The sequence below is a fragment of the Anomaloglossus baeobatrachus genome, chromosome 1 (genome assembly GCF_048569485.1).
Source record: "Anomaloglossus baeobatrachus isolate aAnoBae1 chromosome 1, aAnoBae1.hap1, whole genome shotgun sequence".
Lineage (NCBI taxonomy): Eukaryota > Metazoa > Chordata > Amphibia > Anura > Aromobatidae > Anomaloglossus > Anomaloglossus baeobatrachus.
In genome coordinates this window covers 645,113,344-645,185,432 of record NC_134353.1, presented here as the reverse complement: position 1 = coordinate 645,185,432, position 72,089 = coordinate 645,113,344, and the positions used below count along the sequence as shown (strand labels likewise).

At 46.8% G+C, this 72,089-nt stretch overlaps 1 protein-coding gene across 1 annotated transcript; it reads left to right on the top strand.

Annotated features, from left to right (window-relative positions):
• The first annotated feature begins 38,252 nt into the window (after positions 1-38,252).
• Positions 38,253-62,372, top strand: LOC142244919 (olfactory receptor 6C70-like). Its single transcript, XM_075317065.1, has 4 exons — positions 38,253-38,559; positions 56,008-56,061; positions 56,444-56,557; positions 61,300-62,372. Exons 1-4 carry the CDS (start codon positions 38,253-38,255, stop codon positions 62,370-62,372), a joined length of 1,548 nt encoding a protein of 515 aa, XP_075173180.1.
• Positions 62,373-72,089: the final 9,717 nt, after the last annotated feature.

Sequence of the window (72,089 nt, the reverse complement as noted above, 5' to 3'; positions counted from 1 at the left end):
AAGCTGCTCCTTGACATGCTCTTCTTCTCTGCTTGGGGTTAATCCCTTTCCCTTTCAAACCTTGCAGATTTCTTCACTTTCAGCTGTTATTAACACTTCCCTTGGTGTCATTAAATACTCTCATTCAGTAGGGTTGCATAAGCGCTCATCACATCTGTTTCCTACCTAGGGCCTTATTCTATGGTCAGTCAGGGTCAGGTATCCTGCTCGCCGCATATGGGAAGAACCTATCTAGGGTGGTCAAGGGGGCCAGGGACCAGCGGAAGGTTTGGCTACTGGTCGCCATCTCCCCCTTCCCTAGACACAGAATTTCCCTTCCCTTTCCATGATATTATCAGTAGGTGCAAAAAAACCCCCCCAAAAACCCTAAAATTCATATATATATTTTTATTATTGATCCTGTCACTGTTGTGGCTGAGCAACTTCAGGGTCTGTCTCTTGAGGTAGCAAATTGTAGAGATTCTGTGGGTAGATAGGTCTAGCCTGTGTCCAAGATTGCTCTCCCAGACATGTCTGCAGGGGGTAAAGACACGTTTTTAGTGTTAAAATAGGCCTATAAATTGTACTTTAGTCTTTGGTCTTACTACTCCTGGGATGAAGGGCAGCGGGTAGGCATTATGATCTCACTATTGCAGGGAAATCCGCAATCCTGTGCTTTTTCTTTGCCACATTGCACTGGTTGATTATGGTCTGTGGATGAATTTTTTTGAGGCCTTAGGTCTCATCTTTGAGATTTTGACCAAGTCTCCTTGGCTGACTCCAAGCTGCGTTGCCTTCAGCAGGGGGATCGGACAGCAGAGACTTATTGTTCAGAATTTTGCAGATGGTCCACCCACATCAGATGGAATGATCCAGCTATTAAAATTCAAATTAGTCAGGGACTATCAAACAGGTTGAAAGATGCATTGGTGATTTATGAGACCCCAGAGTCCTTGGAGGCCACCGTATGCTTAGCCATACATGTGGATAGAAGCCTCCAAGATAGAATAATTAGACCACTTTCCCTGGAAACCCGATCGTGGGGCAACACTCTATTGCTGGGGGGAAATCTGAAGGTAAAATACCACTCAGCGGTTTGGAGGACCCCATGCAGGGGGAACTACCAATTCACATGCTTCCACTGATATCCACAAAAAAGGGGGTTGTTTTTTGTGGTACAAAAGGTCATTTTATTGAAGTTTGCCGCTTGGTTTCTAAACTAAAAGGAACATCTGGGACTCCGCTGACCCTTGGTGGTGTGGGGGTGGAAAATCGGAGTGTATGTTTGTCTTCAACATGTAATTCTCGGTTTGTCCTAACAGCAGAGGTGGTGCTAGAGAGCAAGACAGAAAGTATTTCAGTGTTAGTGGACAGTTGAGTTGAGCTTGGTGGGCGCTCAGTTTGTAAGGACTCATCGGCTTACTTGCAGTATGTTAACTAGGCCAATTTCTATCTATGACATCGACTCAGCGCTGCTTGCTCAGGGATGCCTGACACAGATTGTACATGATATAAGATTGAGGGTAGGACCTCTGCATTTTGAAGTAATTTCCTGTTACGTCTTGGAGGGCCTTCCCACTCCTATTGTACTGGGTTTACCCCGGTTGGTGAAACACAATCCTGTAGTGGATTGGCAATCCAGAGAAATTGTGGAGTAGGGAAATTACTGTCTTGATAATTGTCTGAACACTTCTATCTCTGCAGTCTCTAAGAAGACCTTAGCTGCATTTTTGTATGGTTTTGAAGATGTGTTTTGAAGATGTATTTTCAAAGATGGGATGTCAGGATTTGTCTCCTCATCATGTATATAACTGTCAAATTAGTCTGCTTCCTGGAGCAAGACTTCCCAAGTCCAGACTGTATAATCTTTCTGTCCCAGAGAGACAAGCCATGAAAGATTACATTGCTGAGAGTCTGGAGAAGGGCCATATCAGACCCCCTGCTTTGCCCATAGCGGCAGGGTTCTTATTTGTGAAAAAGAAAGAAGGGGGTCTCTGCTCATTTGAATTTTTGGCAATTGAATCAGATTATTGTCCAAGACCCATATCCTTTTCCTCTGATTCTGGATCTATTCAAACAGATTGTGGGAGCTAAATGGTTCTCCAATTTGGATTTATGGGGGGCTTACAATCTGGTTACAATCAGAAATGGTTATTAATGGAAAACGGCCTTCAATACATCTGAGGGGCACTTGGAATGTCTGGTCAGGCCATTTGGCTTCACTAATGCCACCGCCGTTTTCCAGAATTTTGTGAATTATATTTTTCACCATTTGGTTGGCATGTTTGTGATAGTTTATTTAAATTATATCAGCTTTGGGTTTTCAGATGGATCCAGAGAAGGTCCATGCTATGCTTCACTGGGATCATCCAAAGAACCTAAAAGCATTATAGGGTTTTCTAGGGTTTACCAATTTTTACCGGAAATGTATTCAGAATTATTTAGTAATTGTAAAGCCTCTCCCTGATATGACAAAAGAGGGATTGGATTTCTTTAAATGATAGAACTCTGACTAGCAGGCTTTTTTCTCTTTAAAGAGATGTTTTACACTGAACCTATACTCATTTCAAGCCTTTTATCGAAGAGGTTGATGCATCTGAGGTGGGAGTTGTTCCATATACTTTCTTTTCCAAGAAAATGTCTTGGGCCAAGAGAAACTATCATGTTGGCAATAGAAAATTCTTGGTGATTAAGTTAGCTTTCGAGGAATGGCATCATTGATTGGAGGGGGCAATTAATTCCATTACCATAATCACAGACCATAAAAACCTGTAATATCTCATGTCTGCCAAATGTCCTACTCTTAGGCAGTCTAGATGGTCTTTGTTTTTAACAGGTTAAATTTTACTTTCAAACCATCCAAGGATTAAAAACATTAAAGCAGATGTATTATCCCAGAGCTTCCCTGGTGGTAGTAATCATTCGAACCATTTAGCAATTTTGCAGAAGCGGGTGGTCATCTCAGCCTTGTTCCCACAACTAGATAAGGTGGTGTTGGTGGCTCAGGGGGATGCCTCGACCTCTTGCTCTTAAGGGAGGTTATTCATGCCATCCAATTTGCGCTGTAATATAATTGGAGAACATTACAATACTGTACTTACAGGTCATCCAGGTAGTAAGTCACCTCGGACCTCCTTTATTGAAGTTTTTGGTGGCCAAAGTTGCATCAGGATGTAGTTGACTATGTGTCTGCTTGCAGTATTTGCACATGTTCCAATGTAATGAATGCTCATCCATTGGAAATCGCTGTCCCTAATAGTATTTATCTATGGATTTCATTACTAACCTACTTTTGCCTTCAGGAAAGACTGTGGTTTTAGTAGTTGTGGATAGGTTCAGTAAGATGATACATTTCATGGCATTACCGGCACTTCCGAATGCCAAGACTCTGGCCCATGTGTTCATCAATGAAATTGTGAAGCTTCACAGGGTTCCTTACAATGTAGTCTCAGATTGGGGATCACAGTTTGTTTCCAAATTTTTGAATGCATTTTGAGCTCGACTAGGGGTGCAGTTGTCTCTCTCTTCTGCCTTCCATCCTCAGTCGAATGGGCGGACCAAGCGCATAAATCAAAATTTAGAAATTTACCTTAGGTGATTTGTCTCAGAGAACCAGGAGGATTAGGTACCTTTCATACCTTTGTCCGAATTTGCTTTAAGCAATCGTCACCAGTGGTCCACTAGCAAGTAGTGATGAGCGAGTACTAAAAAGCTCGGGTGCTCGAAGCTCGGGCCGAGCCTCCCAAGATACTCGTGTACTCGGCCCGAGCACCGAGCCCAATGTTATCCTATGGGAGACCCGAGTATTTTTGTGAAATGACCCCCCGGCAGCATGTAGAAACCCTAAAAATGTCACAAAAGTCTCAGAAGAGTGCTCAAATGACATGGCATCAGCATGGGGAAGACCCCTTGAAGCATTTATCACTCAAAAGCCACAGCTGTGAACAATTTTGTCCAAGTTTTACGCCATTTTTACGGACTCACCAGAAAACCTTCCAAAATGACACCAAAATGAATTTTCATGGCGGAAATGTTAAGGGCACATACCCAATAGTGAGATAGAGCTGGTGTATGTTACTTTTTGAGATTATTACATGAAAGATTTTACATGAAAACCTTGTGTGGCACTCCGATGTCCAAAACGCACGTTTTGTGCTTTTTACTAGCGATGTCGGTCATTTTTTTTTTTTTATTCTATCTCCCTCAGTCCGTCGGTCTGTCTCTCTCTGTCTTGTCTGTCCCCCTCTCACAGTCTGTCGGTCAGTTCCCCCCCCTCTCTCTTACTTACCGTTCCCCGATCACTGCCGCGGCGCTGCACAGCTGTTCAAACTCCGGTGGCTTTTCCTCTTTTGAAAAAGCCGGCCGCTCATTAATCAATCTCCTATTCCCTGCTGTCCTGCTTTTCGGCGCCTATGATTGGTTGCAGTGAGACACGCTCCCACACTGAGTGACAGCTGTCTCACTGCACCCAATCACAGCAGCCGGTGTGTGTATACTGTGCAGTGAAATAAATAATTAAATAATTAAAAAAAACGGCGTGCGGTCCCCCCAAATCCTAGATTAATCATGTCAGGCGTCTATGAGATACCTTCCATGATTAATCTGTAAATTACAGTTAAAAAACACACACACCCGAAAAATCCTTTATTAGAAATAAAAAACACTAACAAAGTCCCTCATTACCAATTTATTAACCCCGACAAACCCTCCATGTCCGGCGTACTCCACAGTCCTCCAGCGTCGCGTCCAGCTCTGCTGCATGGAAGTGACAGGAGCTGCAGAATACACCGCCGCTCCGGTCACCTCCACGCAGCTAATGAGATGAGTATAGCGATCAGCTGAGCTGTCACTGAGGTTACCTGGATCCAGCGGTGGATGCAGCGGTGGCCGCGGGTAACCTCAGTGACAGCTCAGCTGATCGCGCTACTCACCGCCGCTCCAGTCAGCTCCATGCACCAACTGAGGTGAGTATAGCGATCAGCTGCTGTCACTGAGGTTAATCGCGGCCACCGCTGGATCCAGCGGTGGCCGAGAGTTACCTGACTGACAGCAGCTGATCGCGCTATTCCCTTCATTAGCTGCGTGGAGGTGACCGGAGCGGCGGTGTATTCTGCAGCTCCTGTCACTTCCATGCAGCAGAGCTGGAGTCCGTGGAGTACGCCGGACATGGAGGGTTTGTCGGGGTTAATAAATTGGTAATGAGGGACTTTGTTAGTGTTTTTTATTTCTAATAAAGGATTTTTCGGGTGTGTGTGTTTTTTAACTGTAATTTACAGATTAATCATGGAAGGAATCTCGGGGAGACGCCTGACATGATTAATCTAGGATTTAGTGGCAGCTATGGGCTGCCATTAACTCCTTATTACCCCGATTTGCCAACGCACTAGGGTAAATCGGGAAGAGCCGGGTACAGCCCCAGAACTGTCGCATATAATGTATGCGGCAATTCTGGGCAGCTGCTGACTGATATTGTTAGGGTGGGGGGCTCCCCATAACGTGGAGCTCCCCATCCTGAGAATACCAGCCTTCAGCTGTATGGCTTTATCTGGCTGGTATTAAAATTGGGGGGGACCGCACGCCGTTTTTTTTAATTATTTATTTATTTATTTTACTGCACAGTATAGACCCGCCCACCGGCTGCTGTGATTGGGTGCAGTGTGACACCTGTCACTCAGCGTGGGGGCGTGTCTCACTGCAACCAATCATAGGCGCCTGTGGGCGTGGAAAGCAGGGAATATGAGATGGCTGTGTACAGAGCACAGCGCGCCGGCCGGTATAAAGGCTCGGTCACGCTGTGCAGGCCGGCCAATCACTGCAATTCCACAACTAACAGGGCTGTGGCATTGCAGTGGTCTGCCAGCCAATCCCTGCATGAGGGCTGGCTCTCAAAAGAGCGCCAACATGCAGAAATGAAGACCACGAGTAAAGCACGAGTATTGCAAAATTACTCGGTACCCGCCGAGTAGCCCGAGTACAGTGATACTCGTGCGAGTACCGAGTAGTAACAAGCATACTCGCTCATCACTACTAGCAAGTCACCATTCTTTGGTGCATAGGGTTTTCATACACAATTTTGCACCTGTAGTGGTAGAGGGGGTTCAGCAGTCCCTGAGGAGGAGTGTTTTGCCTCATTGCTCTCTTCTATATGGCAAGGTGTTCAGAGTAATATGAAGCTGATGGGAGACAAATACAAATGTATGGCTGACAAAAATACACTTGCCAGGTCTGGACCTAAGTGTGAATGACTACGTGTGGTTGTCTACCAGAAATTTTAATTTGACGATTCCTTCCTGGAACCTGGGTCCTAGGTTTATTGGTCCTTATAAAGTAACCACCGTCATTAAAGCTGTATAAACAAATGTGCCAATGAGAAACATTTTTTAAGGTGATCAAATGCATATAAAGCACCCTCAGACAATCTTGAGAAGTCCGTATCGCTTTCTTATCATGTCAGTGACAGGTCTTGCTATGACAGGAAAGTTCTTAATATATTTTTTGTAATAATTCACAAAACCTAACAAATGTTGCTGAGCCTTAAGGTTTCTAGGATGGTTCCATTTTAATGTAGCCTGTAATTTAATGGGAACCATTTGAAAACCTGCCACCAAAATTATATACACCCAAAAAGGAAGTTCCTGTATAGTGAATACACACTTCTCAAGTTTAGCATACAACCTATTATCTCTAAGAATATGAAGTACCTGTCTGACATGTTCCATGTGAGACTCATAATTCCGTCAGTCTAAGTAAATGGTTACAGTCTTCCCCAAAAGATGAGAACAGGTTTTTTAAGCGCTAACAGTACTGGACAAGCTAAAGGCAGGTATTATTTATGGTCCTCAAATCAAAGGATTCATGAAAGATCCATACTTTACAGATTGATGAATGAAGCTCAGGCAAATGCATGGTTTTTCTTCACTATGGTTGCACAGAATTTTCTTGGTAACTACAAATCTGATCTTTACAATGAATATGTAGAAAGAATGCTATCTTCTTTCTGTCACCATTGCTGTACAATGAGTATCAAGGTGCATTATCCACAGCAACTTGGATCTTTTACCTTAAAACCTTGGTGACCTATGTCAAGAGCAAAGTGAACGATAACACCAAAATTTAAGAACTATAGAAGAAATATATCGAGAACCCTGGAAAGTCCACATGTTTACTGCTGGTCTAATTAAAGTGATTGTCCTGGTGCAACTCACTGCAAGAAATCTTTAAAGCTCAGCTTTTGCGAGGTTTTCCAATAAATGAACAATGTATCAATGACAACTTTTCTGCATGTTTAATTGCTGTACTGTGAGATAAATTCTTTATAATTAAAAGAAATCTACCTGCATGAATTTGCTTTAACAACCAAGAAGGAAAAAATAATATTATTTAGTGGATACCAGTCCTAGTGTTCTATCAATCATATGAATATGCATAGGGTATGCCATATCTTATTAACTTAAGCCTGCTTTACACGTGTCGATATGTCGTGCGATCGCATTTGCGATTGCACCCGCCCCTATCGTTTGTGCGGCACGGGCAATTTGTTGCCCGTGTTGCACAAAATCATAAACCCCCGTCACACGTACTTGTCTTCCAAACGACCTCGCTGTGGTTGGCGAACATCCTCTCCCTGAAGGGGGAAGGACGTTCGGTGTCACAGCGACTTCACACAGCGGCCGGCCAATAGAAGCGGAGGGGCAGAGATGAGCGGGACGTAAACATCCTGCCCACCTCCTTCCTTCCGCATTGCCAGCGGGACGCAGGTAAGCTGTGTTCATCGTTCCCGAGGGTGTCACACGGTGCGATGTGTGCTGCCTCGGGAATGATGAACAACCGGAGCACAGAAGGACGTTCGATTTTTAGAAAATGAGCGACGTGTCAATGAGCAACGATAAGGTGAGTATTTTTGCTTGTTCACAGTCGCACGTAGCTGTTACACGCTACAATATGTCAAACAATGCCGGATGTGCATCACTAACCACATGACCCCAACGGCATATCGTTAGATATATCATAGCGTGTAAAGCGGCCTTAAGGCTTATGGAAGAAAAATAAGGGTGGATTTAAAACTAGCAACCAAAACTGACCTAAAAACAGGTGAAATATCTTAGACAACAATTTTCTTGTTCCGCAGTGATAATTGTTACACCCAACCAAGTGAAAATGCCACTGCTTTTTATGCTTGCACCACCTGTCTATAAACAAGAACAATGCATACATCCGCCCCCCAAAAGGGATAATATTTAGACACTTTGTACAATTTAGGTAGCCTATAAAGTCTGATACTGCAATGTGTTCTTAAATACCCTTTCAGTTACCTCTGCTTGCCATCCATTTTCCTAGACAGATGGTGGAAGTCTTTTGGATATTAAAAAAATTGTGTTTGTATTACAGAGCTCAAAATGTATTCAATTGACTCTAAGGGGAATGTGAAGTGTTCTACACATAAACCAGGCAATTAGACGCTTATTAGCACTAATTTATTTGGCACAAATGAGATTTTTTGGAAATTCAGTGATTTTTAATTTCAAAAGATCTGTTAATCTCCACTTCAAAGATTCTAATTAAAAGAAAAGCAATTTAATAACAATGCTCCCATAGACATATTGTAAATGTAATTTAACTGTTTAGTGTGGTACTACCATCGTTTAAAGGGCATAAAATTTCAATATTTGAAATTTGAGAATTTTTCAAAATTTTTGGCAGGTTTCATGTATTGGCACAAATAAATATAACTCATTTCAACTTAAATTTACCAGTAACATTAAATATAATGAGTTATTTCAAAGATATCTCAGAATCATTGCGATATATAGAAACATTCAAAGTGACATGACAGATTTGAAAATGTGGTCAACTCCGAAAGGTTAAAACTGGCTACTGCAGGAAGTGGTTAAAAGAAAATTCAAGAAAACATTTTCTAATAGCTAAGCAACACTTAAATTTAGAGGACTAGCATCATCAATTAATTCATCTGTACACAATATTATCTGTATAAAAGTCATTAGAGGGTTTACCAGAAATTACATCAATGCTTTAGTGACACAGGAAACAGAACACAGATGCATTTTCACATCTGCTTAGTGAATTAAACATCCAAAAGCTGATGAGAAATTAATCCTCACAAATATGAATTAATAGCTATGTTTTTTCACTGTGCACCAAATTTTCATGTAACATAAGAAATCGCTAGGTAATAACTGTGATATAATAAAGTCCCAGTTCAGAGGGTCCCAACGTTTTGTAGGTTGTGACTGAATGACCCAAGGACCAAATCCTGGTAATACTGTGGCACCCTGTGCCTAGTCGCCACAAAATAATATCACACAATTACATGTGTATTGCCATCTGTTTAACATGTATTGTAAGCCTTAGTGAGAGTTTGATTTTCTCTGCTGCTCACAACTAAGCTCCTCCCCTTTTTCATTCCAGGGCTCATCACTCAAGAGTTGTTTTTTTTTCAAGTGAATAACCACAGTAAGGGAGCGTGGGCAAATGTATGTTATGTTGTGAGCAGCAGAGAAAACCAAATCTTCATTAAGACTTACAATACATGTTAAACAGATGGCAATACACATGTAGTTGTATGATATTTGTAGCAATTAGGCACAGGGCGCCACAATACTATGATACTGCGGGTGCCACATGTATAGTGGTCTACTCAGGTATAATTTAGACAAAGTAGGACCCTGGGCAAAACAGTGGAGTCCTAAATGCTCACATATTGCCCCTTCACACTCAAACATTTGTGTTACATTTACATGCACTTAGGTTAGATCATAAAACTTAGGCAGAATAATTTATTTTTATGTATCAAATAAATGAGGCACATGTGTTTGCTATAACTTTCCATATTCCAATATGTGGATCTATATGTTATTGTGAAATCTCCCTCTTTCCACTAACCTACTCTGCCACATCTTTTAGTAAGAGTTTACCAAATAGTAACGGTTCTAAGGATGCAACTGTTCAGCAACCACTTAGTGAATTATGTGACAGTGCTGGGTTAAAAAGTAAAATTTTATGATAATGCATTTTTCCACTGCTGACCCTTGGTGAATCCTGAGTTATCGCATAGGTCAGGCATTAATTTTAAAGGGCATATATTTTAAATTCATATAAATATTTTTTTTCAGAGTATACATTCTCCTTATCCGCATCTACACCTCTATTTCCCACCTCCTGAATGAATATTTGGATGGAGGGACTCATCTGCTAATGAAACATCTCGAAATCCTACTAAGAAACATTCTAAAAGTGCTGACATGATGTTCTGGCTGGGAGGCTTCAGTATCTGCCAAGGTGATTTCCAAACTCTTCCAAGAGCCCAAGAAGTTTTCTCTTGTCCCATGGGCCTCCTGAACATTGTGGCAGCATTGTAAAGTAAGGGTTAAAGATGAGCACTGTAAATTCACAGCATAATGATACGGGTGGGGACAAACGATGTGTCCGCGCTATCACCAGAGGGAGGACTGCTACCACTGCTATGATTATATTTATCTCCCATTACCAATATCAGTCAAGACAATTTTAAATTGTTAAACCTAGTAAATGCTAGGTTAAAGGAAGCCTCTCATGTCCTTTTTTTATTAATCTGCCCCCAATCTTTTGCTAGTGATGTGTCGCGGGCGGAGGAGGGGATGCCGCGCTTCTCCCTCTGCTCGGGTCCGGCTGCCGCAGCCTGCTGCTGCTCGGTGGCTCGAGCGATGGGCCGGATCCCGGGGACTCTAGCGGCGTTCCTCGCCCGTGAGTGAAAGGGGTTTTTGGGTGTGGGGATTGTTTATTGTCCGTGACGCCACCCACGGTTGTGGTGATTTGTTGACACCACCGCTGCTCTATAAGGGGATCCCGGGAGTATTGGTATGGAGCAGCTAGATGTTAGTCCTCCCCTCCGTGGGTAGGGGGTTGGTTGTCCCGGGGGCCCAGTGTTGTGGTGGGAGATGCAGGGCTTGGTGGGGTGCAGGGACGCGGGGCAGCTCTGCGCCTTGCGGCACTGTGGTACTCACTCAGCCTGAGATGATGACACAGTTCTCAGTAAAACACACGGCTGGAAAGACGGTTCCCACGGACGGCTGCACTTGCTTTTCCCCAGTAGTTGACGGTGACGGTCCCTTTTCCTGCACCTAAGATGATGATGGTTGCCATGGGTTCCCACCGGTAACCCGCTCCCCGGCCTGGATATGGGCCGGAGGAGCCCTACTTTGCCCGCAGGCGCTGGCCCTGAGAAACTGGTGCCCTGGCGGTGGCGGTGTCTCTCTGATACGGTTGTACTGTTGCCTTCAATCGGGACTTGGTTGTTGGGAGACAGTCGTCCCCTTCACTGACGGATTTGGCAAATTATGGCGACTCCTAGCCTTGCCGGGATCCGAAAGGCCCCTGCCCTGGTGCTGGCTGCTCTTCGTATACTGCTCCAAACCGCCGGGTCACCACCCGTCCGCGGTCCTTCCAGCAACCTCCGAGCAGTCACCCCTGCAGACAGTCACCGCCGTCTGCTGACCTTGCTGTCTCTCAGTCCGGGGCACTCACCCGGATTAACTTCAGGCTGGCTTAACTGTTCCTTTTCTGTCACCACTCTTACTGTCCTCCTTTGCCACTTCCTTCTACTTCACTCCTCTAGCTTGAACTTCACTTCCTTTCACTTTCAACTCTCAAGCTAATCTTAGCTGTTTACTCCTTTTCTTCCCTAGCTTCACTGCCTGGTTTTTCCGCCTCCAGGGCTGTGAACTCCTCGGTGGGTGGAGCCAACTCCCTGGCCCACCCCCTGGTGTGGACATCAGCCCCTGGAGGAAGGCAACAAGGATTTTTGGTTAGCCTTGGTGTTCCTAACTGGGGAGTAGGGTGTGGTGGTGTCATGACCTGTGACCCCTGGCTTGCCCAGGGCGTCACATTCATCCTTAGCAAAATGCAGACCGTCCGCGGGCTGCCCGTCCAACACCGGTTTTATTTTCTGAAAATATATAAAAGGTAAAACGGTAAACATAACAACTTATGACATCATCCCACATCGGGAGGTTCAGTACTTAAACGTTGCAAACGGTTTATGGTTACGGTCTCTGCTCTCTCCCACCCAAGTAACCTGGCCCTGATGCTGCCCCTAAAACCCAGGCAGCACCCCTTGACCCCTAGTCCTGCACCAAGTCACTCGAGCGGGATCTGTCCTTTCCCTCCAGAGGGTAGCCACCGGTTCCTATGGTGGCTGGGCCCCAGCTGGCTCTACTGCGGGCCCTCCCTCAAACCTGCCTCTCCGGAGGCGGCAACTGTGGAAACGGTAACGGTAAAACAACTTATTTACATTCCACTTAACGTTTGTGGTTGCCCTGCAAGTTCACGGGCTTGTCCATAAGGAGTCCCTTATGCAACTTTTAAACGGTCCCCACGGGGACAACGGTGCCGGCAACGGCCGGTTTTCTAAATCACGGTAAATCAGGTGAACTTCACGGCTTCATTTTACTTATCATCAGCTGAACTTTCAAACTTGTAAACAAACACAGTGGTGGTCCCAACGGGGATGGTGCAACGGTGCTCCGCTGCCATTACTCAGAGTCTTCAGCTAGAGCGGATCCATCACCCTCCACCAGCATATCAAACATGCACTGACATGCCTGATGTGACAGGGGCACCCGGTACCCATTTCCACCGGTACGCGGGGTATGGAAAACCACGGGGTCTCCTACATAGCGGGAACGCTCAATTGCCTCCTCAAGCTCAGCAGCGGACCCGGGGCTGGGGCCGGAGTCATCATCTCTTGTTCCTGCGTCAGGCGGGTTACCGCCAGCTGCCGCAGCCTCCTGGCCTCCAGCATCCAACACTTCAGACCCTTCTGCAGTAGCACGGAGCAGCAGACCAGGCGAGTCTACACTGAGGCGCCCCATAAGTAACGGCAAGGATGATGCATAGGCCGAAACTAGGCCGGGCCCCTCAGCCGCAGCGGCCGGTCCTGGTAGGACATAGGGACGTGGGTCACCAGTCGACTCTGCTACACCTATTCCCCTTTCGTACATCAGGGCAGTTGTAATCAGCATCTCCACCTCGTTAGTCCACTGCTCCATCATCCGGAAGATCTAATCCTGCTGACGCTGATGGAATTGAATCACCCGGGCCTTCATCAAGGCCACGGGGTCTGGCACAGTCACTGCCGGGACTTCTGGCACCATGCTGTTAAGGGGCCGCGGTCCTAGCGGTTCCCCCTGGTGTACTTCAGGGACGTCCTGGACGTCTGCAGCCGGCCGGTCCGCCGGGGCGGCTTGGCAGGGTATCGCTACCGGTTGGGCAGGTAGCGGGCCTAATGGCGGAGCGGCAGCAGCTATCACGGGTAGCGGGGAGAGAGGCAGGGTGAGCGGAAGCCGGCCGGGCCCCTCAGCTCCAATGGCCGATCCGTCAGGAATACAGGGGCGTGGGTCGCTTACCCGCTCCTCCGGATCCTCTTCCATCTCGCGTCTCCACATAGCAGCCACCACGTCCGCCATGTCGGTCTCCCACTCCTCCAGGAGGAGTTGCATGTGGGCCTGCAGACGATTACTCAGCGGGACGGTCCAGTCCCTCAACCACATCGCCGTGCCGGGCGCGGGGGTCTCGCTGTTATTAGCTTGAGCGGACATCTCGGCAGTCGTGCTTTCCAGGAACCAGCAACAAGATGGCCACAGGGTCCTGGCGTCCCTGCTTTTTTAGCCACCTCACATGCGTCCAGCCGCCATTTCGCCCCCCTTAGCTTCTTTCCGGCCCCTCCTCTATCGGGGCGGGCTTTTGGCCTTCGCACCTCTACTACTCGAGAAGACGCTCGAGCGGGAACTTTTCGCGCCAAAGATGGCGACTTCTGAAATTTTCCGGCCGGACACCTCTGGCGGTAACAAGGCGCACTTCTACCAGACGGCAGAGCGGTAAGATCCTGTTCGTGACGCCAAGTTGTCGCGGGCGGAGGAGGGGACGCCGCGCTTCTCCCTCTGCTCGGGTCCGGCTGCCGCGGCTTCCGCGGCCTGCTGCTGCTCGGTGGCTCGAGCGATGGGCCGGATCCCGGGGACTCTAGCGGCGTTCCTCGCCCGTGAGTGAAAGGGGTTTTTGGGTGTGGGGATTGTTTATTGTCCGTGACGCCACCCACGATTGTGGTGATTTGTTGACACCACCGCTGCTCTATAAGGGAATCCCGGGAGTGATGGTATGGAGCAGCTAGATGTTAGTCCTCTACTCCGTGGGTAGGGGGTTGGTTGTCCCGGGGCCCAGTGATGTGGTGGGAGATGCAGGGCTTGGTGGGGTGCAGGGATGCGGGGGCAGCTCTACGCCTTGCGGCACTGTGGTACTCACTCAGCCTGAGACGATGACACAGTTCTCGGTAAAACACACGGCTGGAAAGACGGTTCCCACGGACGGCTGCACTTGCTTTTCCCCAGTAGTTGACGGTGACGGTCCCTTTTCCTGCACCTAAGATGATGATGGTTGCGATGGGTTCCCACCGGTAACCCGCTCCCCGGCTTGGATATGGGTCGGAGGTGCCCTACTTTGCCCGCAGGCGCTGGCCCTGAGAAACTGGTGCCCTGGCAGTGGCAGTGTCTCTCTGATACGGTTGGACTGTTGACTTCAATCGGGACTTGGTTCTTGGGAGACAGTCGTCCCCTTCACTTATGGATTTGGCAAATTATGGCGACTCCTAGCCTTGCCGGGATCCGAAAGGCCCCTGCCCTGGTGCTAGCTGCTCTTCGTATACTGCTCCAAACCGCCGGGTCACCACCCGTCCGCGGTCCTTCCAGCAACCTCCGAGCAGTCACCCCTGCAGACAGTCACCGCCGTCTGCTGACCTTGCTGTCTCTCAGTCCGGGGCACTCACCCGGATTAACTTCAGGCTGGCTTAACTGTTCCTTTTCTGTCACCACTCTTACTGTCCTCCTTTGCCACTTCCTTCTACTTCACTCCTCTAGCTTGAACTTCACTTCCTTTCACTTTCAACTCTCAAGCTAATCTTAGCTGTTTACTCCTTTTCTTCCCTAGCTTCACTGCCTGGTTTTCCCACCTCCAGGGCTGTGAACTCCTCGGTGGGTGGAGCCAACCGCCTGGCCCACCCCCTGGTGTGGACATCAGCCCCTGGAGGAAGGCAACAAGGATTTTTGGTTAGCCTTGGTGTTCCTAACTGGGGAGTAGGGTGTGGTGGTGTCATGACCTGTGACCCCTGGCTTGCCCAGGGCGTCACATTCCCCCTTAGCAAAATGCAGACCGTCCGCGGGCTGCCCGTCCAACACCGGTTTTATTTTCTGAAAATATATAAAAGGTAAAACGGTAAACATAACAACTTATGACATCATCCCACATCGGGAGGTTCAGTACTTAAACGTTGCAAACGGTTTACGGTTACAGTCTCTGCTCTCTCCCACCCAAGTAACCTGGCCCTGATGCTGCCCCTAAAACCCAGGCAGCACCCCTTGACCCCCAGTCCTGCACCAAGTCACTCGAGCAGGATCTGTCCTTTCCCTCCAGAGGGTAGCCACCGGTTCCTATGGTGGCTGGGCCCCAGCCGGCTCTACTGCGGGCCCTCCCTCAAACCTGCCTCTCCGGAGGCGACAACTGCGGAAACGGTAACGGTAAAACAACTTATTTACATTCCACTTAACGTTTGTGGTTGCCCTGCAAGTTCACGGGCTTGTCCATAAGGAGTCCCTTATGCAACTTTTAAACGGTCCCCACGGGGACAACGGTGCCGGCAACGGCCGGTTTTCTAAATCACGGTAAATCAGGTGAACTTCACGGCTTCATTTTACTTATCATCAGCTGAACTTTCAAACTTGTAAACAAACACAGTGGTGGTCCCAACGGGGATGGTGCAACGGTGCTCCGCTGCCATTACTCAGAGTCTTCAGCTAGAGCGGATCCATCACCCTCCACCAGCATATCAAACATGCACTGACATGCCTGATGTGACAGGGGCACCCGGTACCCATTTCCACCAGTATGCGGGGTATGGAAAACCACGGGGTCTCCTACATAGCGGGAACGCTCAATTGCCTCCTCAAGCTCAGCAGCGGACCCGGGGCTGGGGCCGGAGTCATCATCTCTTGTTCCTGCGTCAGGCGGGTTACCGCCAGCTGCCGCAGCCTCCTGGCCTCCAGCATCCAACACTTCAGACCCTTCTGCAGTAGCACGGAGCAGCAGACCAGGCGAGTCTACACTGAGGCGCCCCATAAGTAACGGCAAGGATGATGCATAGGCCGAAACTAGGCCGGGCCCCTCAGCCGCAGCGGCCGGTCCTGGTAGGACATAGGGACGTGGGTCACCAGTCGACTCTGCTACACCTATTCCCCTTTCGTACATCAGGGCAGTTGTAATCAGCATCTCCACCTCGTTAGTCTACTGCTCCATCATCCGGAAGATCTAATCCTGCTGACGCTGATGGAATTGAATCACCCGGGCCTTCATCAAGGCCACGGTCCCGGGCTCGGGGTCTGGCACAGTCACTGCCGGGACTTCTGGCACCATGCTGTTAAGGGGCCGCGATCCTAGCGGTCCCCCCTGGTGTACTTCAGGGACGTCCTGGACGTCTGCAGCCGGCCGGTCCGCGGGGCGGCTTGGCAGGGTATCGCTACCGGTTGGGCAGGTAGCGGGCCTAATGGCGGAGCGGCAGCAGCTATCACGGGTAGCGGGGAGAGAGGCAGGGTGAGCGGAAGCCGGCCGGGCCCCTCAGCTCCAATGGCCGATCCGTCAGGAATACAGGGGCGTGGGTCGCTTACCCGCTCCTCCGGATCCTCTTCCACCTCGCGTCTCCACATAGCAGCCACCACGTCCGCCATGTCGGTCTCCCACTCCTCCAGGAGGAGTTGCATGTGGGCCTGCAGACGATTACTCAGCGGGACGGTCCAGTCCCTCAACCACATCGCCGTGCCGGGCGCGGGGGTCTCGCTGTTATTAGCTGGAGCGGACATCTCGGCAGTCGTGCTTTCCAGGAACCAGCAACAAGATGGCCACAGGGTCCTGACGTCCCTGCTTTTATAGCCACCTCACATGCGTCCAGCCGCCATTTCGCCCCCCTTAGCTTCTTTCCGGCCCCTCCTCTATCGGGGCGGGGTTTTGGCCTTCGCACCTCTACTACTCGAGAAGACGCTCGATCGGGAACTTTTCGCGCCAAAGATGGCGACTTCTGAAATTTTCTGGCCGGACACCTCCGGCGGTAACAAGGCGCACCTCTACCAGACGGCAGAGCGGTAAGATCCTGTTCGTGACGCCAAGTTGTCGCGGGCGGAGGAGGGGACGCCGCGCTTCTCCCTCTGCTCGGGTCCGGCTGCCGTGGCTTCCGCGGCCTGCTGCTGCTCGGTGGCTCGAGCGATGGGCCGGATCCCGGGGACTCTAGCGGCGTTCCTCGCCCGTGAGTGAAAGGGGTTTTTGGGTGTGGGGATTGTTTATTGTCCGTGACGCCACCCACGATTGTGGTGATTTGTTGACACCACCGCTGCTCTATAAGGGAATCCCGGGAGTGATGGTATGGAGCAGCTAGATGTTAGTCCTCTCCTCCGTGGGTAGGGGGTTGGTTGTCCCGGGGCCCAGTGATGTGGTGGGAGATGCAGGGCTTGGTGGGGTGCAGGGATGCGGGGGCAGCTCTACGCCTTGCGGCACTGTGGTACTCACTCAGCCTGAGACGATGACACAGTTCTCGGTAAAACACACGGCTGGAAAGACGGTTCCCACGGACGGCTGCACTTGCTTTTCCCCAGTAGTTGACGGTGACGGTCCCTTTTCCTGCACCTAAGATGATGATGGTTGCGATGGGTTCCCACCGGTAACCCGCTCCCCGGCTTGGATATGGGTCGGAGGAGCCCTACTTTGCCCGCAGGCGCTGGCCCTGAGAAACTGGTGCCCTGGCAGTGGCAGTGTCTCTCTGATACGGTTGGACTGTTGACTTCATTCGGGACATGGTTCTTGGGAGACAGTCGTCCCCTTCACTGACGGATTTGGCAAATTATGGCGACTCCTAGCCTTGCCGGGATCTGAAAGGCCCCTGCCCTGGTGCTGGCTGCTCTTCGTATACTGCTCCAAACCGCCGGGTCACCACCCGTCCGCGGTCCTTCCAGCAACCTCCGAGCAGTCACCCCTGCAGACAGTCACCGCCGTCTGCTGACCTTGCTGTCTCTCAGTCCGGGGCACTCACCCGGATTAACTTCAGGCTGGCTTAACTGTTCCTTTTCTGTCACCACTCTTACTGTCCTCCTTTGCCACTTCCTTCTACTTCACTCCTCTAGCTTGAACTTCACTTCCTTTCACTTTCAACTCTCAAGCTAATCTTAGCTGTTTACTCCTTTTCTTCCCTAGCTTCACTGCCTGGTTTTCCCACCTCCAGGGCTGTGAACTCCTCGGTGGGTGGAGCCAACCGCCTGACCCACCCCCTGGTGTGGACATCAGCCCCTGGAGGAAGGCAACAAGGATTTTTGGTTAGCCTTGGTGTTCCTAACTGGGGTGTAGGGTGTGGTGGTGTCATGACCTGTGACCCCTGGCTTGCCCAGGGCGTCACAGATGCAATGTGCATCACTAACATGATTATGTCACACAAAAGTTCCCAGTATTTGTCTTAATACAACCCCTCACTTTTTATGCAGTTATAGGGGTGGCGCTTGCATTTTTTTCAGTCACGGTCAGGCAGCCTTCGTCTTGATCTTAATGTTCTGGGCTTTATCATGTCTTCTTGGGCTCGCGCACGCTAAGTATTTCTGTGTTCCTGACACTCTGCTGCTGCAGCTGCTGCCAGGAGGAGAGGAACATGCAGAGCGCATGCAAATGTGGAATTCAATAGATTGCCGTGACGTTGTGCCAATCATGGCAATCAATCACAATGCGGGGGGCCTGATGGACCGTGACAAAAAGGAATGCATCACCCCTATGATTGAAATAAAAGGTTTGTAATTCTTTTACATGAGCATAAAAAATGTTGAGTTTTAAAAAAATAAATACTGGGAACTTTTGTTTGACAAAACCATGTTAGTGATGCACATTTCATTACTAACAAGACACTGGGGGCAGTTTAATATCAAAAAAGGACATGACAGGTTCTCTTTAAATCATTACTGTATGGTCTATTTAATGAAAACAAAGGAGAGATGAAATGTGTAGCGCCCTGGAAAACTAGTTGTACATGTAGGCCCCCGCATAACACCCATCCCACAAAGGGTTAAATCAGCCGATCGGAAACCCTAGTCACCCTCCTCAGGGAAGGACGGACACACCACTGGGCGGGACCAGGTGGTTGGGACACGCCCACCTAGGGGTCTAGAAAGCCCGGGGAGGGAAAACAGTCAGTTAATGTTCAAGTTTAAGTTTGGAGTGGAGGTGAAGCTGACAGGTGCCAGGGTCGAAGCCCTGACACGTGCCAGGGTCAGAGCCCTGACACCTTGGCTAGGTGGCAGACGGTAGCCAGAGTCTGCAGGAGACGGGAAGATGGCTGCCGGAGATCCGAGGTGGACCGGGGCAGGGTTGGAGCCCGCCAGTACCAACACCGGAGAACCAACCCGGAAACCGTGTGCACAGACGGGGTACTCGGACCCTGAAGCCAGAACCGGAATCAACGGCCTAGCTAATTAACCAATTGAGGGCAGGATTTTAGGTCCTGTCTCAATCTAAGTCCCAAAAAGTAGACAACTACCCACAGAGAGGGATAGGGCCACCACCAGGGCCCGTAGATCCCAAGGGTCAGCGTAAGACGGGCACGGCTCCCAACCAAAGGACAGGGAGCGTACTCCCGTGTTTCACACCGGGAAGTCCTACCTACAACACACTGAGTGCAGAGGAGAGAGACTTTGACTACCAACCCGGGTGTGGGATCAGATACACCCATCTGCGGCAGCCGGCCACCACCACCTTGGTTTACCACAGGACTTGTGTGCTTTATTTGACCATGAGTAACATCCCCGGCCTGGCCGGGTGCGCCGGCCCCTGCACTCACCATCCTCAACATAGAGACTCTAGGCCTCGGGACATCCATCTCTGCCCACAGAGGGGTTAACATCCAGCTGCCAGCCCAACGTCCCCGGGAGCCCTGCAACGGCAGCGGTGGTGCTACATCTCACCACACACCATGGGTGGCATCACAGACATTTTACAACCAATCCCGAATAAATACGTCCCCTTTTCATTCGGAGTGTCCGCGCGACCCCCGGGTCCGGAGAACCCCTCGAGCCTAACCGTAGATCCGGATCCGATCAGCACCGGCTGCTGACACGGGGGTGGCACACCCTGAAACTTGGCGTCACGAACAGGAATCTTACCCATTCACTTATCTGGTGAAAGTGCGCCTTGTTCTGCACTGTCAGCGGTGCTCCGCTGTGAAATTTTTGAAAACCGCCATCTTTGCCGCCAGTTTTGGGTGCGAAAACAACAACAACCTAGCGTCTTCATTAGAGTTGAGCGCGGTTCGTGGTTCGTGGTTCTCCAGTTCGCGGTTCGAGTGATTTTTGGGGGTGTTCTAGATTGAACTAGAACTCGAGCTTTTTGCTAAAGCTCGATAGTTCTAGATACGTTCGAGAACAGTTCTAGCAGCAAAAAGCAGGGCTTTTTACAGCTACAGTGTGCAGGAGCCATCGCTGGCAGCCTGCCAGAAGCTGGTAACCAAGATAAACATCGGGTATCCAAGCAAAGCGCTTTGGTTAGTAACCCGATGTTTATCCTAGTTACGTGCAGGAAACCCACACTTCCCCGCTCAGCTCGCTCCGCCCCCTCCTGCACGCGGCATGTACACACACACTCACACACACACACACACACACACGTCCCCAGCCATGCAGTCCACGACACTGACGTCCTCCTGTCACTCTGCACACATGGTCCCGCTCGGCTTACCTGCGGTGATGAAGTCCCGACCTCAGCGCTGTCACTGTCCTCCATGGCCGCCGCTTGTCACATCACCTTCTCTCGCTTCCGACCCGAGACTGACTAGCGGTGACGTCACGGGCCTCTCGCGATACTTGGCTGTGAAGGTCATTGAACTCAGTGACAGATGCTGTCGGCAGTGCAGGAGATCAGCGCAGGTAATGTACCTCGCTGACAGCAGCACTTGTCATGCCCTGCAGTGACCTGGGCTGACCCATTGATGTAAGCTCAGGTCACTGCACTGCTCTCCCAGCCAATGGGGAACATCCTGCTCTTCATTGACTGGGACAGTGTGGATCGTCATGGCAACCCCTTGGATTACACCAGACCTGGATTTGTTTTTCTTTCTAATAAATTGGTTAAAGAGGGAATGTATTGGGGAGTGTTTTTTCAAATAAAAATGTGTTTGTTGTCTATTTTTTTTATTACTGACTGGGTTGGTGATGTCGGGTATCTGATAGACGCCTGACCTCACCAACCCCAGGGCTTGGTGCCAGGTGACATTACACATCTGGTATTAACCCCATATATTACCACGTTTGCCACCGCACCAGGGCGCGGGATGAGCTGGGGCGAAGCACCAGGATTGGCACATCTAATGGATGCGCCACTTCTGGGGCGGCTGCGGCCTGCTATTTTTAGGCTGGGGAGAGTCCAATAACCATGGACCTCCCTAGTCTGAGAATATCAGACCCCAGCTGTCTGCTTTACCTTGGCTGGTGATCCAATTTTGGGGGACCCCTACGTGTTTTTTTTTTTAATTATTTATTTAATTTAAAATAACAGCGTGGGGTGCCCTCAGTTTTGGATTACCAGCCAAGGTGAGGTTGCCAGCTGTGGTCTGCAGGCTGCAGCCGACTGCTTTACCCTAGCTGGCTACAAAAATAGGGGGAACCCTATGTCATTTTTTTTTTTCATTTTTTTGGCTAAATACAAAGCTAACTACCCCTTAGTGCCACATGAAAGGCACCAAAGGGTGCAAAATTACAAAATGCAGGAGAGTGGGACATTATGTGTCTTTCTGCCATTATAATGACAGAAAAGACTGATATGAAGTGCACAAGCACAAGAAAATCACCAGAGCGCTCTACGCTGTGAAAAGCAGTAGAAAATGGCACTGGAGTGAACATGTGACCGCCTCATGTAGGATGAAGCTATGGATCCTGGGTAAATTTATGCATTTACCCTCCTTCAGTTTTTTTGCAGTACACAAAAAAAACGGAAGGCACACGGATGACAAACAGATGACATACGGACCCTCTACGGAACGGAAACGGATGCCACACGGATGCACCCGTGAAAAAAAACGGACTGTTTTTTGCAGACCGCAAAAATGGATCGGTCGTGTTAATGTAGCCTTATTCTGATCTGCCGTTTATAAACAGCAGGCAGAAATAAGTGAATAGTGCCCCCCAGCGTCAGAAAATCTCCGGGGTTTCAGGGCTAGCTGAGACCCTGGAGATCATGATTCAGGACGGTTTTTCCGGTCCCCGCTCACGTGATCACAGGTATACACCGTATACCGATGATCACGTTACAGTAAATGACAGTGTCGGTAAAAAATTATTTATCTCCCATCTGGCATGAACAAACACTTCTTTTCCACTTCTTCTCCACTTTTTCTCCACTTTTTCTACACTTTTTCTCCACTTTTTCTCCACTTTTTCTCCACTTTCTCTCCATTTTTTCTCCACTTTTTCTCCATTTTTCTCCACTTTTTCTTCACTTTTTCTCCACTTCTCCACTTTCTCTCCATTTTTTCTCCACTTTTTTTCCATTTTTCTCCACTTTTTCTCCACTTTTTCTCCATTTTTTCCCCACTTCTTCTCCATTTTTCTCCACTTTTTCTCCATTTTTCTCCACTTTTTCTCCACTTTTTCTCCATTTTTCTCCACTTTTTCTCCACTTTTTCTCCACTTCTCCACTTTTTCTCCACTTTTTCTCCACTTTTTCTCCATTTTTCTCCACTTTTTCTCCACTTTTTCTCCACTTCTCCACTTTTTCTCCACTTTTTCTCCACTTTTTCTCCACTTTTTCTCCACTTCTTCTCCACTTTTTCTCCATTTTTTCCTCCACTTTTTCTCCACTTTTTCTCCACTTTTTCTTCACTTTTTCTCCACTTTTTCTCCACTTTTTCTCCACTTTTTCTCCATTTTTTCTCCACTTTTTCTCCACTTTTTCTCCATTTTTTCTCCACTTTTTCTCCACTTTTTCTCCACTTTTTCTCCATTTTTTCTCCACTTTTTAAAGCTGGCAAAAATGGGGGGACCCAACGTAATTTTTTTTTTAACTATTTTTTAAATAGAAAAAAATTAATGGGCTTCCCTGTATTTTGATTGCCAACCAAGGTAACGGCAGGCAGATGTGGGTGGCAACCCATAGGTGTCTGCTTTATCTGCGCTGAGAATCAAAAATACCGCGGAGCGCTACGTCATTTTTTTTAAAGATTTATTTTTACAGCACTGTGATGTCCAGCAATCAAAATACAGGGAAGCCCATTTTGTTTTTAGTTATTTAACTAAATAATTAAAAAAAATATATATGGGCTCCCGCTGCATTTTTTGTATTGCTAGCTAAGGGTAATCCAAGCAGCTACTGGCTGCTAACCCCCACTGCTTGGTGTTACCTTCACTGGCAATGGAAAATCCAGGGAAGCATTTTTTTTGCCAAAAAACTACAAAAAAAGGACGTGAGCTTCGCCATATTTTTGTATAATAGCCAGGTATAGCAGGCAGGTGCTGGAAGAGTTGGATACAGCGCCAGAAGATGGCGCTTCTATGAAAGTGCCATTTTCTGAGGCGGCTGCAGACTGCAATTCGCAGCAGTGGGGCCCAGAAAGCTCAGGCCAACCTGTGCTGCGGATTCCAATCCCCCGCTGCCTAGCTGTAACTTGCTGGACACAAAAATGGGGCAAAGCCTACGTCAACTGGGGGTTGGAGGCAGCCCGTGGCTGCCTGCTGTACCTGGCTAGCATACAAAAATATGGCGAAGCCCACGTCTTTTATTTGGTGGGCAAAAAACTTCTGCATACAGTCCTGGATGGAGTATGCTGAGCCTTGTAGTTCTGCAGCTGCTGTCTGCTCTTCTCCATACAGACAGACAGCAGCTGCAGAACTACAAGGCTCAGCATACTCCATCCAGGACTGTATGCAGAAGTTTTTTGTCCATCAAAAAAATGACGTGGGCTTCGCCATATTTTTGTATGTTAGCCAGGTACAGCAGGCAGCCACGGGCTGCCTCCAACCCCCAGTTGCCTATTTGTACCCGGCTGGGAACCAAAAATATAGGGAAGCCCGTTTTTTTTAATTATTTCACTTATTTCATGAAATAATTACAAAACAAATGACGTGGGCTTCGCCCCATTTTTGTGTCCAGCCAGGTACAACTAGGCAGCTGGGGATTGGAATCCGTGGCACAGGTTAGCCCGAGGTTTCTGGGCGCCTCTGCTGCGAATTTCAGTCTGCAGCCGTCCCAGAAAATGGCGCTCTCATAGAAGCGCCATCATCTGGCACTGTATCCAACTCTTCCAACAGCACTGGAGCCGGGTGGCTTGTTGGGTAATCATGAGTTAATACTGGCTTTGTTTTACTAGCCAGTATTAAGCCAGAGATTCTTAATGTTAGGCACTAGTGATGAGCGAGTATACTTGTTACTACTCGGTACTCGCACTAGTATCACTGTACTCGGGCTACTCGGCGGGGACCGAGTAATCTCGCGATACTCGTGCTGTACTCGTGGTCTTCATCCCTGCATGTTGGCGCTCTTTTGCGAGCCAGCCCTAATGCAGGGATTGGCTGGCAGACCACTGCAATGCCACAGCCCTGTTAGTTGTGGAATTGCAGTGATTGGCCAGCCTGCACAGCGTGACTGAGCCTTTATACCGGCGGGCGCGCTGTGCTCTGCACACAGCCATCCAGACAGTGAGTGCAGGGAGAGTGTTGCTGCTTCAGGGAAAGGTTTGCGGCCCTTTATAGCTAGTTCCGGAGCAGGGCTGCAAACAGTGTGACCAGAAGTCCTTCTCAGGACTAGAGATGAGCGAACCGGTCCCGGTTCGGCTCGAGGCCGGTTCGCCGAACAAGGGTCCCGTTCGAGTTCGGTTCGTCGAACGTTCGACGAACCGAACTCGAACGTATAGGCTATAATGGGAGGCAATCACAAACACATAAAAATGCATTATAAATGTACACAAACAGTTAATAAACATTGCCATAACACTTACCGGTCCTCGCGATCCCTTCTGCACTCTGTCTCCTGCCGCTATTCCATCCGATGATCGCTGAATCTTCCCGGTGACCTGCACTGCCAGCAGAGAAGCAGGACCTATCGTGACGTCAAAATAGCCATGTGACCAGTCACGTGGCTATTATCTCATTGGCTACAGACTGGTCACATGACTATGACACGTCATGTAGGACCTGCGAGTGCATCTCTCCGGTACACGGTGCACATATGTGTATCGCCGTGTACCGGCGACATGCTCTAGCACACGGTCGACTCCCCGTTCCGTTAGGGACCGGCTGACACAGCCGGTCATTAACGGAGATCACCGTTGCCATAGCAACGCAGTTAGCGGTGACGTCACCGCTAACCGCGGCTCCGGGAGCACCGTTGCTATGGTAACGAGTCTGTCAGCGTTACCGCTGTTACCGCTAGCAGCCAGCAGTGATCACTCACGGAGTGAAGGCTGCACGCTGCTTCCCGATTGTAGTGAGCATTGTAGTTAGGATGGAGGTTCCCCAGCCCCAAGTGATGCCCCTCACTACAATCGTCACTACTACTACACTAGAAAGAAAGAAGACAGAAGAGCAGGATCGTGGAGGGCTGACAGGGGGTAATAAAGATGGAGTCTCTAATGTGTCTGTGTATTTATTTCTATTAAAGTATTTTTTCTCTGTGTGGTGTCTTTTTTTAACCCTTTATTGGAGATTCTTAATGGCCGGGTCAAACGTGCCTGACATTAAGAATCTCTGGCTTAATACTGGCTGGTAAAACAAAGCCAGTATTAACTCATGATTACCCAACAAGCCACCCGGCTCCAGGGCTGTTGGAAGAGTTGGATACAGCGCCAGATGATGGCGCTTCTATGAGAGCGCCATTTTCTGGGTCGGCTGCGGACTGAAATCCGCAGCAGAGGCGCCCACAAACCTCGGGCTAACCTGTGCTGCGGATTCCAATCCCCAGCTGCCTAGTTGTACCCGGCTGGACACAAAAATAGGGCGAAGCCCACGTCATTTGTTTTTTAATTATTTCATGAAATAAGTGAAATAATTAAAAAAAACGGGCTTCCCTATATTTTTGGTTCCCAGCCGGGTACAAATAGGCAACTGGGGGTTGGAGGCAGCCCGTGGCTGCCAGCTGTACCTGGCTAGCATACAAAAATATGGCGAAGCCCACGTCATTTTTTTGGTGGGCAAAAAACTTCTGCATGCAGTCCTGGATGGAGTATGCTGAGCCTTGTAGTTCTGCAGCTGCTGTCTGCTCTTCTCCATACAGACAGACAGCAGCTGCAGAACTACAAGGCTCAGCATACTCCATCCAGGACTGTATGCAGAATTTTTTTGCCCCCTGAAAAAATTATGTGGCTTCGCCATATTTTTGTATGCTAGCCAGGTACAGCAGGCAGGTACGGCTGCCCCCAACCCCCAGTTGCCTATTTGTACCCGGCTGGGAACCAAAAATAAAGGGAAGCCCTTTTTTTATTATTTCATGAATTTCATGAAATAATTAGAAAACAAATGACGTAGGCTTTTCCCCATTTTTGTGTCCAGCCAGGTACAACTAGGCAGCTGGGATTGGAATCCGCACCACCGGTTGGCCTGAGCTTTCTGGGCCCCACTGCTGCGAATTGCAGTCTGCAGCCACCTCAGAAAATGGCATTTTCATAGAAGCGCCATCTTCTGGCGCTGTATCCAACTCTTCCAGCACCTGCCTGCTATACCTGGCTAGCATACAAAAATATGGCGAAGCTCACGTCCTTTTTTTGTAGCTTTTTGGCAAAAAAAAAAAAAAATGCTTCCCTGGATTTTCCATTGCCAGTGAAGGTAACACCAAGCAGTGGGGGTTAGCAGCCAGTAGCTGCTTGGATTACCCTTAGCTAGCAATACAAAAAATGCAGTGGGAGCTAACATATATTTTTTTTAATTATTTATTTAAATAACTAAAAATAAAATGGGCTTCCCTGTATTTTGATTGCTGGACATCACAGTGCTGTAAAAATAAATCTTTAAAAAAATGACGTAGCGCTCCGCGGTATTTTTGATTCTCAGCGCAGATAAAGCAGACAGCTATGGGTTGCCACCCCCATCTGCCTGCCGTTACCTTGGTTGGCAATCAAAATACAGGGAAGCCCATTAATTTTTTCTATTTAAAAAATAGTTAAAAAAAAAAAATTACGTTGGGTCCCCCCATTTTTGATAGCCAGCTAGGGTAAAGCAGACGGCTGTAGCCTGAAAACCACAGCTGGCAGCTTTACCGTGGTTGGGGATCCAATGTGGAGGTCCCCTCAGGCTCTTTTTTATAATTATTTTATAAATATTAATAATTACACAATAAAAGTAGGGGACCCCCCAAATTGGATCACCAGCCAAGGTAAAGCGGACAGCTGTGGTCTGGTATTCTCAGGGTGGGAAGGTCCATAGTTATTGGGCCTTCACAGCCTAAAAATAGCAGGCCGCAGGCACCCCAGACGTGGCGCATCCACTAGATGCGCCAATCCTGGCGCTTCACCCCAGCTCATCCCGTGCCCTGGTGCAGTGGCAAACGGGGTAATAAATCGGGTTGATACTAGCTGTAAAGTCACCTGAGATCAAGCCCAGCAGTTTGTGATGTCATGGCGTCTATTAGATACCCAACATCATAAACTGTCAGTACTAACAAAAACAAAAAATCGACAAAAGAAATTTATTTGAAAAAACAGTCCCCAAAACATTTCCTCTTTCACCAATTTATTGTAAGAAAAAAAATAAAGGGGTCCCACGACGACTCTGGACCGTCTAGAATATGGGGGGGAGACACTCAGGGAACGTATCCCCCATTTTCTAGGAGTGCAGACCCTTCATGTGAGGAGTGTGGGTGCAATGAATCTGCACTCACTCTCCCCGGGTCCACAGCAGCAGAGTCCATGTCGTAATGGTTGCTACCAAAGCTGCAATGCCCTGCTCATGAGGTAAGGGCATGCCTAATCAGGAGAACTACTGTAGAGGAAGCTCTGCTCACTGGTATATAGGTGCTCAGAGGTAATAATAGATAAAATTAGTGAGTAACCTCGGCACTCTATATCTCCCAGACTAAGTCAGTAAGTCACAACAGATAGTAATGCAAAATCACTCTTTATTGGTCCGTATTAAGAAAATTTTTTTTTCATAAGCATATATGTTTTTGTCCAAAACAAGTTACAAATGACGTTTCGGCCTGAGCCTTCGTCAGATTGGACTTATCTGCATGTAATCATGAAAAATGACAATAATCAGTATCACATAAGAGTGAGAGAACAATAACATAAACTCGAACAATGTAGAGGTACAATTGGGATGCAGCAAAAAAATTGCAACACAGCAAGAAATGAAACACATGATACAAATGTCATAATACAGTACAAGGACAATATAGTAATGACAAATATGGGGTCAGAGTAGACTTAGACAGCTCTGGTACGAAAGAGATGTCAATCATAAAGTAACATGTGCAGTAGGTGTAGAGCTACACTATGCATGGCAGAGCTAATGGGTAGACCGACCATAGAAAAAGTAGAGAAAAAGTGGAGAAAAAGTGGAGAATAAGTGGAACATAAGAGGAGAAAAAGTGGAGAAAAAGTGGAGAAAAAAGTGGAGAAAAAGTGGAGAAAAAGTGGAGAAAAAGTGGAGAAAAAGTGGAGATTAAGAGGAGAAAAAGTGGAGAAAAAAATGGAGAAAAAGTGGAGAAAAAGTGGAGCATAAGTGGAGAAAAAGTGGAGAAAAAGTGGAGAAAAAGTGGAGCATAAGAGGAGAAAAAGTGGAGAAAAAAGTGGAGAAAAAGTGGAGAAAAAGTGGAGAAAAAGTGGAGAAAAAGTGGAGCATAAGAGGAGAAAAAGTGGAGAAAAAAGTGTAGAAAAAGTGGAGAAAAAAGGGAGCATAAGAGGAGAAAAAGTGGAGAAAAAGTGGAGAAAAAGTGGAGCATAAGAGGAGAAAAAGTGGAGAAAAAGTGGAGAAAAAGTGGAGCATAAGAGGAGAAAAAGTGGAGATTAAGAGGAGAAAAAGTGGAGAAAAAGTGGAGCATAAGAGGAGAAAAAGTGGAGAAAAAGTGGAGAAAAAGTGGAGAAAAAGTGGAGAAAAAGTGGAGCATAAGAGGAGAAAAAGTGGAGATTAAGAGGAGAAAAAGTGGAGAAAAAGTGGAGAAAAAGTGGAGAAAAAGTGGAGAAAAAGTGGAGCATAAGAGGAGAAAAAGTGGAGAAAAAAGTGGAGAAAAAGTGGAGAAAAAGTGGAGAAAAAGTGGAGATTAAGAGGAGAAAAAGTGGAGCATAAAAGGAGAAAAAGTGGAGAAAAAAGTGGAGAAAAAGTGGAGAAAGTGGAGAAAAAAATGGAGAAAAAGTGGAGAAAAAGTGGAGAAAAAGTGGAGAATAAGAGGAGAAAAAGTGGAGAAAAAGTGGAGAAAAAGTGGAGAATAAGAGGAGAAAAAGTGGAGAATAAGTGGAGAAAAAAATGGAGAAAAAGTGGAGAAAAAGTGGAGAAAAAGTGGAGCATAAGAGGAGAAAAAGTGGAGAAAAAGTGGAGAAAAAGTGGAGAAAAAGTGGAGCATAAGAGGAGAAAAAGTGGAGAAAAAAGTGGAGAAAAAGTGGAGAAAAAGTGGAGCATAAGAGGAGAAAAAGTGGAGAAAAAGTGGAGAAAAAGTGGAGCATAAGAGGAGAAAAAGTGGAGAAAAAGTGGAGAAAAAGTGGAGAAAAAGTGGAGCATAAGAGGAGAAAAAGTGGAGAAAAAGTGGAGAAAAAAGTGGAGAAAAAGTGGAGAAAAAGTGGAGAAAAAGTGGAGAAAAAGTGGAGAAAAAGTGGAGATTAAGAGGAGAAAAAGTGGAGAAAAAGTGGAGAAAAAGTGGAGAAAAAGTGGAGAAAAAGTGGAGAAAAAGTGGAGATTAAGAGGAGAAAAAGTGGAGAAAAAAGTGGAGAAAAAGTGGAGAAAAAGTGGAGCATAAGTGGAGAAAAAGTGGAGAAAAAGTGGAGAAAAAGTGGAGCATAAGAGGAGAAAAAGTGGAGAAAAAAGTGGAGAAAAAGCGGAGAAAAAGTGGAGCATAAGAGGAGAAAAAGTGGAGAAAAAGTGGAGAAAAAGTGGAGCATAAGAGGAGAAAAAGTGGAGAAAAAAGTGGAGAAAAAGTGGAGAAAAAGTGGAGAAAAAGTGGAGATTAAGAGGAGAAAAAGTGGAGCATAAGAGGAGAAAAAGTGGAGAAAAAAGTGGAGAAAAAGTGGAGAAAGTGGAGAAAAAAATGGAGAAAAAGTGGAGAAAAAGTGGAGAAAAAGTGGAGAATAAGAGGAGAAAAAGTGGAGAAAAAGTGGAGAAAAAGTGGAGAATAAGAGGAGAAAAAGTGGAGAATAAGTGGAGAAAAAAATGGAGAAAAAGTGGAGAAAAAGTGGAGAGAAAGTGGAGAAAAAAATGGAGAAAAAGTGGAACACCCTTTGGTACCTTTCATGTGGCACTAAGGGGTGCTTAGCTTTGTATTTAGCCAAAAAAATGAAAAAAAAATGACATAGGGTTCCCCCTAGTTTTGTAGCCAGCTAGGGTAAAGCAGACGGCTGCAGCCTGCAGACCACAGCTGGCAACCTCACCTTGGCTGGTAATCCAAAACTGAGGGCACCCCACGCTGTTATTTTAAATTAAATAAATAATTGAAAAAAAAAACACGTAGGGGTCCCCCAAAATTGGATCACCAGCCAAGGTAAAGCAGACAGCTGGGGCCTGATATTCTCAGACTAGGGAGGTCCATGGTTATTGGAATCTCCCCAGCCTAAAAATAGCAGGCCGCAGCCGCCCCAGAAGTGGCGCATCCATTAGATGCGCCAATCCTGGTGCTTCGCCCCAGCTCATCCCGCGCCCTGGTGCGGTGGCAAACGGGGTAATATTTGGGGTTAATACCAGATGTGTAATGTCACCTGGCATCAAGCCCTGGGGTTGGTGAGGTCAGGCGTCTATCAGATACCCGACATCACCAACCCAGTCAGTAATAAAAAAAAAATACACGACAAACACATTTTTATTTGAAAAAACACTCCCCAAAACATTCCCTCTTTAACCAATTTATTAGATTGAAAAACAAATCCAGGTCTGGTGTAATCCAAGGGGTTGCCATGACGATGCACACTGTCCCAGTCAATGAAGAGCAGGATGTTCCCCATTGGCTAGGAGAGCAATGCAGTGACCTGAGCTAACATCAATGGGTCAGCCCAGGTCACTGCAGGGGGGTGACAAGTGCTGCTGTCAGTGAGGTACATTACCTGCGCTGATCTCCAGCACACTGACAGCCCCTGTCACTGAGCTCAATGACCGCCCGGCGCCTTCACACCAAGTATCGCGAGAGGTCCGTGACGTCACCGCTAGTCAGTCTCGGGTCGGAAGCGATAGGTGATGTGACAAGCGGCGGCCATGGAGGACAGTGACAGCGCTGAGGTCGGGATGGCGGGACTTCATCACCGCAGGTAAGCCGAGCGAGCGAGCGAGCGAGCGAGCGGGCGGGCGGGCGGGGGGGGGGGGGGGGGGGATGTGGATGTGTGTGTGTGTGTTTGTGTATGTGTATGTATGTGTACATGCCGCGGGCAGGAGGGGGTGGAGCGAGCTGAGCGGGAAAGTGTGGGCTTCCTGCACGTAACTAAGATAAACATCGGGTTACTAACCAAAGCGCTTTGCTTGGATACCCGATGTTTATCTTGGTTACCAGCTTGTGGCAGGCTGCCAGCGATGGCTCCTGCTCACTGTAGCTGTAAAAAGCCCTGCTTTTTGCTGCTAGAACCGTTCTCGAACGTATCTAGAACTATCGAGCTTTTAGCAAAAAGCTCGAGTTCTAGTTCGATCTCGAACAGCCCAAAAATCACTCGAGCCGCGAACTGGAGAACCACGAACCACGAACCGCGCTCAACTCTACTCAGGACTATTATAGTTGTATACAGGCAGGCAGGGTATAGCCAGGTCGGAGTACAGTAGCAGAGTCCTTCTCAGGACTATTGTTGCTGTATACAGGCAGCGTATAGCCAGGTCGGAATACAGGCTAGTGACCAGAAGAGTCCTTGTCAGGACTATTGTAGCAGTATACAGACAGGCAGGCAGGGTATATAGCCATTCCTAGTGGTTACCGTATACCAGCCTTCATCATATCTGGGGCTGGTGTACACAGTCTAAACCAGTCCAGATAGTGTCAGACTTCTCAGTAATTGTCGCTCCTAAAAACCTGTTAGGTTCTTAGTGCGTCCGTGCTTGCATTTAAAAACCGCACGTGTGTGCCTGTCGGTGGCAGCGTACAGGTGCACGTTTTGCACAAACTATTATATAACGCACAAGTCTAGTGAATAATACATGTCAGTCAGCAGTGTCTGATAGTGTCAGACTTCTCAGTAATTGTCGCTCCTAAAAACCTGTTAGGTTCTTAGTGCGTCCGTGCTTGCATTTAAAAACCGCACGTGTGTGCCTGTCGGTGGCAGCGTACAGGTGCACGTTTTGCACAAACTATTATATAACGCACAAGTCTAGTGAATAATACACGTCAGTCAGCAGTGTCTGATAGTGTCAGACTTCTCAGTAATTGTCGCTCCTAAAAACCTGTTAGGTTCTTAGTGCGTCCGTGCTTGCATTTAAAAACCGCACGTGTGTGCCTGTCGGTGGCAGCGTACAGGTGCACGATTTGCACAAACTATTATATAACGCACAAGTCTAGTGAATAATACACGTCAGTCAGCAGTGTCTGATAGTGTCAGACTTCTCAGTAATTGTCGCTCCTAAAAACCTGTTAGGTTCTTAGTGCGTCCGTGCTTGCATTTAAAAACCGCACGTGTGTGCCTGTCGGTGGCAGCGTCAGGCTCCATATTGTCCCTGGATAGAGACGTGCATGATGGCCTGTAAACCTGAAGTGCCCATTGTAAGGAACTGGGTCTATTGTAGTATAGCCCTTAGGCAGGGCAGCCAAAAATTTGGAGGCTCCACATTGTCCCTGGATAGAGATGTGCATGAGGGCCTCAAAACATTGTTCCCATTGCAAAGGAGCGGGTCTCCTGTCATTGTAATGCCCATTCTGAAAGAATGGGTGAAAAAATTTACCACTGGGGGTATACCTGAAACAACGGCCTAACTATTGTAACGGTCATCATGATGGCGCATGAGGAGAAGGAGGAGCAGTCCAGCGATTAGCCAAAGTCTAGAAGTGTGTTACCTTGGGTGAGTGGAGGTACATGGCAAATTCCCGTTACAAACTTTAAATTCCGCTCTCATTTGCTGGTGGTGTGGTGAAGTCTGGCCCAATCCAACCCTTGTTCATCTTGATCAGAGTCAGCCTGTCAGCATTTTCAGTTGACAGGCGGGTGCGTTTATCTGTAATGAGTCCACCTGCGGCACTAAAAACACGCTGTGACAAAACGCTAGCGGCAGGGCAGGCCAGGACTTCAAAGGCGTAGAGAGCCAATTTATGCCACGTGTCCAGCTTGGATACCCATTAATTGTAAGGCACAGAGGAATGTCGGAGTACAGTTGTTTGATCTGCAAGGTACTCCTTGAGCATGTGGGCAAACTTAGGATTTCTTGTGGCACTACCCCGCACCTCAGGGGCTGTGGTATGTGAGGGGCTGAGAAAACTGTCCCACATCTTGAAGACTGTTCCCCTACCTCTGGCGGATTGGACTTGTGCCTCTCTCGGCTGTACGCCTTGGTTGTCCACTGATTCCTGACCTATGCCGCTAGCGTTTTGTGAGGGGAATGCTTTGCCTACTTCCGTGACTATGGCCTTCTGGAACTGCTGCATTTTGCCTGACCTCTGTGCCTCGGGAATAAGAGACATAAAGTTCTCCTTTTAGCGTGGGTCTAACAGTGTTACCAACCAGTAATGATTGTCGGCCAAGATGTTCTTAACGCGAGGGTCACGAGACAGGCAGCTTACAATAAAGTCAGCCATGTGTGCCAGACTCTTAACAGCCATCACTTCAGTATCCTGACCAACACGATGACTGAACATGCTGTCCACCTCCTCCTCCTCCTCATCATCTACCCTGTCCTCTGGCCAGCCACGCTGAACCGAGGATATGACTGCATGTCATATCCTCAATTTGGCCGGAGAGTTGCTCCATGTCTTCATCCTCCTCCTCGTCATAGTCCTCCACTGCACGTTGTGATGAGACGAGGCTGGGATGTGTGTTATCACCCACACCCACTACTGTTTCTTGCTCAAACTCATTGCGCTCCGCCTGCAATGCATCATGGTTGTTTTTTGAGCAGAGACCATTTTAGAAGGCAGAGAAGCGGTATGGTGACGCTAATAATGTCGTCATCGCCGCTCACCATCTTGGTGGAGTCCTCAAAGTTTTGGCGGATGGTACATAGGTAGGACATCCATCTCCACTCCTCAGGTATTATGTGTGGAGTTTGACCCATTTCCCTACGGCTTAGGTGATGCAGGTATTCAACAACTGCCCTCTTCTGCTCACATATCCTGACCAACATGTGCAGAGTTGAATTCCAACGCGTGGGGACATCACACACCAGTCTGTGAGCCGAAAGATGCAAATGGCGCTGAAAGCCGGCAAGGCCGGCTTAAGCAGTAGGTGACTTTCGAAAATGTGCAGACAGGCGGCGAACTTTTACCAGCAGATCAGACAGCTCTGGATATGACTTTAGAAACCGCTGAACCACGAGGTTGAGCACATGGGCCACGCATGGACCATGTGTCAGCTGGCCTCACCTCAAAGCCGCCACCAGGTTCCGGCCATTGTCACACAAAACCTTTCCTGGCTTTAGGTTCAGAGGTGTGAGCCAGTGATCTGCATGCTGTTTCAGAGCTGTCCACACCTCTTCTGCATTGTGGGGTTTGTCACCTATGCAGATTAGCTTCAGCACAGCCTGTTGCCGCTTCGCCGAGGCAGTGCTGCAGTGCTTCTGTGTCGCCCTGGACAAGCCAGGGGCCACAGAGCACAACACTTACACACCCCACACTCCCTGCAGGCACATCATAGTCAAAACACAAAATCCTTGTTGCCTTCCCCAGGGGCTGTTGTCCACACCAGGGGGTGGAGCCAGGCGGTTGGTCTCCACCCACCAAGGAGTTCACAGTCCTGGAGGAGGGAAAACACAGGCAGTGAGAGTTAAGCTAAGGAAGTGGATGGAGGAAAGTAGTAGAGAGGAGAAAAGTGACAGCAAAGAGCCTGAAGTTGGTCTGGGTGTGTGGCCCGGACAGGACAGCAAGGTTGGCAGGATGTGGTGACCATCTGCAGTGGAGGCCGATTGGAGTCTGCCGTAAGGACCATGGACAGGTGGTGACCCGGCCGTACCGGACCGGTATAAAAAGAGAAGCCAGCACCATTGGCAGGGGCCTTTCGGATCCCGGCAAGGCTTGGTGTCGCCGTGAATTTGCCAAATCCGTTAGTGAAGGGGACCTCCGGGTTTCCAAACAGCCAAGTCCCGATAGAAGGCAACCGTCCAAACGTGAAGGGGAGACACCGCCACCGCCAAGGGCAACCGTCTCCCAGGGCCAGCGCCTGTGGGCAAAAGGGGCTCCTCCGGCCCATATCCAGGTCGGGGAGCGGGTTACCGGTGGGAAACCATCACTACCAACACTGAACTTAGGTGCAGGGAGAGACAGTCATCACTAACCTGCAGGGAGGAACAACCGCAGCCGTCCGAGGGACCCGTCCATCCAGCCACTTGTTTTACCGTGAACTGTGTCATCATCATTGGGCTGAGTGAGTACCTCCGTGCCGTGCGGCACAGCGCTGCCCCTGCGACCCTGCACCTCATCAGGCCCCGCAACCCGCCTGTCATCCATCTCTACCCCATCACCAGGCCCCGGGACAACCAACCCCCCTACCCACGGAGGGGAGAAATAACAACAAAGCTGCTCCCTGTCACAGGCTCCCGGGATCCCCGTCCAGAGCAGTGGTGGTGTCCACACAATCACCACAACCGTGGGTGGCGTCACGGACAATATCCCCAAAACCCAAACCACCCCTTTTCACTCACGGGCGAGGAGCGCCGCTCGAGTCCCCGGGATCCGGCCATCGCTCGAGCCATCGAGCAGCAGCAGCCGTAGAGCAGCGGCAGCCGGACTCGAGCAGTGGGAGAGCGGAGTGTCCCCTCCTCCGCCCGCGACACTTCCAGCTTGGGACTGGTGTGGAGGGTAAAGTGGATGAGGATGCGCAGGAGGAGGAGGAGGCTGAGGAGCATGACATTCCGGAGCTGTAGAGTGTGGGTGAAACCCTGACTGAGGTAGGGCCTGCAAAACTTGGTGTGGGAAGGACGTGTTCCGTCCCTCGCTCAGACTGGGTCCCAGCTTCCACAATATTAACCCAGTGTGCCGTCAACGAGATGTAGCGGCCTTGTCCACAAGCACTTGTCCACGTGTCTGTGGTTAGGTGGACTTTGGCTGAAACAGCGTTGTTCAGGGCACGTGTGATGTTTTGTGACACGTGGTTATGCAATGCGGGGACGGCACACCGGGAGAAATAGTGGCGGCTGGGGACCGAGTAACGTGGGACAGCTGCCACCATCACGTCGCGGAATGCTTCTGTCTCCACCAGCCTAAAAGGCAACATTTCCAGCGCAAGCAGTCGCGAAATGTTGGCATTTAGAAGTGTGGCATGTGGGGCGTTGGCAGTGTATTTGCGCCTGCGCTCAAAGGTTTGCTAAATGGATAACTGAACGCTGCGCTGGGACAAGGACGTGCTTGATGATGGTGTTATTTCTGCGTGGGCAACTGCAGGTGCAGGGCCGGAGGAGGCTTGTTCGCGGGCAACATGGACAGGGGATTGGCTCGCATGCACAACAAGCGAAGACGTAGCAGTGACATCAGCAAGCACTGCTCCTCGACTCTGTTGTACATCCCACCAAGTCGGGTGCTTGGCTGACATGTGCCTGATCATGCTGGTGGTGGTCAGGCTGCTAGTTTTGGTACCCCTGCTGATGCTGGCATGGCAGGTGTTGCAAATGGCCTTTTTAGAATCATCTGGAGCCAACTTAAAAATCTGCCAGACTCGGGAAGACCTAACATTTGTACAGGCACCTTGTGTCGTGTTGTTGTTCCGGGGAACGGTTGCCTGACGTCTGCCTGGGGCCACCACCCTGCTTCTTACTGCCTGTTGGGATGCTACGCCTCCCTCCCCCTGTGCACTGCTGTCCTCGCTCTGCATATCCTCCTGCCAGGTTGGGTCAGTTACTGGATCATCCACCACGTCATCTTCCTCTTCCACACCCTGCTCCTCCTCCTGACTTCCTGACAATTGTGTCTCATCATCGTCCACCCCTTGTTGAGACACGTTGCCAACTTTGTGAGAACGTGGCTTCTCAAATATTTGGGCATCTGTACATACAATCTCGTCATGGCCCACTTCAACAGGAGCTGGCGAGAGGCCAGAATGTGTGAATGGAAACGTGAACAGCTCTTCCGAGTGTCCAAGTGTGGGATCAATAATGTCCGTGGATGTGTACTCGGCCTGGTGGTAGGAAGGAGGATCAGGTTCTGAAATGTGCGGTGCAGTATCACGGCTACTGACACTTGACCGTGTGGAAGACAGAGTGTTTGTGGTGGTGCCAATCTGACTGGAAGCATTATCCGCTATCCAACTAACAACCTGTTGACACTGGTCTTGGTTCAAGAGCGATGTACTGCTGCGGTCCCCAAGAATTTGGGACAGGACGTGCGAGCGAGTAGATGTGGCCCTTTGTTGTGGCGAAATTAGAGCTTGCACACGACCTCGGTCTCTGCCTGCACCACCATCACGTCCACTTCCTTGTTCGTTGCCAACGCCCTTGCGCATTTTGCAATGCTGTGCTGATGTGTATTCACTAGACTTGTGCGTTATATCCAAGTTTTTGCAAAACGCACACAAGTGCACCTTAACGCTGCCACCAACAGGCACACACGTGCGGTTTTTAAATGAAAGCACGGAGGCACTAAGAACCTAACAGGTCTCTATCCAGGGACAACGTGGAACCTCCCAATTTTTGGCTGCCCTGCCTAAGGGCTATACTACAATACACCCACTTCCTGACAATGGACATTTCAGGTTTACAGGCCCTCATGCTTGTCTCTATCCAGGGACAACGTGGAGCCTCCCAATTTTTGGCTGCCCTGCCAAAGGGCTATACTACAATACAACTCGTCAGGGATGTCCTTTATCACCGCTACTTTTTGCCCTGATTATGGAACCTTTGGCAGAATGTGTCAGGTCAAATGAAAAAATTAAAGGTATTTCCATAGGGAAAGAAAACTTTAAAATAAGTCTTTTTGCGGACGATGTAATTATGAGTCTTAGCGACCCATTAAACTCCATCAATGAAATAAACAACATTTTGAAAGAATTCTCCATTGTTTCAAACTTTAAAATTAATGAGAAAAAGTCAAAAATGCTAGCTCTTAACCTCATCCCAACAGCACAAGAAAATCTTAGAAATAATGTTAATTATGAATGGGTTACAGACGCTATTGAATACTTAGGTATTACTTTCACAAAAGATATTAAAAGCACCTTAATCCTCAACATGAATAAACTCTTATCTCAGCTTGAAAAAGACTTTGCAACATACAACAAAACCGAAACGACTTGGCTTGGTAGAATATTGGTAGCTAAGATGTTTATTCTACCCAAAATTGTATATACAATTAGATGTCTACCTATCATCATCCCAGACGAATTCCTAGTCAAATTGCAAAAATTGATCAACAAATATGTCTGGAATAATAGTAAAGCAAGGGTGGCCAAAAATACATTATTCAAAAATAAAATTATTGGAGGATACGGCCTTCCTAATATACAAGCATATTATTACTCAAATTTATTAAAACAAACCAACAATTGGGTATTAAAAAATGAAAATACTCCAACTTGGGTTAACTTGGAACTAATATTATCAGGAAATAATTCTTTCCGCTCTCCTTTACTGGAACAGTTACTAAGCTTTGGAGGACGAAAATCAAATACCTATGATAGCAGCACTATTAATGCTGCATTTACTTCCTGGGAAAAGATTTCAAGAATCTCCAAAGACAAAATGACTTTTGAAGTCTTTAAAAATACTGAGATAAAAAATATAGATTTGTCAAACAATACCGAGACAGTAGATAGATGGATCCAGTCAGGGATAAAATACATAAAAAATATATACGATGGTACAAACTTCACCTCATTCTTACAACTTAAACTACAAAACAATATACCAAATAAAGATCTTTACTTCTTCCTAGAAATAAGGAAAACCATCCGGAAACTTGTAGAACCCAAATGTAAAATAAACAAATTCATACTTAAATTGATAAACAACCCAAATAACAAACTAATATGGAGTCATAAGAACATCTATCATGCCTACAATTCTGAACTCCCGACAAGAAAAATGATACACATATCCAGTTGGGAAAAGGACTTGAAAGTAGAATTCACCCAAGACCAATGGGATAAAGTTCTTAAAAACACATACCTTTCCAATATCTGCGCTACATTACATGAAGCTTATTATAAGATTTATACCAGATGGTATTTCACTCCGGACAAAGTAGCTAAAATATTCCCAAGCCAAAAACCAACATGCTGGAGAGGTTGTGATACAAAAGGTGACATTGTTCATATTTTTTGGAGCTGTCCTAAAATCAGAAGCTTATGGCAGAAAGTGTCTAAAATAATAAATCTGATAATGCACTCAAAAATAAGTCTAACCCCCCAAATAGCTCTCTTATCGATAGATTCGGATACAATAAACATAAAATACAGGGCCATCGTAATTCATATCCTTCTAGTTACCAAAATCGAATTGGCGGCACGTTGGAAATCCAATAAAATTCCAAATATTTACGATCTAATAGAAAAAATATCCCTTCATAAGTTCTTCGAAGAGAAGCATGCTCTAATTAATAACTCTTGGAACAGATTTCATAAAAAATGGGACCCATGGACTGACTTTATTAACAACAATACATAAAATTTTAAATCTAATCTAGTTATAATTCTTGTATAAACGTGATACACTATACTTATTTAATTAGTTTAGTAAGAAAATTGTTTGTTTACATCTATCTCCTGACATATTATTTGAATATCATACTTTGTAAATACCTAATCCGACTGTATGTCATAGTTTTTACCAATGTTATTTGTTTGTTTCTCCTTTTGTATATGTCTACTGTATATTATTTGTTTGATATAGCATGAAGTAATGCTATACAGCACTTTGTTTTATTGTTTTTGTTAGAACTGTCTTATGTATAAACTTTGAAAACCTAATAAAAATTATTGAATCATATACTACAATACACCCACTTCCTGACAATGGACACTTCAGGTTTACAGGCCCTCATGCACTTCTCTATCGAGGGACAACGTGGAGCCTCCCAATTTTTGGCTGCCCTGCCAAAGGGCTATGCTACAATACACCCACTTCCTGACAATGGACACTTCAGGTTTACAGGCCCTCATGCACGTCTCTATCCAGGGACAACGTGAAGCCTCCCAATTTTTGGCTGCCCTGCCAAAGGGCTATACTACAATACACCCACTTCCTGACAATGGACACTTCAGGTTTACAGGCCCTCATGCACGTCTCTATCCAGGGACAACGTGGAGCCTCCCAATTTTTGGCTGCCCTGCCAAAGGGCTATACTACAATAGACCCACTTCCTTACAATGGGCACTTCAGGTTTACAGGCCCTCATGCACGTCTCTATCCAGGGACAACGTGGAGCCTCCCAATTTTTGGCTGTCCTGCCAAAGGGCTATACTACAATAGACCCACTTCCTTACAATAGGCACTTTAGGTTTACAGGCCCTCATACACATCTGTATGCAGGGGCATTGGTGAACCTCACAATTTTGGACTGCCCTGGCAAAGGAAAATACTACAAAGACTCACTTCCTCAAAATGGGCACATTAGACTCAAGAGGCCTTCAAGTACGTCTCTTCTCAGGGACATCGGAGTGCCACACAATGTTTTACGTAAAATCTTTCATGTATTATCTCAAAAAGTAACATACACCAGCTCTATCTCACTATTGGGTATGTGCCCTTAACATTTCTGCCATGAAAATTCATTTTGGTGTCATTTTTGAAGGTTTTCTGGTGAGTCCGTAAAAATGGTGTAAAACGCGGACAAAATTGTTCACAGCTGTGACTTTTGAGTGATAAATGCTTCAAGGGGTCTTCCCCATGCTGTTGCCATGTCATTTGAGCACTCTTCTGAGACTTTTGTGACATTTTTAGGGTTTCTACATGCTGCCGGGGGTCATTTCATAAAAATACTCGGGTCTCCCATAGGATAACATTGGGCTCGGTGCTCGGGCCGAGTACACGAGTATCTTGGGATGCTCAGCCCGAGCCTCGAGCACCCGAGCTTTTTAGTACTCGCTCATCACTATTAGGCACGTTTGACCCGGCCATTAAGAATCTCCAATAAAGGGTTAAAAAAAAAGACAACACACAGAGAAAAAATACTTTAATAGAAATAAATACACAGACACATTAGAGACTCCATCTTTATTACCCCCTGTCAGCCCAATAAATCCCCAATAAACCAGCGCTGATAAGAGGTTTTTTTATTAATATTTTATACTTTTTATTGCTATCCTTGTTTTAGACACAAATTTATTCAAAACAATTCACACAATAGAACAAGGAAAAAGAAAGAAGAATAAACCACATATGGTAGAAATAAAAATAAAAGTAAAAATAAAGAAAAGTAATTGATAGTGCAGCAAACAGATACCAGGTGTCTGGTTGCAGTACCCCGGCCGGTAGTAGAGCAATTATTAAATCTAGTATAGTATATTAAGTGATGCTTCAAGGCATATGATATTTAATGCCAATTGAAACTATCACTGCAATATGATTTTTCAGATACCTGGAGAGTTTTTTTCAATCCATAAGCAAAAAGGTTTTTAATAGAGGCTTAAATTATAAGCAGCAATTTCAGCGTTCCAAGTGCCTTTAAATGAATTTGAAGAAACTGCACTTCAGGATTGTAGTGAGGATTGTAGTGAGGATGAGGTGCCCCAGCTCATCACTTGATGAGCTGGGGCACCTCATCCTCACTACAATCCTCACTAGTGTAGTAGTAGTGACTATTGTAGTGAGGATGAGGTGCCCCAGCTCATCACTTGATGAGCTTGGGGACCTCATCCTCACTACAATCCTCACTAGTGTAGTAGTAGTGAGGATTGTAGTGAGGATGAGGTGCCCCAGCTCATCACTTGATGAGCTGGGGCACCTCATCCTCACTACAATCCTCACTAGTGTTGTAGTAGTGAGGATTGTAGTGAGGATGAGGTGCCCCAGCTCATCACTTGATGAGCTGGGGCACCTCATCCTCCCTACAATCCTCACTAGTGTAGTAGTAGTGACGATTGTAGTGAGGATGAGGTGCCCCAGCTCATCACTTGATGAGCTGGGGCACCTCATCCTCACTACAATCCTCACTACAATCGGGAAGCAGCGTGCAGCCTTCACTCCGTGAGAGATCAGTGCTGCTGGCTGTCAGCAGTAACAGCGGTAACGCTGACAGACGCGTTACCATAGCAACGGTGCTCTCGGAGCCGCGGTTAGTGGTGATGTCACCGCTAACTGCGTTACTATGGCAACGGTGATCTCCGTTAATGACCGGCTGTGTCAGCCGGTCCCTAACGGAACGGGGAGTCGACCGTGTGCTAGAGCATGTTGCCAGTACACGGCGATACACAAATGTGCACCGTGTACCGGAGAGTGCAATGACAGGTCCTACATGACGCGTCATAGTCATGTGACCAGTCTGTAGACAATGAGATAATAGCCACGTGACTGGTCACATGGCTATTTTGACGTCACGATAGGTCCTGCATCGCTGCTGGCAGTGCTGGTCACCGGGAGGATTCAGCGATCATCGGATGGAATAGCGGCAGGAGACAGAGTGCAGGAGGGATCGCGGGGACCGGTAAGTGTTATGGCAATGTTTATTAACTGTTTGTGTACATTTATCATGCATTTTTATGTGTTATTATTATTATTATTTATTATTATAGCGCCATTTATTCCATGGCGCTTTACAAGTGAAAGAGGGTATACGTACAACAATCATTAACAGTACAAGACAGACTGGTATAGGAGGAGAGAGGACCCTGCCCGCGAGGGCTCACAGTCTACAGGGAATGGGTGATGGTACAATAGGTGAGGACAGAGCTGGTTGTGCAGTGGTCTACTGGACTGAGGGCTATTGTAGGTTGTAGGCTTGTTGGAAGAGGTGGGTCTTGAGGTTCCTCTTGAAGCATTCCATGGTAGTGGAGAGTCTGATGTGCTGAGGTAGAGCGTTCCAGAGTATGGGGGATGCGCGGGAGAAATCTTGTACACGATTGTGGGAAGAGGAGATAAGAGAGGAGCAGAGAAGGAGATCTTGTGAGGATCTAAGGTTGCGTGCAGGTAGGTACCGGGAGACTAGGTCACAGATGTAGGGAGGAGACAGGTTGTGCATGGCTTTGTATGTCATGGTTAATGTTTTGAACTGGAGTCGTTGGGCGATGGGAAGCCAGTGAAGGGATTGGCAGAGTGGCAAGGCTGGGGAGTAGCAAGGGGAGAGGTGGATTAAGCGGGCTGCAGAGTTTAGGATAGATTGGAGGGGTGCAAGAGTGTTGGAAGGTAGGCCAGAGAGCAGGAAGTTGCAGTAGTTGAGGCGGGAGATGATGAGGGCATGCACTAATGTTTTTGCAGATTCTTGGTTAAGGAAAGCACGGATCCGGGAGATATTTTTGAGTTGTAATCGGCATGAGTTGAAGAGGGCTTGGATGTGTGGCTTGAAGGATAGAGCAGAGTCGAGGGTCACTCCAAGGCAACGAGCTTGTGAGACTGGGGTGAGTGAGCAACCATCGAGTTTGATGGAAAGGCTTGTTGGAGGAGATGAGTGAGGAGGAGGAAAGACAATAAACTCTGTTTTGTCCATGTTAAGTTTTAGGAATCGTGCAGATAAGAAGGATGAAATAGCAGAGAGACATTGTGGTATTTTGGTTAGTAGAGAGGTAATGTCAGGTCCAGAGAGGTAGATCTGTGTGTCATCGGCATAGAGATGATACTGGAAGCCGTGGGACTCTATGAGCTGTCCCAGGCCGAAGGTGTAGATGGAGAACAGCAGGGGTCCAAGAACTGAGCCTTGAGGGACACCGACAGATAGGGGGCGAGATGAGGAAGTGGTGTGTGATTGCCTCCCATTATAGCCTATTGGTTCGAGTTCGGTTCGTCGAACGTTCGACGAACCGAACTCGAACGAGACCTCCGTTCGGCGAACCGACCTCGAGCCGAACCGCGACCGGTTCACTCATCTCTAGTCTTCATCCCTGAGAAAGGGCGCGAAGCTGAAGCCTCCCCCCGGGAATAAGGTCGTTAGGAAAACCCTGAGGCCGAAATCGACACTAGCAAGCCGCATCAGAGGACTGCACCCAAAAACACCAGGGGGCGGGCGAGAATAGCGGCATATGATCCGAGGAAATAAGAGGTAGGGACACCAGGACTCTGCCATCTAACATTCCTGGACACCACCTCGAGAGGATGTCTGACCGGTCCGGCAACCCGAAGATGGAAGGATGTGCCCCCTGGACTGCCGACTGGGTGGAAGCCCAGACAGAACGGATGTGCCGAAGAATCCAGGCCCAGGCCAAATTTCTACTAAAAAGATGGATGGCTGAGATGCAGGAACTGGCTGCAGCTGTCCGGGCCCTCGAAGTGGAGATGACCTCGGGGGAGTGGGTAAGCGACCCATGCCCCTATGTCCCACCGGGATCGGCCCAACAGGCTGAGGAGCCCCCGTCCGCCACCCCGCCTCCCTCGCTGCCCGTACCTGTAGCTAGTGCCTCGCTCGGTCCGCTGCCACAAGCCACGGCAGCGGTACCCGTTCCATCTGCCTGTGAGGGCCCAGCAATGGTGCCACCGCTCCGGCACCTGTAACAGCCCCGTGAAAGACAAAGGCTGGAAGACATCCCCTCCGGCCCCGAGCCCAGCCGCACCAGAGATGACATCATCCCCGATCCTGGAGAAGGCAGCACACTGGATGACGTTGGCCCCGGCAATCCGCCCAGCCACAGCAGAGGCGACGCCCGACCGGAAGTCAGCAAAGACGCCGGCCGCTCCCCAGTACCCGGTCCCAGTTGAGGCGCAGCCGGGATGCTCCTGTAGGGCAGCAGAGCAGGCCGTGGATCAACGGAGCCATCTTCCACTTCACGTGAGCCCGGTCGTAGCCGGCAGTGAGGGCGTCCGGATGGTACAAGCCCCTGAGCAGGAGGGAGCAGAGTGCGGAACCCATACTCCGTATTGGGAGCGGCAGCGGCAGCAGCTGAAGACGGAGATCGTGGCCAGGGAGAAGCGGAAGGCCGAAGTACTGAACAGGACAATACGGGAGACGGATAACCTCCGGCAGGCAACTTTCCGGGTGCGGAGCCCGACGTTCCAAGGACAGGTCCGGCACTTTAACCCTCAGAAGGGATGGGGCTTTATTTATGAGCCGGGCCTGGAGGCCGAGATTTTTGTATCCCAGAGGGATGTGGCCCCTCATTTGCCTATAGGTCACTTGGATCGTGATCTGGAGCCAGGAGAGTTGGTCTCCTATACCCGGCACTGCAGAGAGAGGGGGTGGTTCGCCCTCGATGTGCAAAAAGTGGGGAAAGATGGATGAGAAGGTGTGCCTCCACCCCCTCTGCCATCTTCAAGCCAAGAAAGTTGTTAAGGTAGTGGTTCCCGGCTACACCAGTTACAGTTAACCCCGTTACAAATTTTTACAGTTCATGGACCATGGCTTTGGACTGGAAAGCCAACCCAAAAACTATTGGGCCTTGTAAATGATTCATGGCTACCTTTCTTGCTCATGGCAGCCACTGGAGAGGCAGATTGGAGGAAGGGCCTGCGGTAGAGTCGGCCGAGGCCCAGTCACTACCAAAATTGTTGACTAACCTCCAGGCCAGGGGTCTCCGGACTTGGGAACCCGTGACAAGGACTGCCGGGTAAGGATCATTTTACCAAGCCCGTGTGGGCGTCACCCGGACCCGTTCCTGGACTTGGGAAAAGGGGTGCCAACCAGTTTTTTGAGGTGGCACCAGGGTCAGGTTTGTTTGAGTGGGAGCAACAAGAAGGTGGCCCGGTCCGTCCCGTTCCGTTTAAATGTGCAAAGTTTAAGGTTTGTGCCTCCCGTAAGGGAAGATATTGTAAATATGTTATTATAATTGTAAATTTGTTTTTCTACTTTCCCAGTTCCTGTTAAAAAAATAAATGGTGGTGGTCGGACAGGCCACGGACGGTCTGTATTCAATCAAGGGAGAATGTAGCATCCTGGAAAACCAGGTAGTTGTACATGTAGGCCCCCGCAAAACACCCATCCCACGAAGGGTTAAATCAGCCAACCTGAAACCCTAGTTACACCCCTCAGGGAATGACGGACACACCAGTGGGCGGGACCAGGTGGTTGGGACACGCCAACCTAGGGGTCTAGAGAGCCCGGGGTGGGAAAACAGTCAGTTAACGTTCAAGTTTAAGTTTGGAGTGGAGGTGAAGCTGACAAGTGCAAGGGTCGAAGCCCTGGCACCTTGGCTAGGTGGCAGACAGTAGCCAGAGTCTGCAGGAGACGGGAAGACAGCTGCCGGAGATCCGAGGTGGACCGGGGCAGGGTTGGAGCCCGCTGGTACCGACACCGGAGAACCGACCCGGAAACCTTGTGCACAGGGGGTACTCGGACCCTGAAACCAGGACCAGAACCAACGGCCTAGCTAATAAACCAATTGAGGGCAGGATTTTAGGTCCTGTCCCAACCTAAGTCCCAAAAAGTAGACAACTACCCACAGAGAGGGATAGGGCCACTGCCAGGGCCCGTAGATCCCAAGGGTCAGCGTCAGATGGGCACGGCTCCCAACCAAAGGACAGGGAGCGGACTCCCGTGTTTCACACCGGGAAGTCCTACCTACAACACACTGAGTGCAGAGGAGAGAGACTTTGACTACCAACCCGGGTGTGGGATCAGATACACCCATCTGCGGCAGCCGACCACCATCACCTTGGTTTACCACAGGACTTGTGTGCTTTATTCGACCGTGAGTAACATCCCCGGCCTGGTCGGGTGCGCCAACCCCTGCACTCACCATCCTCAACATAGAGACACTGGGCCCCGGGACGTCCATCCCTGCCCACGGAGGGGTTAACATCCAGCTGCCAGCCCAACGTCTTCGGGAGCCCCGTAACGGCAGCGGTGGTGCTACATCTCACCACACACCGTGCGTGGCATCAGAAACATTTTACAACCAATCCCGTATAAATATGTCTCCGTTTCATTCGGAGTGTCCGCGTGACCCCCGGGTCCGGAGAACCCCTCGAGCCATACCGTAGATCCGGATCCGAGCAGCACTGGCTGCTGGCACAGGGGCGGCAGAAATGCTTAAAGCAATATTTAAAGAGAACCTGTCAGCTCGATTTTGTAATGTAAAGCAAATACATGGCTGTGATGGTACTGTAATACTAATTAAATTGACACCTTTGGTGAAGAAATCCATTTTGTGATTTTTCTTTAATCACCATTTGAAGTTTTCTGCTAATTAGATTTCGGTGCACAGGGACCGGACTATACAATGGGTCTTCTTCTCCCTGTCTGTGGTTCCCTTGCCCTTTCACTTGCCCCTAAGCATAGGCATAATGATTTCAATCACAGATGGTGTGACTGCGATCAGGCCTGGTTCAGAGAGGGCCCAAAGCTGCCAATACTATTTTTAGAGGGATGTGTGTTCTCGAAAGAACATCTAGATCGGTTGTCACAAACTTGGCTGGGTATATGGGGCGCGCATAGAGATTTTTTTAATTTGGGGGGCCACATTCTTTGCAGGAAAAAGTGACATTTTTAGGGATGCCATATTTTAATTTTTTAAAATTTTTTGATCACTGATTTTAACATGTTTCACTTGTTAATTTTTTAAATGAGATTCATCATATGGGTTATGGTATAGTTTTATAGCTTCGTTTGTTACGGATGTTGTGATAATGAATGTACCCTTTTGATGTTTATTTTAGTGCATATGTAAAACAGCATTTTTAATGATTAAAAAAAATATATATATATATAAAAAAAAAACACCAAAAAGAGGAATACAAATTTCTGGCCTTGGGCAGTTTACATCTTCTGCCATTAGTCTGTGAGTTTTTGCTTAATTTCTGGAGGATTTTTATTCCTCTTTTTGGTGTTTTTTATATATATACATATATGATATTTTAGTGTAGGGACCCACAAAAATGAGGATCCGTGACGTGGATTGTGGGCTTCCGTACTATGGCCATATTACCTACCAATACCCCATATATTTATTTATTCTTTTGCACAGAATATTTTATACAGGATGCAGCCAGGCATCTTTATGTTAGGCCTTGCATACTATACTCACTGTCCCTGCATGGAGCACATATTTAGTACTGGTGCAGCCTGCTTGCATCTATTGTGATGAGGCGTAACTAATAGGCTGCTTACCAGATACTGTGAACCTGCATGTGTGAACAGTGACCTATGCAAGCCACAAGTGTGCAATTTTACCATCTTCCTTTGCACCTGTGATGTCTCCATTTAATGGAGGTCTTGCTGCATCTGTGACGCCCTGGGCAAGCCAGGGGTCACAGGTCATTGCACCAACACACCCTACACCCCAGTTAGGAACACCAAAGCTAAACTAAAATCCTTGTTGCCTTCCTCCAGAGGCTGATGTTCACACCAGGGGGTGGGCCAGGTGGTTGGCTCCGCCCACCGAGGAGTTCACAGCTCTGGAGGCGGGAAAAACCAGTAGTTGAAGTCTAGCTGAGGGCTAGAGAGGAGTAAACAGCTAAGATGAGCTAAGGAAGTGAAAGTAGTGAAGTGAAGTGGAAGTGGTAAAGGAGGAGTAAGAGAAGCTGAAGGAAGGTGAAAGGTGACAGAAAGAAAGCCTGAAGTGAGTCCAGCTGTGTGCAGGACAGAGTCAGCAAGGTCAGCAACGGTGGTGATTGTCTGAAGGGGTGACCGTTTGGAAGTTTCTGGAAGGACCGCGGACGGGTAGTGGCCCGGCGGTCTGGAGCAGTGTACCAAAGGACAGTCAGCACCAGGGCAGGGGCCTCTCGGACCCCGGCAAGGCTAGGAGTCACCATAATTTGCCAAATCCGTCAGTGAAGGGGACGTAGATCCCCCAACAACCAAGTCCCGATTGAAGGCAACAGCCCAACCATTGTAGTAGAAACACCGCCACCGCCAGGGCACCAGTTTCTCAGGGCCAGCGCCTGCGGGCAAAGAGTAGAGCTCCTCCGGTCCAGCTTGAAGCCGGGGAGCGGGTTACCGGTGGGAACCCATCGCTACCAACACAGAAACAAAGGTGCAAGGAAAAGGGACATCACCATCACCTACTGGGAGAGCAAGTGCAGCCGTCCGTGGGAACCGTCTTTCCAGCCGTGTGGTTTACCGTAAAACTGTGTCAACCTCTCAGGCTGAGTGAGTACCACAGTGCCGCAAGGCACAGCGCTGCCCCCGCGTCCCTGCGCCCACCAGGCCCTGCATTTCCCACATCATCACCGGGCCCCGGGATCACCAACCCCTACCCACGGAGGGGCAACACAACACCTAGCTTCTCCACATCACCACTCCCGGGATCCCCCATATCGAGCAGCGGTGGTGCTACAAATCACCACAACCGTGGGTGGCGTCACGGACAATAAACAATATCCCAACACCCAAACACCCCCTTTCACTCACGGGCGAGGAGTGCCGCTCGAGAACCCCCGGGATCCGGCCCACAGCTCGAGCCACCACTGAGCAGCGGCAGCCACCGGACCCGAGCAGAAGGGGTGAGCGTAGTGTGCTGACACCCTCCTCCCCGCCCGCGACAACTTGGCGTCACGAACAGGATCCTACCGCTCTGCCATTTGGTAGAGGTGCGCCTTGTTACCGCCGGAGGTATCCGGCTGAAAAATTTCAGAAGCCGCCATCTTTGGCGCGAAAAGTTCCCGCTCGAGCGTCTTCTCGAGTAGCAGAGGCGCGAAGGCCAAAACCCCGCCCCGAGAGAGGAGGGGCCGGAAAGAGCTAAGGGGGACGCGATGGCGGCTGGCTGCATGTAACAGCAGCTATAAAAGCAGGGACGCCAGGACTCTGCAGACATATTGTTCCTGGAAGAAGTCACCATGTGGATGCCGTCCCGCGACACCGTAGCCCCCGCGCCTGGAACCGCGGCGTGGGTGGAGATCCGGACCGCGCAGCTCTACCAACGGCTGCAGGTGAAGATGCAGCTCCTCATGGAGGAGTGGGAGGCCGACATGGCGGACGTTATAGCCACCGTGCGGAGACGCGAGGAGGAAGCGGAGAAAGGGAGGGTGAGTGACCCACGCCCCTATGTCCCCGAGGGACCGGTCGCTGCGGCTGAGGGACCCGGTCCAAGCCCTCTCCCTTCGCTGCCTCCCTCGCCACCCGTCCCGGAGGCCGTGACCCCGGCATTAGGCCTGCTACCACCACAACCGGTAGCAACACCCAGCGTCCCCGCCCAGGCGGGCCAACCTGTAGCCGGAGCCCGTAGTAACCCGGAGGTGTTGCCGTGGAAGATTCCGAAGGTTGAACCGGAGGCATCCCCTGAAAAGTCCCCCGAGCCGGAGCCGATGACCCGCTCCGAGCCGAAGGCCCAGCAGCGGAAAGCCCCTATGCTCATCCCCCACACCTCGGCTGAGGTAGCGCCGGGTTGTTGCTGCAAGGCAGCGCCCAAGGCCAAGACACCGCGGGACATGCTGCCCAGATTCCTGACAGTAGGCAACGTCCAGGATGTCCCGCGGGGCCCGACCCGTGCGCCGGAGCTCACAGCAGCGCCGTATTGGGATAGGGAGCCGGTACCGTTGGGCCTGGAGATCGCTGAAAGGGAACGGAAGAAGGCTGAGCTGGTGGCCAGAGCGATAAGGGAGAAGGAGAATCTCCGCCAGGCCACGTTCCGTGTCCGGGGTCCGTTGTACGAGGGGCAGGTGAGGCGGTTTGATGTCCGTCGGGGCTATGGGTTTATTTATGAACCGGGCCTGGAGGCCGAAGTGTTTATAGCCTGGCGGGATGTGAATGCCCACCTGCCTGAGGAGCATCCCGGCCGCAACCTGATGCCGGGCGACATCGTGCAATACACCCGGCACTTTGGGGAGCGGGGGTGGTTCGCGCTGGACGCTAAGCTAAGGGGCAGCCAAGAGTCCCGAGTGAGCGCCGCGCCCCCTCCCTTAGCAGCAGCACCAGAGCCTGAATATCCAGAATAGGGCAGTGGATGCCCGCTGCACAGTCCCCATTGGGACCGAAGTTTAAAGAGTTGTTTTGTGTTTGAAAGTGTGAAAAAGAATGATAAGAAAAATGATTACCGTGTACTTCACCTGATTGTCTAAAGTGATTTGCAACCGGCCGGAGCCGGCACCGTTGTCCCCGTGGGGACCGTTTAAAATGTTTTGCATGGGAACTATCCATGGACAAGCCCGTGAACTTGCAGGGCAACCACAAACGTTAAGTGGCTTGTAAATAAGTTGTTTGCCGTTACCGTTTTCCGCATTGCAGCCTCCGGAGAGGCAGGTTGGAGGGAGGGTCCGCAGCAGAGCCGGCTGGGGCCCAGCCACCAAAGGAACCGGTGGCTACCCTCTGGAGGGAAAGGACAGATCCCGCTCGGGTACCGTGTGCTGGACTGTGGGTCAAGGGTTGCTGCCTGGGTTTTAGGGGCAGCATCAGGGCCAGGTTACTTGGGTGGGAGAGAGCGGAAACCATAACCGTAAACCGTTTGAAACGTTAAAGTAAAAGTGCCTCCCGTTAAGGGAAGATTCATTAAAAATGTATATATGTTATCGTTTAAAATGTTATCCCTTTTTATGCATTTACAGAAAAATAAAACCGGTGTTGGACGGGCAGCCCGCGGACGGTCTGCATTTTGCTAAGGGGGAATGTGACGCCCTGGGCAAGCCAGGGGTCACAGGTCATTGCACCAACACACCCTACACCCCAGTTAGGAACACCAAAGCTAAACTAAAATCTTTGTTGCCTTCCTCCAGGAGCTGATGTTCACACCAGGGGGTGGGCCAGGCGGTTGGCTCCGCCCACCGAGGAGTTCACAGCTCTGGAGGCGGGAAAAACCAGTAGTTGAAGTCTAGCTGAGGGCTAGAGAGGAGTAAACAGCTAAGATGAGCTAAGGAAGTGAAAGTAGTGAAGTGAAGTGGAAGTGGTAAAGGAGGAGTAAGAGAAGCTCAAGGAAGGTGAAAGGTGACAGAAAGAAAGCCTGAAGTGAGTCCAGCTGTGTGCAGGACAGAGTCAGCAAGGTCAGCAACGGTGGTGATTGTCTGAAGGGGTGACCGTTTGGAAGTTCCTGGAAGGACCGCGGACGGGTAGTGGCCCGGCGGTCTGGAGCAGTGTACCAAAGGACAGTCAGCACCAGGGCAGGGGCCTCTCAGACCCCGGCAAGGCTAGGAGTCGCCATAATTTGCCAAATCCGTCAGTGAAGGGGACGTAGATCCCCCAACAACCAAGTCCCGATTGAAGGCAACAGCCCAACCATTGTAGTAGAAACACCGCCACCGCCAGGGCACCAGTTTCTCAGGGCCAGCGCCTGCGGGCAAAGAGTAGAGCTCCTCCGGTCCAGCTTGAAGCCGGGGAGCGGGTTACCGGTGGGAACCCATCGCTACCAACACAGAAACAAAGGTGCAAGGAAAAGGGACATCACCATCACCTACTGGGAGAGCAAGTGCAGCCGTCCGTGGGAACCGTCTTTCCAGCCGTGTGGTTTACCGTAAAACTGTGTCAACGTCTCAGGCTGAGTGAGTACCACAGTGCCGCAAGGCACAGCGCTGCCCCCGCGTCCCTGCGCCCACCAGGCCCTGCATCTCCCACATCATCACCGGGCCCCGGGATCACCAACCCCTACCCACGGAGGGGCAACACAACACCTAGCTGCTCCACATCACCACTCCCGGGATCCCCCATATCGAGCAGCGGTGGTGCTACAAATCACCACAACCGTGGGTGGCGTCACGGACAATAAACAATATCCCAACACCCAAACACCCCCTTTCACTCATGGGCGAGGAGTGCCGCTCGAGAACCCCCGGGATCCGGCCCACAGCTCGAGCCACCACTGAGCAGCGGCAGCCGCTGGACCCGAGCAGAAGGGGTGAGCGTAGTGTGCTGACACCCTCCTCCCCGCCCGCGACACATCCTTGCAGTGCATCAGTCTTTTTGGCCTTGGGCAGTTTACATCATCTGCCATTAGTCTGTGATTTTATGCCCGTCTTTTAAGTAATATAATCTTACAATTAGCACCATATAGTAATTTTGGCCAACATCTTGTAGCAATGTGCCCATCTTGGTCTCTGTCTTGTAGTTATGTTCCCGATCTGGTCCGCATCTTGTAGTAATCTGCCTATCCTAGTCCCCTTCTTGTAGTAATGTGCCCCATCATTGACCTCATTTTGTACTAATGCCTAGTTATTGTCCCTTTTTAGTAATGTGCCAATTCTGGTGCCCTTCTTGTAGTAATCTGCCCCATCCTGGTTCTCATCCTGTAGTAATGCTCCATTCTGGTCCCCTTCTTGTAGTAATGTCTCCATTCTGGTCCTCATCTTATAGTAATGCCCAATCCTGCTCTTCATCTTGTAGGAATGCCAATCCTGGTCACCATCTAGTTGTAATGTCCCCATCCTGTTCCTCATCTTTTAGTAATGTCCCCATCCTGATCCTCTTCACGTAGCAATGTCTCATCCTGATCCTCATCTTGTAATAATGCCCAATCCTGGTCCCCTTATTGTAGCAGTGTCCCATCCTGTAGTAATGTCCTCTATTGTGCCATTCTTCACATAAATATAAAAAAAAACATTCTTCTCACCTGTCCTCTGTTCCCCCGGCCTCCTTTTTTCTGCACATGAGGCCCACAGGCACCATAGAATCCTTGACAATCGTGGCCCGGTCCAGGGGGTTAGTGCCATTTTTGCTTTATTTCAGTTGAACGCGTTTCACTACACGTACATTCAATTGAAATGTATTGCCGGTGCCACCAGAGACAAGCTCTCTGTACAGCTATGCCACTGTCGGACTCACATTCAGCTGAAATAAAAGACTTATGTTGGTTCCCTTGACCAGACCGCAATCATCATGGGATTTTTGGTGCCTGCAGGCTACATGATGCCCGCAGACAACGTGTGCCCCTTATCTAAATGAAACTTTTGTAGCTCCGAGAACCCTTAAGGGGGCTTTACACGCTACGATATTGTTAATGTTTTATCGTCGGGGTCACGTCGTTAGTGACGCACATTCGGCGTCATTAACGATATTGCAGCGTGTGACACTTATGTGCGACCTAAAACGATTGCAAAAGCGGCCAAAATCGTTTGCCGCGGAGAGGTCGTCCTAAAACAAAAAATCGTTTACTTCTCATTAGCGATGTTGTTCCTCGTTCCTGCGGCAGCACACATCGCTGGAGCGAGGAACAACCTGCCTCCACTGCCAATGCGGAAGGAAGGTGGTGGGCGGAATGTTATGTCCCGCTCATCTCCGCCCCATCTCTTCTATTGGACGCCTGCCATGTTACGTACGTCGCTGTGACGCCGAATGAGCAGCCCCCTTAGAAAGGAGGCGGATCGCCGGCCAGAGCGACGTCGCAGGGCAGGTAAGCCGTGTGACGGGGGAGCGCGATTTTGTGTGCGACGGGCAGCGATATGCCCGTGCCGCACAAACGATGGTGGCGGGTACGCAAGCTAGCGATATCGTTACCGATATCGCTACCATGTAAAGCCCCCTTTAGTGCCCTGCATTACCTATAAAAGATGTATATGTATAAGAGGCCAGTGGCAGGTCTATCCCAGGATAAGGGCAACATCACACAGTAATGTCAGTGCATTGCACCTCCTATGACAATTCATGGAGAAGGAAAAAGGAGATGCTCATAATGGGAGCAGAGACAGGTGAGTGGAGTGTTTTTTTCTTTTTAATTAAAATGTAGAGTGCCACATTGTGTGACATACTGTAACTTGACCAAAGAAGAGACATTACGCTGTATGGGGAGACTGTGTGGATATTACAGTTTTTGGGGGCTCAGAAGGGAACAATAATTCAATATTGGAGCTAGAATGCCAGATATTATTACTTTATGGGGTCAACAAGAGGAACATTATTACATTATGAGGCCAGAATGGCAGATCTTTTTTCTGTGTGGGAACCAGACTACAATAATGTAGAACTGTATGGGGCCAGAATTTAGGACATTATTGTGTGTGGGGCCAATTGGGGGACATTTGGGATCAATTGGATGCTATTAATGTATGGGGCAGAATATAGAACATTATTACATTATGAGGCTAATTGGGAGACATTGTAACTAATTAGATGCTTTTTATGTACAGTGGCATAAAAGGTGTATGTTACTTCTGTGTTGATTCTACCGATGAGGGGACATTACTGATGTATTTGAGCACTAAGATGGACAAAAAGGAATTTCAATATTGTACAAGGGCTTAATAGGTTGCTAAGGCCCCAAATAAGCTACCAATGTAGCCTATCGCAGTCCATATAGTTTTAAATGGAAAGTATAAAAATCAGTGAATCTGAGTTAATTTCAATAAGTCATAGAAAAAGTTAGAAATGTATTTATTTATTTTTTGCTCCCAATGGTAATATTTATGTAGTGCTTTGGAGACACTTAAACTGGAAAACAAGAGAGGATTCTTAATAAAAGGCATTGTATGCCAAGTCACACTGGGGAATCCATACCTATTCAGAAATTATAAGGTACTGTATGTCATTGACTGCAAGAAGAATACAACACAACCTGGACATATTATATATATATATATATATATATATATATATATATATATATATATATATGTGTGTGTGTGTGTGTGTATATATATATATTTGTCTTCAAGAGACGGCAATGAGGTGTATTATCAATGGAGGGTTCTGAGAGGTCATGACTTCAGGTTTGACTGCATTTTGGCTTATATAAAAGTTTTTACTATGAAGATGTGTTTTTTTCTATCTTTGCAGTGTTTACATTAGCTACATTTTTTAAACTATATTTCATTCCAGATTTGTATATTAAAGGAAAGCAAACATTACAGCAAAGCACATGGTCCATAAAAGGTAAAGCAAATTAGTGTCTCATCATGTCAAAATTTATTTTAAGAATAAAAATTAATAAATAATAATAATTTAATTAATACATTATTTTACATTTCATATGTACTACTGTGAAATCAGAAATGACCATTGTGTTCTAGCTGGGGGATACACTACTGTATTGTGGCCATATTTTGCATCAAAGTTACAGTTTTGGGTTCCAAGGTATCATAAAAGCCTAGAGCTGGGAATTTGCCCTGACATATAGTGCTTAACAGATTTATGATAAATACCATAAAATCTCTGTTCACATTCAAAAATGGAACTTTCTTATTTCAGAAATGTTAGATGTCAGAAAATCTTTTTTTTCCCAATGGTAAAGATCATTCTATAAATCAATAACTAGACAAGTTTCAGAAAAAAACAGTTATATTTACATTTAAAAAGGCAAAAAGATATATTCAGTTTGATATGGATGATAATGAGATGCTAAAGCTTCTAAAAATGTATCAGAAGCAGCGTGAGTCATTAGATATAGTACAGTTTTTGGTCTTTCATATATGCTAGCATTTCAAAGATGTTGGCTTTATTTTCTCACTTTTATTTCTTGCTTATAATTTATATAGAATTTCCATTCTCCATGTTCAGCTCACATACAGTATATGAGTTAAAGGGGTTGTACAGTCTAAATCTATGTGTCATTCTATGTGTCTGCAGACTTCTGAATCCTAACAGTGCACACAGTACGCGCTGTGAGGATTTTCCAGTGTCAGTGAAATACCCTTGCATTAAGCAAGGATTGAGCGAGGCCGCACCCATCTAGTCAGTTTCTGGCCAGGAATATATGCATCACATACTTGCGGCCAAGTGACTACTGTTTCCGGCTCTAACACTGGAGAATCTTCACAGCGTACAGTGCACAAGTCTGAAGTCACATAGAGGGACACATAGAGTGACGGCAGACTTGTGGACTTAGACAACCCCTTTAACCATGTACAAATATTCCATTGGTTCTCATATATTGTACAATATATTCAATTTTTGGGTACCTGTTTTATTTATTTGCTGGCACCAGAGAACTATGAAGATACTTGTTGTGACTGTGTTGTTACCAGGTGGTTGTGGTCACTGGAAAGACCCTACAACTAGGGATGAGCGGATCACGCAAAATTAAAATTCGGCTGTTGGTAAAAATTTTACCTGGAAATTCGAATTGCGGAGAATTCTCCTGAAATATAATGACCTTTATGTAGGCAGGCTGTCACTTGTTGGGCCGAGGCGAGATTACAGCTGTGCTTTCAGTATCCTGAGCGGTGACATAATCACTCCCCTTCACCATCTGGGTGATTCAAAGCGATCCCTTATAGGATTGTTACACTATGATTAAACTTTATTTTCTGTGTGTAGCACTTCTCGTCAGTCAGCTGCACAAGGTTTACTGCTAGTTACCTGCAGATTTACCTGATATCTGGAGGTAAAAAGCATTTTTGGTGATGTCTCGTTCACATTAATTTAGTTCTCCATTAAAACCAAGTTATTAGTGAGCTTGCTAGATTGCCTCTTTATGCAGCTGCTGGAAAAAGCCAAGTGCACCACCCGGCAGCCCCATAGTGAATGGTTAGGCATGTCTACCACCCCTCCATAGATACAAGTTCTCTATTCTGCCTATTGGTGCCTGTTCCAGCAGTAGCACAGGGAAAGTGTCATTTTTTTGTGCTCTTTTGTTGTCTGCTTGTTCCCTAACGATTTTTCGTTTGTCGGTATTCTTTATAGGTTAACTCATATTTTGCATCTTTCTAAAAAAATTTCTTTATTTGCAAACTGTTTTTTTCTAATCATTTGCACATGTTTATATATAGGAGACAAATTGGTCTGTTGTCTGTTTCTTTGATCTTTTTAGTTTTTCTCATGTTTTTTTCTCCTATTTTTCATTTTGTCTGTCTCTTGTTTGCTATATCCTCATACAGTCAATTTCTTGCGTTTTTTTGGAAGGTACTTTTTTGAATATATGGTTGTGGATGTGATTTTTTTCATTCAGAACTCCTTGTGAACATACCCAAACAACTCCATCCCTGATCACCTTTCCACTATTTTTTTTGACTGTTGATTTCTATGGGCAGAACTTGTAATTTTATTGCACACGTGCCCCTCATACTCTAGTTCCCTAAATGTGAATAATTTGTGTTGGTTTGGCTCACCTGATGAGGTAAGGCCGCTTTACACGCAACGACATAGCTAACGAGATGTCGTTGGGGTCACGGAATGCGTGACACACATCCGGCCTCATTAGCGACGTCATTGCGTGTGACACATACAAGCGACCGCTAACGATCAAAAATACTCACCTAATCGTTGATCATTGACACGTCATTCTAATCCCAAATATCGTTGCTGCTTTTGGACGCAGGTTGTTGGTCGTTCCTAAGGCAGCACACATCGCTATGTGTGACACCCCTGGAACGACGGACAGCACCGTACCTGCATCCTCCGGCAACGAGGTGGGCGTGTCTTTCATGCACCTGTTCTCCGCCCCTCCACTTCTATTGGACGCCTGCCATGTGACGTCGCTGTGACGCCGCACGAACCGCCCCTTAGAAAAGAGGCTGTTCGCCGGCCACAGCGACGTCGCTACGAAGGTAAGTCTGTGTGACGGGGCCTAGCGATATTGTGCGCCACAGGCAGCGATTTGCCTGTGACGTACAAACAACGGGGGCAGGTGCGATCGGCAGCGACATCGCTATCGATGTCGCTGTGTGTACAGTGGCCTGTAGAACCACAAAATCTCTGGTTCAGAAAAGCACATTTTAAGGGGTACTTGCACGTTGCGACATAGCTACTGCGATATCGTCGGAGTCAAAACAAAAGTGCCACACATCCGGCGCCGGCAACGACGTCGCAACGTGTAAAGCCTAGAACACTAGAACTACTGAGGTAGTCATTTTGACTACTTTGCACCATGTATTTCTATATAGGTGTCACGAGTCCAGTAGTTCTAGTGTTAATGATCTGTGCCTGCACTCATAATTGCTTTCTGTTCCTACTGCTACTCGTTGCCTACTAGGTTTGTAGTCCCTGTGTATAACTACCCTTGGCTAATTTTTTGCTATCGTTTTGTTCACTTGGGTGGTTTTAATCTATCAATAAATAAAATTTTGAATTTTAAGGGATTTTGAATTTTTCTGTTAACTCTAATTAGTAATTACATAATCCCGCATACATTGTGCTTGTTAAATATTAATCGTGGATCCAGAACACTGATGGCACTCAGACGACTATTTTTTGGGGTACATGAAAGAGGCCTAAGTCAGCATAGCACAGTATTTTGACCACTGCTAAATTAGAGAAAAAAAATGGATTCTACTAACCCCTTAATGACCATGGGCAGTAAAGTTACGTCCTAGCAGTCATAGTGTTAATCCACACCTGCTACTGCGCACATGTCAGCTGATTTATACAGACTAACATGTGTGCCTAGAAGGTGCGAGTGGAATCGCTCTCCACCCATACCTGTTAACCCCTTAAATGGCGCTGTCAAGACGTGACAGGGCCTTATTAACGGCGATTGCGGTAGTTCTGTACTCACAGGCCAATACCGGAAGTCAGGTGACGTAATCACGTGGATCTGGTGATTGTCATGATAGCACAGGGTCATATGATGACTCCTGTAGCTCACATGACTAAGGTCCTGTAAGAAGCAGCCGAGTACTGCAGCTTACATGGATGATCATTTCTACCGGCCTGAACGATGCTGCTCTGATAGGAAGAAATGAATGAGCGATCAGACTGCTGATCCATATACCCCCTAGGGGGACTAGTAGGATAAAAAAAAAGTTTAAAAAAAGTTTTGAAAAATTAAAAAATATAAAAAAACCTAAAAGTTCAAATCACCCCCCTTTTGCCCCATTGAAAATAAGTGTTAAAAAATATACACACATTTAATATTGCCGCGTTTAGAAATGCCCAAGCTATCAAAATATAAAATCAATTAATCTGATCGGTGAATGGCGTAGCAGCAAAAAATTCCAGACGCCAAAATACGTTTTATGGTTGCTGCATATTTTTCGCAAAATGCAATATCAAGCGATCAAAATGTAGGATCGGCACAAAAATGATACCGTTGAAAACATCAGGCTGAGACACAAAGAATAAGCTGTCATTGAGCCATAGATCCCAAAAAATGAGAATACTACAGGTTGCGGAAAATAGCGCCAAATGTACACCACTTTTTTTGGACAAACTTCTTATTTTTTTAACCCTTTATATAAAAGTAAACCTATACATGTTTGGTGTCTACGAACTTGCACCAACCTCAGGCATCACAACAACACATCAGTTTTACCATATAGTGAACACAATGAATAAAATATCCCAAAAACTATTGTGCAATCACACTTTTTTGCAATTTTTCCACATTTGGATTTTTTTTGCCATTTTCCAGTACACTATATGGTAAAACTCATGGTTTCATTTAAAAATACAGCTTGTTCCGCAAAAAATGAACCCTCACATGACCATATTGACTGAAAAATAAAAAAGTTACGTCTCTCGGGAAGAAGAATGGAGAAAAAAAACTAAAAGCACAAAATTGGCTGGTCGTGAAGGGGTTAAAAAAGCAAAATGAAGTCCAGTAATTGATACAACCCTGAGATTACATAGCCAGAAACCTGCTGACAGATTCACTTTATTACACTGGTTTTAGAAAAATAGCAGCGCTGAACAGCAGAGCAGAAGTACCTAAGATGTGGATGTAGCAGAGCTGAGCAGCAGAAATGAAGTGGAAACCTTATTGTAGCAGAGCTGAGTAATAGTAACGTAGTAATTTAACCTTGGATGTAGCAAGGTTGGAGTGTGGGCCTGGAGTACCATAACTTCAGTGTAACAGGGCTGCATAATGCAATTGGAGTAATGACCCTCATATACCAAAGAACAGTAATGCAGTCGCAGAGCTAACACTTGGATGAAAAAATGGACACAAATCATAGTAGAACTGTGTTGAGACAGGAATGCGAAATACCTGAGTATTTAAGCAGTTTCCTGCTGCCTAAGTGGTGATAACCGAGCACGTTCCATGACTACTTAGGAAGGTGTCTAGTTGCTGCGGGGAAGAGATGCAACTGGCCAAGTGAGAGAAGCGCTGCAGCTCTCAGAATTAGACCTAGGATAGATGAGTAATGAATACATGGTAGCTTATGGGATTCAGCATTATCGCCACCAGCCTTGACAAGCCATATAATGATTAGAATGTTTGTTCTTCTATCACAGGTTTATTGGATGTGACATGGAAACAAGAGTTCTACATTATTCAGTGTCATCTTTCTGCACATACACTATATTATTTCCACAGACTCTACAATCATGGTGTGTCTATTGAAATACCAAGTGAATTTAAGAAAATGATTCACGTCAATCAAACAGAATTTATCCTTGTTGGTTTCACACTTGGTTCTTGGGCACAGAGCAGCGTCTTCTTACTGTTTTTTACACTTTACTTGACATCTCTTATTGGAAACCTATCAATTATTATCGCTATATGGTTGGACAAGCATCTTCATATTCCCATGTATTTTTTTCTCAGCAGTTTGGCTTTCTTGGACATTTGGTTCATATCTTCTACGGTACCTAAATTGCTCACTATTCTTGCATCGAACAATAAAATCATCTCTATATCTGGCTGTATTCTGCAGCTCTATTTCTATGTATCACTAGGGACTATAGAATTTTATCTTTTAGCTGTCATGTCAGTGGATCGTTATGTGGCAATTTCTCATCCACTGAGGTATCACGCAATCATTACCAACAAGGTCTGCCTTTGGTTAGTATGTATAGCTTGGGTATTTGGATTTATTACTTTTATTTATCCCATAGTGTTAATGTTTGATTTGTCTTTCTGCGGTCCATATGAGGTCAATCATTTCTTCTGTGATAGTTCGGCTATTGTAAAGATAAGTTGCTCCGATATATATCAGTTTAATATTGTTTTTGCCAGTTTTGCCTCTGCAGTGATTTTGGGTTCTTTCTGCATCACTTTGATCTCTTATTGTAGTATTTTCTCTACCATACTTATGATACCGTCCACCAGGGGAAAAATCAAAGCTTTCTCAACTTGCACTTCCCATTTTACAGTTGTCTCGTTAGTTTACGGCAGCGCCATCTTTATCTATGTCAGACCGGTTGAAAGTTCCTCTCCTGATCTTAACAAAATTGTTGCCCTTCTTAACAGCGTCATGACACCAGTGCTTAATCCATTTATATACACTTTGCGGAATAAACAGGTCCAGCAAGTGTTCAGGGAAATGAGTTTGAAGATCATTCCTAACAAAATTCACTTCTCTTAATGGTAATAAGAAACTAAATTCACATAGCACAAATTTCCACACTTGTCTTGCGCCAACTATAAATCATACCTTAAAGTAGGGCCAGTATTTACTTTCTACTGAAACCCTTCTCAAAAACATAAAGTGACTTATCCAAGGAATATAGTAGAAAAAACACATTGGTGCCAACACTGTGAACACCTGCTGTTTGAATAAAAAACGGTACCCCAAGACTGTCTAAGATTACAATTAAAATAAATTTGTATGTGAATGACAGGATTAGGAGAAAGGGGAGGATATAATATAATTAAATTTCATTAAAGTAAATTACATTTTATTCTATCCTCCCCTTTCTCATTATCCGGTCATTCACAAACAAATGTATTTTCATTTTAATTTTTCTCCTCTTTTTTAATTGTCTAATTTAAAAATATAAATGAAGATGTATGCACAAACGTGTACAAATACATGTGCATGCAGAGTTTATGGTGAGAATTTCAGGCATTCCAGCAAGTTGTTAATGATGTAGGTGGCATGCAATGTTTCGGATCCTCCCCTTGGGGACTCATGACTTTAAATAGTAGCTTCACTCCTGGGTCTGTTATCCCTGACGAAGGACACACAGTCCTTTGAAATGTGTTGGTTTTTGGATCCAGCGTGAGCCTGTAGCGCTCACCACCTGACCTTGTGTCATGACATGCTACTCCATACGCAACTCCATTACAGGCGAGACACCACCGGTCGGGGTGCTCCGACTTGTATTGCGCTTTTTTGCCATTCGCTCTGCATAACTTACTCTGGGAGAAGTCACAGTTGCATTCAGCCTCTTCAGGAAAGCCCTAGCCACACTACGACACTTATGTTGTGTGGCCTTGTCGCCACTGTGCAGCTCCGGTCCATGATATAAAGAAGAATTACTATTGACACTTAATCTATTATTATCGTGTTAAAAGGACCTCCTTGGGTATTATTTATCCAGTATCTTTACATGTAATGCCTATTGGATGCGCGGTGTTCTATTTATTATTTTACTTTAATCATTCTATTGAAGTAATTTCCACACAGGACACCTTGATCACCAGTGGCTCCACCATCTCTGTAGTGCCGGTGCTCAGTTTACATCACTGTCTAAGAATAAATAAATCCTAAAAAGTATATACTGTGAACTTAAATCCCATTAAATTAAATTGGATACAATAACCAAATAACCATAAATAATAGACACAATTAAACAAAAAAAAAACCCAAAACACTGGTTCCCCCAATTTCACACCCCCAATAGGCACTGGTAAATCCCTCACTTACGTGGTTAGGGTGTACTGGAAACCAGTTTTGTATTTCATTCACTGAGGTTGAGTAAAATTAATCTTTCAGCAATACAGTCCCAAATTGAAAATTCAGAGGAGAATCTTTGGAGATCTTTAATCTATTTTTGCAAGAGTTCAGGAGTCCAGGAGAAATCTTCATACATGTAGCCATGCTCTGGCCCGGTAGCATAGCTCACTGAGCTGAAATGTGAACATGGGAGTCCCGGTGTGTGACATAACACTGAACAGGAAGACAGCGACCTCTGGTGGTCAGAGTGTTTGTTATGCATTTCAGGAAACTTCGATTTCCTTTGTCAGGTAAAGAGGAGACTATGATGTCCTCTTATTTATGACTATTCCTGTGTCAGCATTGATATTTCAACTGTTAACCCTATGTTTACTACTCCTAGTATTCTTTTGGATGCAAATAGCACCATTCACCTGATTCTGAGCCTCATAAAACACTGGGTAATCATCAAGAATATAATATTAAATATCTAATATATAAAGCTGAATGTGCGTATGTGTGTGTGTGTGTGTGTGTGTGTGTGTGTGTGTGTGTGTGTGTGTCCGGGATTGGTATCTGCACTATTGCAGCTACAGCCACAAAATTTTGCACACTCACACTTCTGGACCCCGAAAGCGTCATAGGCTATGTTTTGAGGGGAAATTTTAACCCCGCACTTTACAGTTATTCACCAAAAAACCTGCCTTCATTAAAGCGAATGGAGCTGGGAGCCACAGTGCAGCCAGAACTTCAGAAGAATGCGCAGCCACGCCCTTATATGGAATGTTGGCATGTCACAATGCAGCCAGGGAGAGAGACAGACGCAGACAGGGAAAGAGGCAGACACAGACATGGTAAGAGACAGACACAAAAGACAGACACAGACAAAGAGACAGACTGACAGGGAAAGAGACAGACACAGACAAAGAGACAGAGACAGACACAGGGAAAGAGAGGGAAAGAGACAGACAGGGTAAGAGACAGACAAAGATAGGTAAAGAGACAGACAAAGAGACAGACACAGGGAAAGAGACAGAGGGAAAGAGACAGACAGGGAAAGAGAGGGAAAGAGACAGATTGGGAAAGTGACAGAGATAGATAGACAGACAGGGAAAGAGATATAGACAGACAGGGAAAGAGTTTGAGACAGACTGAGAAAGAAACAGAGACAGACAGGGAAAGAGACAGAAAGGCAGAAGGGGAGACAGACATTATAATTACATTTATATTTATTTGTTTTGTGGTTTTTGTGTGCAGAATACATTTTTGTTAATACATTCTATTTTGTTAACAGCAGTTGTTAACCCGGGCGAAGCCGGGTAGTACAGCTAGTATAACATAAAATGTAATATCTAGGCTTTTGTTAAGTTTGTTGCTTCAGTGCTTTTAGATTTTTTCTTCAGATGTTTCTATGGCTACTGAAGAAAAATTACAAGTATTTAATATTTAAACTTTTCTTGACAAATACATCAAGTTTAAGTAAACACTTAATATTTACAAAATTAACCTTTATTTTTAAAGACTTTAATTTTTGTCCTATACTGGATAACATCTTTAGGCCCAAATCCTGACTGATGGCCAGTGCTTGGAGTTTATTACAATTTCTGTGTTTTTCTTTGTCCATCTACTTTTTGGTGATTGACCTCAGGTTCTCAATGGGATTAAGTTCTGGGTAGAGTTGAGCGAATCCAGATGTTTGGGTTCAGTTGGTCCGGCCAGATTAAAAAAAAAAAAGTCCAGTTCTAGATTTGACCTGAACTTGATCACGTTCGCTGAATGCAATATAAGGCTAAGAACCTAAATCCAAGTGTTATAAAATGGTGGAAGTAAGGGCTAGGGGGCAGGAGAAGGAAGCAAAATGAGGATATAAGCCTAAAGGCTGCTTTACACACAACGATATCGCTAGTGATCTCGTTAACGATGTGATACACCTAGATCGTTGTTACGATTTGTCGAGATTGCACATAGGTCGTTTTGTAGCGGTCACAAGTACACATCTCACAAATGACGCTACATCGTTCAGCGATATATTGTTTGACCAAGGTGGTCATGTGGATGTTGTTCGTTGTTGGTAGGGTGTCAAACGTAGCAATATGTCTGCTGTGTTCCAAACGACGAACAATATTTTGAAACTCAACGACGTGTCAACAATCAACGATTTTCATCCTATTTGCGATCGTTCGAAGTCCCACGTAGGTGTCACACGCAACGACGTCGCTAACGATGACAGAAGTGCATCACGAAAACAGTGTCCCCAACGACATATTGTCAGATAAATCGTAACGTGTAAAGCGGCCTTAAGAATTATACCTACCGAGTATCCGCGTGGCTATCACAATGTTTCCTGGTCCACTCATTAAATCTCATGAATATTCACTACTTCTCCCTCCCACCCTCATCTAAAATTGGTTGCAGTCAGACTGCTGGCATGCCAGCGTCTGTGATTAGTTGTCCTCACACTAGCTGTCTGGGTCCCCAAAGTGAAGTATAAAAATAAATAAATAATTGGAATAAATAGTGTGGGGTTCCCCATATTTTTGTACCCAGCACCTATAAAGCAGACAGCTGGAGGCTGCAGACCCCAGTGGTGTACGTTATCCTGGCTGTGTATCAAAACACATGGAACCCCATGTGGTGGCTTTTTTAAAATTATTTATACAAATCTTTTTTTAAAAAACGGCTTGCGGTCTTACCAATTTTGATATGCAGTAAAGTTAAAGCAGACAGCTGGGGGCTTGTATTCTCAATCTGTGCAGGCCCATGGATATTGGGCCCTCCCCAGCCTAAGAATAGCAGCCTGCAGCCACTCCAGAGTTGTGAATGCATTAGATTACCTAGGATTACATGGCTCACCTTGATAGCCCTGGTGCAGTGGCAATCGAGGTAATATAAGGAGTTAATCATAGCTGTGAATTGTCAAAAAATCGCAGCTGTCATCAAGCCTGAGGTTAGTAATGGGGAGGGGTCTATGTGAACCCCCCCATTACTAAATATGTAACTAAAAAGAAAAACACAAATAGAGAAAAGTCCTTTATTTAAAAAAAACACCCTCTTTCTTATTATAATAATGATAATAATAATAATATTTTTTTTATTTATATAGCGCCAACATATTCCGCAGCACTTTACAATTCCGAAAGGACATGTACTGACAATATGAGACATTACAGTATTAAAAAAAATCAACAATATCAAAAGGAATGAGAACCCTGATTGTAAGCTTACAGTTTATGACGAAATAGGGGAGGCACAAAAGGTAAATTGAGGGGGGAAGGGGATATTTGTCATATATGCTTCAGCCATCAAAATAATAGGGGAAAAGAAATGCAATTTCTAAAGAAATTTTAGAGCCTACTTGAGGTGTGGATGTTGGGAATTCATCGAATTGTTCTTGGTAGTGTATTCAAGAGCATTGGCGCAGCTCATGAAAAATGTATTAACCCCAAAACGCCCCTGCAGGTCTGACAATCTACAGACAAGATGTCCCATTATGATCCAGGTTATGCTTCATCCTGACGTTGCAGCACACGATCACATTAGAAAATGTGAGCGAGCGCTGTGGCGCCAGGGACACACTGATGGAGCTACAGCTGTGAGCGGTGAAGTCAGTGAGTTCACCTTAGATCACAGCTTGGGTTCTCATAGTACCCCAGCTGTGACCTTAGGTGAACTCACCTGAGGTGAACTCAGTGAACTCACCTCAGGTGAACTCATTGAACACCATGTCGGATTCCAAGGGTAGGCTATGTGCACCAAATCTGCATCTCCTGGCAGAAAAATGCACCAAAAATTGTGTTGGGTTTTTGGTGTGTTTTTCTGGCAGGAGACGCAGATTTGATGCAGAAATATCTGCAACCAAATACTCACTGTGCGTACATAGCCTAATCCAATAATCCGGCATTTAGTTCAATGAATTCACTAGAGGTCACAACTAAGGTTCCATAAGGTACCCCAGCTGTGACCTCAGGTGAACTTCATTGAACTCCATCCTGGATTACCAGAATGCATGCCCATTCTAATAATTCGGTATGGGGTTCAAAACTACTAGACTAACAGATTATTGACTTCAATGGTGCCAGTTAGATAATCCGACACCATTGAAGTTAATAATCAGTAATTCAGGACCATTGAACTCAATGCTGGCTTACCGGAATGTGCACACATTCTGGTAGTATGGAATTGAGTTAAATGAATTCACCTGAGGTGAGTTTACCTAAGTTCCTTCCTGGGCTACAATGGGTACTCAAGCTGTGACCTCAGGTGAACTCACATCCCCACTCTCACAGTTGTGGCTCCCTCAGTGTGTTGCAGATGCTGCAGTGAGTAATGTGACCATGCACTGTGACCTCAAGATGTAGCACAGCCGGGATCATCATGGGACATTATGGTGTGGATTATGTCAGACCTGCAAGGGTGTTTTGGAGGTTAATAAATTGGAAGGGGTGTTTTTATATATGTTTTTTAAATAAAGGATTTTTCTCTGTGTTTTCTGTTTATATCTTTTCACTTACATGATTTGTAATTGGGGGTCTCATAGAATTCAGCCCCCAGCTGTCTGCTTTATCTTGACTGTGTATCACAATTGGGGGGCTCATGCAATTTTTTGAAATTATTTCTGAAATGCTTGTAATTGTACTTTAGCAACCATAGAAACATCGGACTAAAATATCTAAGAACAATGAAGCTGCAAACTGTGAAAATCAAAATTTGCATCAGTTTCAAAACTTTTTACTATGACTGTACTTCATAATAAATATAATGGCATTTGGTCTAGACTTTCACCAAAAGGCACACAAAGTTGGAAGGATAAAGCATTTTTTTTAAACTATTTTCATTATAACTTTTTATTGCCATTCTGATCATAAAATAATATGAAGTAAAATAAAGTAATGCCTTGAAGTAATTGGAAGCTTCTCTTCAACTGTTGTGAAAAGCCTTTCACCAGAGTTTGAAACCACCAGATCATAATTTGTTCTACATAAATGACTTACAGGGTTATTCTAAGAATCAAAACATACTCCCTTTTCATAGGAGACCACAACCATTCCCGATAATAGACCTCTGGATCCCCAATCCAGGCTCTGCAGAGTCCTATCTTGAATGGAGAGAAGTGCTTATCTGATCTTAGCTCCTTCCATTTTCTACAGAAAAAGCCCATCATCAAGATCTTCATTCTTTGGATCTCTGGGGGTTCCAGTAATGAGTCCAGCAGTGATTATTAAGATAACTTTTGAGTCTGGGAATAACCCTTTAACTCCTATGTGAGAATTTTTAGGTGCCAACTTTTTTTTTTTCTAATTAATGTTTTATTACAAAAATTTAAAACACCACTCCAGCATTTTTTTTTTTTATTATACCATTGGGGTGGTACTTTAAATCTACGGTAAGTCCCCTGCCCCCTTTCTTATGCTCACCCTCCAGCTGTGTCATCTTTCACTGCTACTTCTGTTGGTCTCCAGTGATTTGTGATCATCCAGCAGGTCCAGTGTTTCATGGAGTGGTCACAAATCAATACAACTGTTTGTGAACCTCGCTCTGACCCTCATATAATTGCAATGGGTGCTTGTGACGTAACTTCTAATTCCGGCCATTCAGACATTACATTCATGAGATGGCACAATTAACCAAAGAGGCTTTTAAGAAAGCATGAAAACACTGGAGGGTAATTATAAGTCTGGAGGCAGGAAACTTAGATTGAAAACCACACACTGAAAAAAACCCACTGGCATGCAGGGCTGTATTTGGCATTCATGCTGCCCTAGGCACTTTAAGCAGTCGTACCTCTTACTGACAATTTAAACTATGAGTATCCGCACATGACATCTCTTTAAGACCTCTGTCACACTCACGTGAAAATCACGCACATGCCGAGAGACACGTATTTTCCCTGCGTGTTGCCTTTGGTAAGTTCGTGTCTCCAGTATGTGTGGCCCACGTGTGTTCTACATGTGCTATCCGCAATAACACACGGAGAACCGGTAATTTGCATACTCACGTGGTCCTCGCTGCTGTCCAGGGTACTGATCTTCGGTCTCCGGTCCTGCCGACTCCATGCTGCTGCTGCTGCTTCCGGGTGCAGTGAAGTGAATATTAAATGAGCATAATGAGCGGCGGTCGGATCAAGTGACAGCAGCAGCAGAGACTGCAGGGCTGGAGAAGGTGAGTAAAGATTTGGGGGTTTTTTTCTGACGCTTGAGTTTTTTCCAGCACGCGTCACACGGGACCGCATCCACACTACATCCGTGTGGTACGGGCGCGGGCCGTGTGACACCCGTGATGCCAGAGAAAAACGGACATGTCAGCATGAGAAACACACGCAAGTACGGAACGGACACACGTTCCGTTCCAAAATACTTACGTGTGTCCAAACCATTAGGAATACATAGGTCCACGTGTGTACGTGTCTCCGGTACGTGAGAAAACTGCCAAACACGTACCGGAGGAACGAACATGTGACAGAGGCCTAAGGTAGATCTACTCTATAACACACTTGAAAAAGTGCTAGATACTAAAAGAATGAACATCTGTACTTTCTGCACATCTGTTCAGTTTTTTGAGATTCTTTTAACAGCTTCAGGTTTTCAAAGACACTAAGCGGTTAAAATATGTAACCGAACCAATTTTCGGACTGCTACTGTAAGGATGTTGCTGACTAGTACTTAAATCAATTTAAATTTAAAAAACGAACAAACATAAAAAACCCAAAACAGAGGGAAAAATGTTAGAAAAGAAGCAAAACAAAGATTTTGTAACCTGTCCTGCACCTGAAAAACTCAAAAGATTTGCAGATATCTAAAAGCCATGGTGTGCACATACCCTAAAGGGGGCTTTACACGCTACGATATCGTTAATGTTTTGTCGTCGGGGTCAAGTTGTTAGTGACGCACATCCGGCGTCATTAACGATATCGCAGCGTGTGACACTGACCAGCGACCTTAAGCGACCTCAAAAATGGTGAAAATCGTTCATCATGGAGAGGTCGTCCCAAACTCAAAAATCGGTAAGGGTTGTTTATCCAGGTGGTTCATCGCTCCTGCGGCAGCACACATCGCTATGTGTGACACCGCAGGAGCGAGGAATGTCTCCTTACCTGCCGCCGGCCACAATGCGGAAGGAAGGAGGTGGGCGGGATGTTACGTCCTGCTCATCTCCGCCCCTCCGCTTTGATTGGCCGGCCGCTTAGTGACGTTATGGTGACGTCGCTGTGATGCCGAACGTCCCTCCCCCTTGAAGGAGGGATTGTTCGGCAGTCTTAGCGACGACGCCAACCAGGTAAGTATGTGTGACGCTGCTATAGCGATAATGTTCGCTACGGCAGCGATCACAAACAATCGCATGCGCGATGGGGGTGGGTACTTACACGCTCGCTATCGCTACAAATTGCTAGCGATATCGCTACCGTGTAAAGCCCCCTTAACAGTTTCTATACCCTTTAAATATAGTAGTTAAAGTGCTCGTACACAGACTACAGTTGGTAGAACCCAGAGATAGACAGGTTCGGCCAACAGTCTGTCAGGGAGATGAGGACCCAACATGTCCAATTTCAGACTGTGGCTCCATTTTTTCTCTAAAAGATGAGCTACCGATGTCTAGTAACATCTATCTCATAGAGAACACTAGAGCTCTTGCAAATTTAGCTCTCCTGTGTATGGGAGGGTCAGGCAAGATAGCTGCCAGCCGTATAATGGAATACCTGCCTACAGTGCATGGAGGCTTTAGTCAAATACTTGTTTGGTTGACGTATGACCTCATTGAGCCAGCTATATTTTTAGTCTGGCACATTCATCATATAATGTGTTACTATCAAGTCTAATAAATTAAATATTGCTACATATACACTCCCTGACAGACGTTCAGTCAGTTATCCATGTTATGTAAATAAAAGCTTATAACCTGACTTTAAATTCATCCATTGGTTTTATAAATTACTCTTTTGAAAGCTAAAACCCTCTGAAATTTGTTTTAGGTTATGAAAATAAAGTTGCTGCAAAGCTGAAATATCAATCATTTAATGAACACAGAAAGGTCAGATTTTGGCAAGACAAAGGTTTTGTTGCCCGCAGAAAATAATGTGAAATTCAAACAAATAATTAACTTTTCATACAAAGATATGTTGCATAACATTGGTGAATGAAGTTGTGGTGCTATTATAGCCATATTTAATATTTTGTGTGACTTCCATGAGCTTGAAGGACTGCATCCATGTGGTTCAACAATGATTCATACAATTTATTGATGAAGTCATCAGCAATAGCTAAGAATGCAGTCTTATATGCCTCTCAGAGTTCATCTAGATTCTTTGCTTTTGTCTTCCAAGCTTCCTCTTTCATCCTACTCCAAACATGCTCAATGATGTTCCTGTCTGGTGACTGGACTGGCCAGACCTTGAGCACCTTGATCTTCTTTGCCAGGAGGAACTTTGTT

Excerpts from the sequence above, each read along its gene's own strand:
- LOC142244919 (XM_075317065.1), top strand. The coding sequence starts at position 38,253 with ATGAGTCTTAGCGACCCATTAAACTCCATCAATGAAATAAACAACATT. Across the intron at positions 56,062-56,443 it reads AAGCACATGGTCCATAAAAG|ACAAGTTTCAGAAAAAAACA; the intron begins GTAAAGCAAATT and ends ATCAATAACTAG. Across the intron at positions 56,558-61,299 it reads AAAAATGTATCAGAAGCAGC|GTTTATTGGATGTGACATGG; the intron begins GTGAGTCATTAG and ends CTTCTATCACAG.